The sequence below is a fragment of the Tamandua tetradactyla genome, chromosome 1 (genome assembly GCF_023851605.1).
Source record: "Tamandua tetradactyla isolate mTamTet1 chromosome 1, mTamTet1.pri, whole genome shotgun sequence".
Taxonomy (NCBI): domain Eukaryota; kingdom Metazoa; phylum Chordata; class Mammalia; order Pilosa; family Myrmecophagidae; genus Tamandua; species Tamandua tetradactyla.
This window is the reverse complement of record NC_135327.1, coordinates 192,553,284-192,625,372: the sequence shown is the minus strand read 5'-3', so window position 1 is coordinate 192,625,372 and position 72,089 is coordinate 192,553,284. Positions and strand designations below refer to the sequence as shown.

Here is a 72,089-nt window from a genome sequence, read left to right as displayed (position 1 = left end):
TCAGTGCTCAGGTATTTTATTCTTTTAGTTGCAATTGTAAATGGGATTCGTTTCTTGATTTCCCCCTCAGCTTGTTCATTACTAGTGTATAGAAATGCTACAGATTTTTGAATGTTGATCTTGTAACCTGCTACTTTGCTGTACTCATTTATTAGCTCTAGTAGTTTTGTTGTGGATTTTTCCGGGTTTTCGACGTATAGTATCATATCGTCTGCAAACAGTGATAGTTTTACTTCTTCCTTTCCAATTTTGATGCCTTGTATTTCTTTTTCTTGTCTAATTGCTCTGGCTAGAACCTCCAACACAATGTTGAATAATAGTGGTGATAGTGGACATCCTTGTCTTGTTCCTGATCTTAGGGGGAAAGTTTTCAATTTTTCCCCATTGAGGATGATATTAGCTGTGGGTTTTTCATATATTCCCTCTATCATTTTAAGGAAGTTCCCTTGTATTCCTATCTTTTGAAGTGTTTTCAACAGGAAAGGATGTTGAATCTTGTCGAATGCCTTCTCTGCATCAATTGAGATGATCATGTGATTTTTCTGCTTTGATTTGTTGATATGGTGTATTACATTAATTGATTTTCTTATGTTGAACCATCCTTGCATACCTGGGATGAATCCTACTTGGTCATGATGTATAATTCTTTTAATGTGTTGTTGGATACGATTTGCTAGAATTTTATTGAGGATTTTTGCATCTGTATTCATTAGAGAGATTGGTCTGTAGTTTTCTTTTTTTGTAATATCTTTGCCTGGTTTTGGTATGAGGGTGATGTTGGCTTCATAGAATGAATTAGGTAGTTTTCCCTCCACTTCGATTTTTTTGAAGAGTTTGAAGAGAATTGGTACTAATTCTTTCTGGAACGTTTGGTAGAATTCACATGTGAAGCCATCTGGTCCTGGACTTTTCTTTTTAGGAAGCTTTTGAATGACTAATTCAATTTCTTTACTTGTGATTGGTTTGTTGAGGTCATCTATGTCTTCTTGAGTCAAAGTTGGTTGTTCATGTCTTTCCAGGAACCCGTCCATTTCCTCTAAATTGTTGTATTTATTAGCGTAAAGTTGTTCATAGTATCCTGTTATTACCTCCTTTATTTCTGTGAGGTCAGTAGTTATGTCTCCTCTTCCATTTCTGATCTTATTTATTTGCATCCTCTCTCTTCTTCTTTTTGTCAATCTTGCTAAGGGCCCATCAATCTTATTGATTTTCTCATAGAACCAACTTCTGGCCTTATTGATTTTCTCTATTGTTTTCATGTTTTCAATTTCATTTATTTGTGCTCTAATCTTTGTTATTTCTTTCCTTTTGCTTGCTTTGGGGTTAGCTTGCTGTTCTTTCTCCAGTTCTTCCAAATGGATAGTTAATTCCTGAATTTTTGCCTTTTCTTCTTTTCTGATATAGGCATTTAGAGCAATAAATTTCCCTCTTAGCACTGCCTTTGCTGCGTCCCATAAGTTTTGATATGTTGTGTTTTCATTTTCATTCGCCTCGAGGTATTTGCTAATTTCTCTTGCAATTTCTTCTTTGACCCAGTCGTTGTTTAGGAGTGTGTTGTTGAGCCTCCACGTATTTGTGAATTTTCTGGCACTCTGCCTATTATTGATTTCCAACATCATTCCTTTATGGTCCGAGAAAGTGTTGTGTAAGATTTCAATCTTTTTAAATTTGTTGAGACTTGCTTTGTGACCCAGCATATGGTCTATCTTTGAGAATGATCCATGAGCACTTGAGAAAAAGGTGTATCCTGCTGTTGTGGGATGTAATGTCCTATAAATGTCTATTAAGTCTAGTTCATTTATAGTAATATTCAGATTCTCTATTTCTTTGTTGATCCTCTGTCTAGATGTTCTGTCCCTTGATGAGAGTGGTGAGTTGAAGTCTCCAACTATTATGGTATATGAGTCTATTTCCCTTTTCAGTGTTTGCAGTATATTCCTCACGTATTTTGGGGCATTCTGATTCGGTGCGTAAATATTTATGATTGTTATGTCTTCTTGTTTAATTGTTCCTTTTATTAGTATATAGTGTCCTTCTTTGTCTCTTTTAACTGTTTTACATTTGAAGTCTAATTTGTTGGATATTAGTATAGCCACTCCTGCTCTTTTCTGGTTGTTATTTGCATGAAATATCTTTTCCCAACCTTTCACTTTCAACCTATGTTTATCTTTGGGTCTAAGATGTGTTTCCTGTAGACAGCATATCGAAGGATCCTGTTTTTTAATCCATTCTGCCAATCTATGTCTTTTGATTGGGGAATTCAGTCCATTGACATTTAGTGTTATTACTGTTTGGATAATATTTTCCTCTAACATTTTGCCTTTTGTATTATATATATCATATCTGATTTTCCTTCTTTCTACACTCTTCTCCATATCTCTCTCTTCTGTCTTTTTGTATCTGACTCTAGTGCTCCCTTTAGTATTTCTTGCAGAGCTGGTCTCTTGGTCACAAATTCTTTCAGTGACTTTTTGTCTGAGAATGTTTTAATTTCTCCCTCATTTTTGAAGGATATTTTTGCTGGATATAGGAGTCTTGGTTGGCAGTTTTTCTCTTTTAGTAATTTAAATATATCATCCCACTGTCTTCTAGCTTCCATGGTTTCTGCTGAGAAATCTACACAAAGTCTTATTGGGTTTCCCTTGTATGTAATGGATTGTTTTTCTCTTGCTGCTTTCAAGATCTTCTCTTTCTCTTTGACCTCTGACATTCTAACTAGTAAGTGTCTTGGAGAACGCCTATTTGGGTCTAATCTCTTTGGGGTGCGCTGCACTTCTTGGATCTGTAATTTTAGGTCTTTCGTAAGAGTTGGGAAATTTTCAGTGAAAATTTCTTCCATTAGTTTTTCTCCTCCTTTTCCCTTCTCTTCTCCTTCTGGGACACCCACAACACGTATATTTGTGCGGTTCATATTGTCCTTGAGTTCCCTGATACCCTGTTCAAATTTTTCCATTCTTTTCCCTATAGTTTCTGTTTCTTTTTGGAATTCAGATGTTCCATCCTCCAAATCACTAATTCTATCTTCTGTCTCTTTCAATCTATCATTGTAGCTATCCATTATTTTTTCTATGTTTGCTACTTTATCCTTCACTTCCATAAGTTCTGCGATTTGTTTTTTCAGTTTTTCTATTTCTTCTTTATGTTCAGCCCATGTCCTCTTCATGTCCTCCCTCAATTTATCGATTTCATTTTTGAAGAGGTTTTCCATTTCTGTTCGTATATTCAGCATTAGTTGTCTCAGCTCTTGTGTCTCATTTGAGCTATTGGTTTGTTCCTTTGACTGAGCCATATTCTCAATCTTTTGAGCGTGGACAGTTATCTTCTGCTGCTGGCGTCTGGGCATTTATTCAGATTTCTCTTGGTGTTGGACCCAGCAAGGTTGTAATATTTTTCTGTGAAATCTCTGGGTTCTGTTTTTCTTATCCTGCCCAGTAGGTGGTGCTCGTGGCACACGTTTGTCTGCGGGTCCCACCAGTAAAAGGTGCTGTGGGACCTTAAACTTTGGAAAACTCTCGCCGTCCTGGGGGTTCGCTAGCCGAAGCGGCTTGAGCCGGCCGGGGTCCGAACGCAGGGAGGGTTGCTGGTCGCCGCAGCCAGGGAAAGAGCCCGTCCGAATTTCCTAGTCGGCCCTGGGCAACAAGCGTGGCGGGAGGGCGCCAGCGGCAGCGGCCCGCCCGAGAGAGTGCACGTTCCCCGGGAGTCACGGGGTCACCGTTCTCCGCGGCCTGGGGGTTTCCGATCCAATTCTCTCAGTTGGTCCGGGGGCTGCGCGTGGTGTGGGCGCCAGTCGCCTTGGTTTCAGGGGACCACCTCTCCAATTCTCCCAGCCGGCCCGGGAAGGGGGAAGGGAGTAACTCCGGCCGCTTGCCACCCCGCCCGGTAAGGCCCGCGCGCCTCGGCGATCTCACCCGAGCTGCTTCTCTCAGCCAGCCAGCCGTTCCAGGATGGGGTACGCTGTCTTTTTTATCTCTGTTGTGGCTTTGGGCGCTTTCTGTATCGTTTCTACTCCCCTAGTAGGTGTCCTGGAGAAGAAACTAAGATCCGCGCGTCTTACTAAGCCGCCATCTTCCAGGAAGTCCTCAGTTAGTCAGATCTTTGTTTAAAAAAAGTCTGATCTGCCAACTTAGCATTTTCCACTGGGAGCAGAAACCCTCACAGGCTTCACAATCTTTTGTTCAGGCACTGCCTTTGTCGGAGACTTAGCAGCAGCCATTGCTGTCTTTTTAGATGCTTGCTTAGCCTTTTTTGGCAGCCTTGATAGCTTGCTCTCATTGAGCCTTTTTAACTTCCAGTTTCTGATTCCTCCAGACCATTATATCAGTAAGAGATGCTCCAGTGCTAGCCCTCTGGAATTTAACTTCAGGGTGAATTATTTTCTCTCGCGTTTCTCCTGACTGTCCCTTTTTATAGCTTTCTTCTGTAGAGGATGGTCCAGTTTATCTACCAAGGGTTTCTCTTGGAAAGGAATGCTGACTTGCATTTTGCATTAAGAAATTGGAAAATTATTTGCATTCATTTCTTAAGGAGGAATTTATCTTTGGTTGCTTAGCAAATGCATTCCTCTTACAGGGTCAAATGCCAGTGTGTTTTAGTAAAGCCCAGTGTTGCTTGATTATTTTGTCCTTCCCCTATGTATCTCATGTAAAGGGGAATGTCTGATACTTGTATCAGAGATATATTAGTGCCATGTTATCTTAATCCCAATGTATTGCACTGGACAATCTAGAGACATAGAATAGAACAATGCTTCATCATTAGTGGTCATTAAATCATTGAGGTTTAAAATCATTTACTTTCACTTCATAAAGGAAATCTCTAGGGAAATTAAATGAATAGTTTTACATTTTCTTAGTCTTTTTAATTGGTAAGATATTCTTATTCCCTTGTTTTCCCATCCCAAAAGAGATTAGGTAAATCTTAAAAAAAAACATATCTGGAGACTTTAGTAGCCAAAGGATGTTAGCTACCTATGAGAAACCTTTACTCCTAGGAGGAAATTATTACTTTATGGTTTGTTTTGTGCCCAACACAGTTCTTTCTAGTTTTGTCTATGGCCTAAACTGTGAAAGAAAATAATTGGAAACGCTATGATGAAAATAATAGAGTGATTCCTCTTGTTGCTATAGTGACAAGAATAAATTGAATCCATTACTATGAAAAATGCCCAAAAGGGTACTTTAGCATTCCACAGTGGGTATATTTGTTAAGAATTTTAATCTGTCAGCTTTCATCAAAACTGTGCAGCCTTCAGAGAAATATTTATCTGTACTTTTACTGATTTTAATTATTTTGGAAAAAGAAACAACAGAGAAGGAACAATCATCATTATATTGAAAATTTAAATAATTTTCTGAAAGTAGCTTGCCAGGTATAATCCTAAAAACACACTTCAGTTTTGTTTCCACCAGCATGAAAAATGTCATTGTCAGCACCAGCTAGAGTTTTGGATGATTTTTCACATCACTAATAATCATTAGTATGTTATGGGACTCAAAAGGTCTGGTCTAATGCCTGATCTAGAAACCAGAGGCTGTGCATTCCAAATCTCATTTGGCACGAGATACTTAGTAAAAAGAGTCTATAAACCCTCAGTGCCTCTGCTTCCCCTATTTAGCTTTTGGCTACTGGTATTTGAATAATGTTGATAGCATGAACTGAGTGCCCTGAGCTAAGGACTTGACACATGTCGTCTGCCTTCACAACAGCTCCTAACATGTAAATACTATGGCCCTAGAATTCCTGTAGTGCTCTTGCCTGTATCATTTCTAACCTGAGTCACACTGTTGGCGTCTAATTATCTGGGCACCTACTGTGATCAGCACATTCAAGACAGGTATGGCTTGCCTGACTGGCTTATGCAAGAGTGCTGAGAAAAGCAACTATTTAACTTTTTGTTTCATTTTATTTTGTTTGTTTTGCTGTCTTTCTGATTTTGTTTTCTCAGGTTTTGAAACAGTTCTTTGATCTTTGGTGAAGCAAAACTTTTGGGTACAGACCAAAAGCCCGATTCTACCCTGTGTCTCAAAGAAGCACCTTTCCTGGCACCCAGAAGAGAAGCATATCTTCTGTCACCTTCTAATGGCTTCTTGTGAAGTCAAATCTGTGAATACAGGGAATCTTTGAGAACCCGTAAGCCTATGTGATAAATGTTACCTCTACTGCTTTCCTGTGTAACTACTGAATATGGTTAAACTTTTTCTTTCTTTCTTTCTTTTTTTTTTTTTTGATAATCACAGTAATGAGTGGGTGGGCCATAGCGGCTCAGCAGGCAACATTCTCGTCTGCCATGCAAAAGACCTGGGTTCGATTTCCGGTGCCTGCCCATGTTAAAAAAAAAAATGTAATGAGTGCATATAGTTAAAAATAAAGTAAAATATTTCTACAAACACCTCTCCTCTAATTTATCCTTGCTCAGCTATTAACCTCTGTGGTAGTTTGAGGCTGTGTGCACCCCAGAAAAATATGTTCTTTAATTGAATTCGTTCCTGTGGGTGTGAACCCATTGTAAGTAGGGCCTTTTGATGAGGCTGTTTCAGTTAAGGTGTGGGCCACCTCAGTAAGAATGAATCTTAATGCTATTACTGGAATCGTTTATAAGTGGAATGAAATTCAGAGAAAGAAAGAGAGAGAAAGTCACAGGAATAAAAAAGCTGAACAGCAATAGAAACTGGAAGAAAAGGGAGTGACCAGGAGATGCCACCACATTCCATGTGTGTTGCCATGTGACAAACTAAGGACTGCAGAGTGCCAGCAGCCAGCCCCAGAATGCCAGTCCCCCGGGAGAAAGCATTTTCTTGTTGACACCTTGAGTTGGACTTTTTCCCAGCCTCAAACTGTGAGCAAATAAATTCCCATTGTTTAACCCGACCCATTTCATGGTATTTGCTTGAGCAGCCAAAGAAACTAAAACAACCTCCATATAAATAATTACTATTTCCTGATTTATCTCTTTTAGACATTACCTACTGACTTCCTATTATTGGATATGAGATTTAGCGCAATACCATTCCCACTCTCCCATTCTAGTTATATCAACAATCAGTGCACATATTATCACAGTTTTGCCATAGTGTAACATGATCGTCTGATGCTCCTTTTATCCATGATATTGAAGATAAGTGAAAAATATGGATTAAAAATAAATAAATAATAGGGGGAACAAATGTTAAAATAAATGGAGTAGATTGAAATACTAGTGAACAATGAAAGGGAGTGGTAAGGGGTATAGAAAAAAATAGGGGGAACAAAGGTTAAAATCTATTAAGCAGATGGAAATACTAGTGGCCAATGAGAGTGGGGGGTAAGGAGTATGGTATATGTGAGTTTTTTCTTTTTTCTTTTTATTTCTTTTTCTGGAGTGATACAAATGTTCTAAGAAATGATCATTGTGATGAATATACTACTATGTGTTGATATTGTGAGCCACTGATTGTACATCATACGTGGAATGTTTATAAGTTAAGAATGTTCATGTTTGCATGTTGTTGTGGTTTGATAATACAAGATACATTTTTTTAAAAAAGAATAACCTCCACAATAAAAAAAAATGTTGTTTAAATATTTTTCTTCATTTGTTGGTTTGGTGCACGGTCATGTGAGTGATAGTTTCACTTACCAGCATATGGGTGTCATTATGCGCTTTTGCTTCTTACATCAAAATAGAGAAGCTTTCAAAGCTAAACAGGATTTTAATCTATTTCTGACTGCTTACTTCAACTCTTTGTCATTTGTGAGTCTTTAGCAGAGCTTATCAATATTTGTCACATTCATTGCTCTATTTTGTTCCTTGCCTTCTATGTGTCTTTTTAAAAAATTTTTTACTCTATAGTATAACATATATACAAAGTAAATAAATAAAAAAGCAACAGTTTTCAAACCACTCTTCAAAAGTAGTTACAGGAGAGACCCCAGTGTTTGTTATGGGCTACCATATGATCCTCTCAGATTTTTCCTTCTAGCTGCTCCAGAATATAGGAGGCTAGAAGGCTTAAGTTTTTTTTATCACCACAATCAACTTTTTTTTCTTTCTTTTTTTTGTGAAAAATAACATATATACAAAAAAAGCAATAAATTTCAAAGTACAGCACAATTAGTTGTAGAACATATTTCAGAGTTTGACATGGGTTAAAATTCCATGATTTTAGGTTTTTACTTCTAGCTGCCCTAAGATACTGGGCACTAAGAAAGATATCAATTTAATGATTCAGCAATCATATTCATTTGTTAAACCCTATCGTCCCTGTATAGCTCCACCATGACCTTTGATCTTTCTATCCCTCTCTTTAGGGGTGTTTAGGCTATGGCCATTCTAACTTTTTCATGTTGGAAGGGACTGTCACTAATATGGGGTAGGGAGATGGAACTATCTGATGTTCTGGTGAGGCTGTGCCCTCTAGGTTTCAGGACTTATCTGGTCCAGGGACCCATCTGGAGGTTGTAGGTTTCTGGAAAGTTACACTAGTGCATGGAACCCTTGTGGAATCCCCAACCAGGACCATTCCAGCCAATCCCAAAGAACACTTAGGGCAATATATAGGAGGAACCCATCCCACAGAGATTCATGTCTCTTGTACTGAATGTATGACTCAGCTCAGAGTATCAGATTCTTTTGAACTGCATATGCATCAGCGAAGGCCTGTCTCTGTTTTCTTACTGGGGCAGTACAAACACACAGAAGATCTGTAACAATTCCATCCATGAGACTATTCTTTGGTAATCAAAGAGTAGACATTTGGGCTCAGATAGTGTTAGGGACATGTTGACTTAACTACAGCATCCTTAGAATCATATGCAAGTGTTCTGGTTGCTCCTTCTCCAGTAAGTTATTAGAACCGTGGATATGAGTAGTTCCCATAAGCTGTCTCATCCCTGCTCTGTCCAGATTCGGTTGGTTCAGGGATGCTGAGGAAGCCTTATGACTTGCTCTTCTTTGCTGGTCAGCATCCAAAGCTCTCTCCTTAGCAAACAGCCTTTGGCCAATTATGCATGGCAAGGTCTCAGTTGAGTCCTTAAACAGAGAGCTGGGCTTTTTCAGATCTCAGTCTATGTTAAGAAATAGCTTTCAGTCCTCTTGATTTGCCTGGAAAAAAGCAAGGCAGTGCCATACTCTGCAGCATCTCACTCCTAATGCCCTCTAGGCTCTCTTCTAATAGGCAGCGAGGCAGAACACTGTTAGTTTCCCCTGCTCCTAAAGAGGCCTCCTTAAAATGCAGCAAAATAGAGCCAATCAATACCCCCTGCAGTGTACAGGTAACAGCCCTGTTTCTAAAGGACTTGGTAACAACCCCTTAGCTAATATGCTTCCCTGCTAGAAACAGAAAAACATGAAAGTAAAATCCTAAATTGAGTCCTTGATATCCCCTAGTTCCAAAAGGTAAATAAAACACTTTTACTTCAGCCTTGATTTACAATATGCTTTCCATACCTGAGAAAATTCCCAAAATTAAAAATCCAAAATGGATTCTGTTGGAAAACATGCTTCTTATCTGGTTCAGCTATTTAATACCCTGGTCCCCAAAGAAAACTAGGCCATTTACTCAGGTATTCGTGTACTGAGCAAAAGGGAATAACTAGAGATTTGAGGACTACTGGACATGGGGTCTGAGTTGATGTTGATACCCAGAGACCCGGATTGTCTTCATGAGAGTATAAATTGGCACAATTTCCTCAGAAAACAATTTTGCTTTAATTAGTAAAGTTGAGTATTTATACAACTCGAGTTACACAAGGACTGTAATGTGCGGGAGTATTAATATCATTGTTTATAACAGTAAAAATTCAGAACAACCAATATGTATGTCAATAGTAGATTGGCTAAAAGAAAATTTGGTAAACCCATACAATGGAATAATTTATAGCAGTGAAAATGCATAAGGTAGTTTCACATATCAACTGGTCTCAGAAACTAAAGTAAAAACAACAACAAAAGCTAGTCACTGAAGGATGCATCCAGCAGGATTCAATTTACATAAAGTTGAAAGACAGGCAAAAAGTCAGCAATGTTGTTTAGAGAGACACATATGGAATAAAACTGGAAGAAAAGTAGCAAATCAGTAACATAAAAGTCAAGATAGTGGCTACCCATGGTGGAAATTGGAGAGGATGGAGGGTGTGATGGAGATGAGCACACAGAGGATGTCAAAGTCCTTAGTCCATTACCTATGCTGGGTAGTGGCTATATGGGTGTTTCTTATTGTTTAAACAAATTTATGTTAAATTATATATTTAAATTATATATGAATATATCTTATAATCACTGTAGGCCTGGTGTATTTCACAATTTTAAGCAAAGGAAGAAGAAAGGGGCATTATGTAGTGTTTTTGGTGCCCATGTGAAGTGAATTCAGCCCTGCTTAGTGTTATCTGAAAGGAGAAATAAGTAAATGGCCACATAATTTCTGCAGTGTCTGCTCTGGACTCCAAATCCTGATTAGCTATGAGTTAGGCAGGGGTTTTTTTTTTTTTTTTTTTTTTTTAATTAACGGAAAAAAAGAAATTAACCCAACATTTAGAAATCATACCATTCTACATATGCAGTCAGTAATTCTTAACATCATCACATAGATGCATGATCATCATTTCTTAGTACATTTGCATCGGTTTAGAAGAACTAGCAACACAACAGAAAAAGATATAGAATGTTAATATAGAGAAAAGAAATAAAAGTAATAATAATAATAGTAAAAAAAAAAAAACCTATAGCTCAGATGCAGCTTCATTCAGTGTTTTAACATGATTACTTTACAATTAGGTATTATTGTGCTGTCCATTTTTGAGTTTTTGTATCTAGTCCTGTTGCACAGTCTGTATCCCTTCAGCTCCAATTACCCATTATCTTACCCTGTTTCTAACTCCTGCTGGACTCTGTTGCCAATGACATATTCCAAGTTTATTCTCGAATGTCCGTTCACATCAGTGGGACCATACAGTATTTGTCCTTTAGTTTTTGGCTAGACTCACTCAGCATAATGTTCTCTAGGTCCATCCATGTTATTACATGCTTCATAAGTTTATCCTGTCTTAAAGCTGCATAATATTCCATCGTATGTATATACCACAGTTTGTTTAGCCACTCGTCTGTTGATGGACATTTTGGCTGTTTCCATCTCTTTGCAATTGTAAATAACGCTGCTATAAACATTGGTGTGCAAATGTCCGTTTGAGTTTTTGCCCTTAAGTCCTTTGAGTAGATACGAGTGGCTAAACAAACTGTGGTATATACATACGATGGAATATTATGCAGCTTTAAGACAGGATAAACTTATGAAGCATGTAATAACATGGATGGACCTAGAGAACATTATGCTGAGTGAGTCTAGCCAAAAACTAAAGGACAAATACCATTGCTGGGTCGTAGAGCAATTCTGTATTCAGCTTTTTGAGGAACCGCCAAACTGCCTCCCACAGTGGTTGCACCATTTGACATTCCCACCAACAGTGGATAAGTGTGCCTCTTTCTCCGCATCCTCTCCAGCACTTGTCATTTTCTGTTTTGTTGATAATGGCCATTCTGGTGGGTGTGAGATGATATCTCATTGTGGTTTTGATTTGCATTTCTCTAATGGCCAGGGACATTGAGCATCTCTTCATGTGCCTTTTGGCCATTTGTATTTCCTCTTCTGGTAGGTGTCTGTTCAAGTCTTTTTCCCATTTTGTAATTGGGTTGGCTGTCTTATTGTTGTTGAGTTGAACAATCTCTTTATAAATTCTGGATACTAGACCTTTATCTGATATGTCATTTCCAAATATTATCTCCCATTGTGTAGGCTGTCTTTCTACTTTCTTGATGAAGTGTTAGGCAGGGTTTTGGTGGTGCTGAACTGAGACTCTATAACTTTCCAAACTGTGGAGTCCAGGATGGCTTCCTGCAGAAAATGAAGCTTCTTATACTATGATGTAGTATGATTGTTATGCATTCAACAAATATTTATTGAGTACCTTTTGAGAGCTAGTATTGTGGAGGGATACTTTATCAGTAAAACATAATCCTTGATCTTAATTATACGAGAGAGAGAGGGAGCAAGCAAGCGAGAACAGGCAAGCAACAGGGACACATGAAGCTGTGTCTGAAAAATGTTGTACTTTGTATAAATGAAGTACTATAGAAAATTGAATGGAGGGAGATATTACTTCAGTTGTAATAGAATCAGGAGAGCCTTAGAATCAAAATGTTTCAGAGTTGGGAAGAGAGGGAAGAAGCATCTACTGAGCTTTAATAGAGTCAGGCATTGTGCTTTGCGATTTGTATATCCAGGTGGGTAGAGTGAGCATTTCAGGAGAAGGGAATGCCTGAGCAAAGACCAGAACGAAATTACAGGATTCATTCAAAGAAAGGTGAGTGGTACAGTTTGAGTGGAGTAAAGTAATAATGATCCTATTTATTGCAAGGGTTGGACAATTTTTCTGTAAAGGGCCAGATAGCAGATATGAGAACTTTATCTTTGGATCAGTGTCTCCTGAAGTGTGGTCTGTGGAACCCTACTTCTACAAAATCTTCTTTAAAATATGTGCATTTAAAACATACGTATTTGTATATGTTTGGGAAGCCCCATATACTATACTCCCACCTCTTGGCACTTCATGATGCCTAAAGCACATTAAAGGCTCTGAAACTTTTATAGCAAAGAATAGTAAAAGCACCTTTTAAGTTGGCATTCCCCAAATTAGTTGGCCATTCCAAATTAGCACTATAGAATGCTTCAACATTCTGCAGTGCTAGTATTCTTGGGACTTTGTTTTGGGAAATATTGTAGGTGATGAGGTTCAATGGATCATTTTAGAAGAAAAGATGGATTCTCAGAAAAATCTGCGATATAGAAAAATAACTCAGGCAAGCAGAGTTTAAAAGTTGAATTAAAGAGGGTTATTCTCAGTGTAGGTAAGAAGAGCTAAGCAAAATCAAGAAAATATTGTAATGGTCCAGAAAAATATATGGGCACAAAGTATTGACAGTGATTTCAGAGTTGGAGAGAGGCAGTTTTTGTTCAAATAGTTCTCAGAGATGGGATTGACAGCATGTGTGTGGGATTGAATGAATGGTGGAGGAAAAGGAGGGATCAAGGTTGCCTCTTAGATATTCAGGTTGTTTGAACAGATAGATGGTCATGTTGGCAACCAAGGCTGAGAATGCAGAAGGAAAACTTCTAACACAGTTGCTCTTCTTTTTTTTTTTGGTTGCATGGTCCAGGAATCGAACCCAAAAGGTGAGCATTCTACCACTGAACCACTCATGCACCCTACTAAACCACCCACGTACTCTCACAGTTGCTTTTTTTTTTTTTCACAGTTGCTTTTTAAAACAGTAAATGTCAGTGTTATTTCCATCACTTTCTGGTTCCATATAGATGACCAGTATAAGCAAGATCAAAATTGAAACCTCCGGCTCTGGGATCTGGCAAAAGTTCATAATTTATATACCTCACAAATTCCTCTGTTTCTTTCATGCTTCTCTGTTCAGGTTCATTCTTCAGCTCAGGGGATGAAATCCAGCAGGGCCTATCGTGATGGGAATATAAATAAGTCTCTTTCCTGTCAAAGTGCTTAATTCAAACAATATTTTATTACAATTGGCAGGCCCAGTCTATCTGAAAAGTTCAGAAAGAGGAATAATTATTTTTGAGTGGGGTTTTCCAGGCTATTTGTCAGAGAATTTGGGGAAGTCACAATGGGTAAAGTTTATCAGAGGCAGCAATTAAAAACTGCTGCTGGATGTGTCTCAAGCCAGATGATATTTAAAATCTGCACAGACGATTAATTTTGCCACCAGTGGTGGAAGAAATTGTAATTAAAAAAATCATAATATTGTCCTTTTGTTCCTCATTGCAAATAATGAATAACTGAAAATTATGAAGAACAGAAACATGCCTGATATAAACTACCAAAATATGAAGGCTGGTTTTCTTAGAATATCATGAGAAAGGTCAATTTATTAGCATTATGACCATATGTTCTTTTGCCAGGAATTTAAGGTTCAATTTTTTGTTTGTTTAAGAAAAGTTTTACTAATGTGTTAACATATCAGCAAAGTTATTGCAACAGTTTTAAAGGCAGACAGACACACTATTACAGGCTGTCAAGTATCAAAAGGGTTATATAGAATTAAAATATTACACAGACTTATGGGATTTATTGAATATCTAACAAACCCATAAGAAAAATTAAATCTGAAAGATAAATCCAGTATTAGTACCTACAATATCTCTGAAAGTAAAACTTAAAACCTTTCATTCTCTCTTAATATATTTCTTAACTCTCTCCTAAATACAGTGCTCAAAACCCCCCAAAATGAACTATGCACATAAGAAACCCTGATACTAAGAAATGTACAGACAAAAGAAAGACTAGAAATATTGACTTAGACTTGGGAATTTTACCTGGAAATCACTTACTTTACTTGATCCATAAGATTTCTGTGCACTGAATACTATATATGAGGAAGGTCTAGGATTCTTAAGGTTTGCCAGTAGAGATAATTAAAAATTAGCAATATGCAGTATTATTCCTGTCAATTTTTTCCTCATAAGTTATATTTATAAAAAATATAATTAAAATATTTATTACGCTTGCTTATTACATATTCAGGGACACAGCAGGAAACATTTATGTGTTTGATGGCTTAGCATCCATTTTATTGTGCTTACATATTTTCTGTAATGAACAAGCAAAACAGACGTCTTCCCAACATTCACAGTAATGCAATAACAGCAAAGTTCTCCAAAGAAAATAACTAGAAATTGCATTAAATACTGGTTTAATTAAGATTAACTGCTATAATAAAACAAGTAAGATTATACATTATTTTTCTAATGAGCTCTAGTTTGAGAAACCAAATAGCAAAAACTGATCTTCTTAATACCTGCCTCATGACAAAATTGGTTGTTCCTTGAAATCTGGGAGATGCATTAGCAAAAGCACAGAAACAGCCTATTCCTCACCAAAATCCCAGAGAAAAGCATTATATTAAGACTGAACACTGGTGAAGATATGACTTCTTGAAGTCTAAAGTCATCTGAGAAGCTTATTGAGAGGAATACAGAGAAGCAGTGGTACTTACTGGTGGCACTTAAGTTTTCAACTTTGCATTGGGCTGTGGCATATTTTACTAAATGGCTTTGAATAAAAAAGTGATATGCTTCATTGTGTCCTCTCAGAAACTAATCAAAAGATGACAGTCTTATACAATTTCAAGACACAGAGTGAACGCTGAGTGACTAGAGGTCACCCCAGGCACAGAATTTTAGAAAGTTAGTCCTTGGAGTAAATGGCACCATGGCTCTGGCAGCAGATATAAAGGAATGATGCTCTGGAGAGGAGGTGGGGGACACTCTGTGATCAGCCAGTGGACATATGAGAGTCCCAGCTTAACATGGGGCCTTTCATTCTATGGTTTATCTTCCACAGCTCATGCCTCTGTCTTTCTCAATGGTTATTTCAATAACATGAAGGCCTCTTTCAATGGGATCTGTCAGGAGGAGCCCTTGGGGAACACGTATCTTCTCATTCTGTTCTTGAATGTATTTGGAGACTTTCTCAGAACCTTCTCATAATGAGTTTCCACGTATAAGAAGATGGTGTGTGCCGTTAGGGCAAACAGCCTTCAAGGTATATTTGGCCCCCAAGCTTCTTTGCTTCTTCATGAAGATTATTTAATTTTCAAAGTGCTTCTTCAAAATGCTGTCTATCAACCCGATTCCCCAGCTCCACAGGGAACTTGGTTGGAACTGGCAGCATGCGCCACTGCCGCAGTCTCGCTGAATGAAGACCTTCCTGGACACTGGAGGCCTGCTGTGGCCTCCTGGTGAGGACAGGACTGGCCGTGCTGCCTCCTCTGCCCTCTGGCCACTGTCACGCTGCCCAAGGTTCAAATTTTTGGTTTGCTTCTTTGTTTTGTTTGCATGGGCAGGCACCAGGAATCCAACCCGGGTCTTCAGTATGACAGGCAAGAATTCTGCCTGCTGAGCCACCGTTGCACCACCCCAAGGTTCAATTTTATAGCTATCATTCTGCAATTTATAACTTTACTTTTTTATTTTTTTAATTAATTTATTTTTTATTTATGATACATAACCACATACAAACACAAACATTCTTATCATATGATCATTCCATTCTTGTTATATAATCAATAACTCACACTACCATCACATAGTTGCATATTCATCATCATGATCATTTCTTAGAACATCTGTATCAATTCAGAAAAAGCAATAAAAAGAAAACAGAAAACAATTCATACATACCATACCCCTTACCCCTCCCCTTCACCGATCACCAGCATTTCAATCTACTAAATTTATTTTAACATTTGTTCCCCCTATCATTTATTTATTTTTAATCCATATGTTTTACTTTGCCATTGATAAGGTAGACAAAAGGAGCATCAGACACAAGGCTCTCACAACCACACAATCACATTGTGACAGCCATATCATCAGATAATTATCTTCAAGAAACACGGCCACCAGAGCACAGCTCCGCATTTTCAGGCAGTTCCCTCCAGCCTCTCCATTGCACCTTAACTAAACAGGTGATATCTATTTAGTGCGTAAGAATAACCTCCAGGATAACCTCTCGACTCTGTTTGGTATCTCTCAGCCATTGGCACTTTATTTTGTCTCATTTCACTCTTTCCCCTTTTGGTTGAGAAGATTTTCTCAATCCTTTGATGCTGAGTTCCAGCTCATTCTAGGATTTCTGTCCCATGTTGCAGGAAGGTCTACACCTCTGGGAGTCATGTCCCACATAGAGGGGGGAGGGCAGTGAGTTTGATTGCTGTGTCAGCTGAGAGAGAGAGAGGCCACATCTGATCAACAGAAGAGGTTCTCTTGGGGGTGACTCTTAGGCCTAATTTTAAGTAGGCTTAGCCTATCCTTTGCGGGATTAAGTTTCATATGAACAAACCCCAAGATTGGAGGCTCGACCTATTGCTTTGGCTATCCCCACTGCCTGTGAGAATATCAAGAATTCTCCACTTGGGAAAGTTGAATTTTCTGCCTTTCTCACCATTCCCCCAAGGGGACTCTGCAAATACTTCCTTATTCACAGTTCAAATCACTCTGGGATTTATCTGGGCATGACTCTGGACAAACCTACGAAATCTCATGCCCTATGCAAGGTTCCAAGTACTATGGTGCTCGATTAAAAAGCCATATCCTTTAATCCTCAATCAGTGTTGCTGGCTGGGAGCTTTTTTATTGTTCCCATGGAGACATGGCTCACCCAATTAACCTCGGGTTAGAGGGAGATGGGACTCCACCCATTCCATTTGGGTCTTGATTAGTTTACTGGAATCCTTTAAAAAAGGAAGCATTTTAGAAAGAGAGAGAACGGCAGAGCTATGAGGCCGAGAGCCCACACAGCCAGAGACCTCTGGAGATGAAGAAGAAAAATGCCCCTGGGGAGAGCTTCATGAAACAAGAAGCTTGAAGAGAGAGCTAGACTTCACTGGAATCCTTTAGAAGATGAAGCATTTTGGAAAAGGCTTGAAATTCGGAGAATGACAGCCCACACAGCCACAGATCTTTGGAGATGTAGAAGGAAACCCCCCCCAGGAGGAGCTTCATGAACAAAAACCTGGAGAGAAAGCAAGTAGACTTTGGCATGTTTGCCATATGTCTTTCCAGTTGAGAGAGAAACCCTGAACTTCATCGGCCTTCCTTGAGTGAAGGTAACCTCTGTTGGTGCCTTAATTTAGGCCTTTTTGTAGACTTGCTTTAATTGGGACATTTTCTTGGCCTTAGCTTATTAAATTCCCCTTTTAAAAAGCCATTCCGTTTCTGGTATATTGCATGCCGGCAGCTTTCACAAATCGAAATACTAGGTCTATACTCAAAAGAACTGAAAACAGCCATGTGAATAGATACTTGCATGTCAAAGTTAATAGCAGCATAATTTCTAATGGCTAAAAGTGGAAGCAACCCAAATGTCCATCAACAGATGAATGGATAAACAAAATGTGGTATACATATAATGTAATATTATTCAGCCATAAAAAGGAATGAAGTTCTGATACGTGCAATAATATGGATGAAACTTTGAAGTCATTATGCTGAATGAAATAAGATGACACAAAATGACAAATATTGTATGTTTTCACTTATATGAAATACTTAGAACAAACAAATTGATAGTGACAGGAAGTAGATTATCGTTTGCCAGGGACTGGGGAAAAGGAGGAATTGGGAATTTTTGCTTAATAGTTAAACAGAGTTTCTGTTTGGGGCGATGAAAAAGTTTTTGTAATAAATGGTGATGGTAGCACAGTACTGTAAATGTAATTAATATCATTGAATTGTATACCTGAAAGTGGCTAAATGGGGAATTTGTGCTTATATTGTATATTACTACAATAATTTCAAAAAGTCTTAAAAGTTTTAATCCTTTGTCTCAGTATCTTAATTCCTGTGAATATGTAACATGCATACATGAGTGTGTCTGTGTCATTGGTGTGTGCCTGTGTGTGTATAGAAAAACATGGTTACCTCTGGGTGACAGAATGTCAGAGGATGATCAGATGATTTTTTATTATTAAGCTTATTGAATTTTCAAATTTCCTACAATAAACATATATTGTCTTCATAATTATCAACAGTAATTCGAAGAACAAAACCACAGTTCGTCCTTATACAAAACCTAAAAAGGCCTCTCTGCACTTATTAACCTTTTATTCCAATTCCTTGCAGGTAGACAGAACAAATCTAGTTCCTTTGATGCTGCCTTTCTTAAACCATTCATTATCACTCACTTCCACGTTCATCCTATGAATTTATATCACGTCCTTTCGCCTTTCTGGTTACTCTCCTGAAAAAGTGCTCTAAAATGTTTAAACCCTTAACAATGGCAGTAAAACTGTACATGGTTTTCCATGAAGGTTCTCATCAGCACAGAGCACATACTAGATCCCACACTTCCGTTAATGCCCTGAGGTGTGAATTCGTTTTAACCACGCTTCCACCTCACGTGATACCTGAGGGACCCCTCAGTGGTACATGGTTCCTGTGCTGCTGAGTGCCAACTGCTCCCCCTCCCCCTGCCCCGTCAGGTTGAAACTGAGCAGGGCATGTGCTAGCCGTCATTACAATACTCTTCCACTTCACATATTGCCAGAGTCAAGTCTGGGTCTGTTCTCTACAACACGATCCCTGTCTCGTTCCACGTCTTAAATTTGACAATTATTTTACCATGAGGATGTCTGCAGGCAAGTAAGGCATCCTGTAGGGGCTTTGTCTCACTCCAGTCCCTCGTTCCTTTAAATTCTTTCCTTGCTGCTCATTCAGAATAGAAGCTTTACTCACATCATGTCCAGAATGAGGGGATCCCCATCTATTTCAGCAGCTTATTTTGCACAGCATATCTTGCATGTTTAAAGGGGGAACTCATCCTTCATCTGATCAAAAGTGTTATTTTAGGATTAGATATAAATATCCTCCCTATTGTGTTCTTTCCACATGTTTCATAATTTCACTTATGTGCAAGCAAACAGCCATTTCCCATCCTTTAGGGTGTGTAGCTGTGGCTTCTGAACAATACTTTGTCCTATTATTGCCAGATTTTTCAGTAAGACTCTTATTCTCAATATCAATTTAAACACCGAAGGATGAGGATCTGAGTTGTTAATATCCATGTATGGAATTGGGCATTACTAGCTATAAGAAAATTTTATTTGTAAGTATTAGCTTTTTCCCCTATGGAGGTGGGGAGACGGTATTACCTGCCTGAGTTGCAGAATCCCAGGTGAAGCAGGAGGGACTGATAACTCGATCTGGGAAGGGATTGGAAATTCATTGGTTTACTCTTCGAATGAAAGTAACTGAGAATTTGAAGCTTCCCTTGAACTGAAAAGAGTACTTGAATGACAAATCGATTAAGAAAATGTAATAGGCTTCTGAAAGTGAATGGAGAGCCTTAGCTTCAGCCTGGCAGTGGAGTGGCAAAAGGCCAGGAGGTTCTTTGATTGTTGGCACCTGTGGTCAAGTATCTCCAGGCAGACTAGTACTGAGAGATAAAACTAAGCCTCACGGCAAGGTAACCTTGGCAATTGGTCCCTGTAGCACATCTTCCAAAGACTGTAACAGGTAAGAGAGGTTATATGTTGGAATAACATGTGAAAACCCTGGGTTAAGTGAAGGTAAGTGAGTTTCTTTACTGCTGGATTTTAATATACTGTTGTGGATTTTAAGCTTCAAGAGGAAGTGATATGTATTTTCCCAAACTTATTTGACCACTGAATACTACTTTTGCAGAACAACTCTGAAGACCCTTATTTTGAAAGCCATTGGAGACAGTCCTGAGGGAGAAAAGCAGCTGAATAATCTGGAAACACTTCCATCTTTGACTAAACATTTATTTTCGAAGGAGGAGAAATACATGCTCTGCAAAATTGGCTGTTTCTCTGCCTTTGCATAATTATTTAAAATTTTTGCTTTCTCCCCTTGATCTTGTAGTTAATGTCCTCCTGAAGAAGTCCAACAATTTCTTAGTTCACTAAGGGAAAAAGGAATTTTTTTGGTGCCCATGCTACGAACTGATTCTTAAATTCCATTTGTACAGGAATCACATGGGGGAGGGAACCTCACCTTCAGAGAGATTCTTGCTTATAGGTCAACGAAGGAGAAAGGCCCTGCATTTTTAACAAGTCATGAGGTGAGGGAACCTGCGGTCCACCCGTGGTGAAAAAAATGCTATGGGATTAAGCACAAGGATAACTGTTATTGTCTTATCTGGAGAATTAGGGAGAGTCAATTGACCTCAGAGAAAGAGACAAAGAAAGTCCGTTAGAGAGGGAGAAAATAGAGGATAGTTAGAATTAAAAGGAAAAATCAGTAATACCAACCTTGTCTTTCTTTAAGATTTTAGTATTTCGTTTATCATGGATTTGGGGGGTTTAATTTTAATTATTTAAAATATCACCTCAAAATATTATTTATCTCAATTACTGAGTTTTTTCACACTCCCTTAGATTTTGGGCATGAAGTGAATGCCTCCCTTGCCTCACCCTGGAATTTATGATCCTTTTCTTTCTGAATATTTCCCTGAATAGCTATTTGCTCATATAATGTTAGTTTGCTTCATTAGAGTTGAATTCCCTTATATGCCCTTCTTACCTCTTTAAAATTATTTTGTGAGCATTCCTTTTTTTTAATTTCCCTGAGTATCTCATATCTGTTCTTTTCCTGAACAGTTTGTTCTAATAAGGGTCCAAATGAAGTCCTTACAGTGCCTCTTTTTTTTTTTCATTATTAGAGTAGCTGTGGGTTTGCAGAACATCCATGTATAAAATGCAAGTTTCCCATATATCGCCCCACCAATAGCTTGCATTGGCATGGAATATCTGCTACAACTGATGACAGTGCATTTTATAACTGTAATATTAATTAAAGTCCATGGTTTAGCTTAGGGATCACTGTGTGTAAAGTGTAGTTTCATGGATTTAAAAAAAAATTTTTATGTCACTATATATACAATCTAACATTTCCCCTTTTAATCACATTCGGAAATATATTTCAATGCTGTTGTGTTCATAATGTTGTGCTACCATCACCATCATCCATTACCAGAACATTTCCAGCAATACAAATAGGAGCCCTGTACATTTTAAGCCTTAAAAGCCTATTTCCTATCCACACCCCTGTCTAGAATCTATATTCTAGATTCTGACTCTATGAGTTTGCTTATTTGATTGTTTCAAATCAGTGAGACCATACAATATTTGACCTTTTTGTCTGGCTTATTTCAACTCAACATGTTGTCTTCAAGGTTCATCCCTGTTGTTGCATGTGTGCATTTCTTATTTTATTGTGGCGGCCACTTAAAGGAAGCACTTGACGTTTGATTCAGCAGGGCCTCTGTGGTGTCTGAGAACTCAGTCTGCGTCCATCGGATGCAAAAGCACTTCAAGGATTTGATGGAACGTCACGGCTTTACTCACCAGCAGCTTCTAGCGCAGGCTCTTGAAGGCTTAGTCTGCTCCCCCTACTCTCTTACCCTTTCTTAGTTCTTGAAAAAAAAACAGTTCATAAAGAACATATGGGTTTTTTTTGGTTTTTTTTGCATGGGCAGGTATCAGGACTAAAATCTGGGTCTCTGGCATGGCAGGTGAGAACTCTGCCTGCTGAGAGCTACCGTGGCCTGCCCAAGAACATCTGTTTTTCAGCTTGTGAACACCACTTTCACTACAAATACAATCACTTCTACTATTATCCTCTCTGTGCCAGGGTGGCCCTTTCCAAGGAGTATTTTTAATACAGTGATCCTGTCTACAATACAGAGGAGGAACTGAAGCTTGTGAGCTGAGCAAGCGGCATGAGGAATCCATAGGTCAGTTCATGTCAGTCAGCATTTAGGTAACATAAGGCTGTTGGTCTCCATGCTGGTTTGAAGCTATTATGTATCCCAGATAAGCCAGGCCTCATTCAATGTTGCTGGGTGGACTCTTCTTTGATCATTTCCATGGAGATATGACCCACCCAATTGTGGGTGGTAATTTTTTTTTTTTTGGCATGGGCAGGCTCCAGGAATCGAACCCGGGTCTCTGGCATGGCAGGTGAGAATTCTACCACTGAACCATCGTTGTACCACCTATAGGCAGTAACTTTTGATTGATGGTTTCCATGGAGATGTATCTATATCTTTTCAAGGTGGGGTTGCTTACTGGAGCACTTTAAGATGGAATCATTTTGGAAAAAGCTTGAGAGCCACCAGAACCAACAGAGCCCTGGGGAAGCCATTGAAGAAGCCTGGAGAGAAAGCTAGTAGACATTATCATGTGCATTTCCAGCTGAGAGAAAAACCATGAATGGGAGAAGTCATAGGCCTTCTTTTAGCAAGTTTTTGATGTCACATGTGTCACATGATTTATGTAGCAGGAAATATGGACAAGTGCATCAGTGGTTTTGCTATATAGTTGGAAAAACTTGCTGCATATAAAGTATGAGTCCATTCTTTGAGAGTGTGCAGAATGGGAGAAGCATAGGCCTTCTTGAACCAAAGTTTCTTTCCCTGAATGCCTTAATTTGATATTTTTATCAGCTTGCCTTAATAGGGAAATTTTCACAGCCTTAGGAGTATAAATTTGCAACTTAATAAATTCCCCTTTTTAAAAGATGTTCCATTCCTGGTATATCGCATTCTGGCAGCTTTCAAACTAGAACAGTCTCCAATATATTTTCACATAGCTTATATGTAATTGTTAAATTTACACTTTTCAAAATGGTTATTATATTATGTCATCTCTTCAATGCAGAAAAATCCATCAGTGATTTAAAAGGGATTAAATAGACATTGTAAACATAATTCAAAATAGCCACATTATTGTGTACAGCATTGTGCAAATATAGACTGTAGATCTGGGTGAACTGGAAAAAGTATAACAGTGAGTGAGTGATTTTCAAAATTAGCCTGAAAAAGAGTACTGTAGGTGGGATGTACAATAAAAAACAGGGAAACTCAACTTTATTGGGCCAGCTTATCTATTTGCAACTTGCCTCCAGTTTATTTTCTTACAAAACTTTTCGAGTAATAATATTAAACCATTAGTCAGTTCACATCATTTTCTAAAAAACGCAGTAATCTTTTTGGTAAACAAAGTTTTTATTTTCACACACCCCCCCTCCCAAGGGCAAGACAATGCTTTCCAGCATAAAAGAAATTAATTTTAGCACTAAAGATGGAGATGAGATAAAAACCCACAGACTTCACTCAAAGTTGTACTTTTCATAGCAAAAATATTATCAACCACATAGTAGCAGAAAAGCTTCAAAACCGCTACAGAAATTAACTCCACATAGTAGCGTGCTCAGAGAGAAAGCAGAAAAACCTGTTGGCTAAATGCCTGTAGTGGAAGACCCTGTGGGATGTCACATGATCTATGTAGCAGGAAATATGGACAAATGCATCAGTGGTTTTGCTATGTAGTTGGAAAAACTTGCTGTAAAGTATGAGTCCATTCTTTGAGAGTATGCAGAATGGTGGAAGCATTTGATGACATTTTATTCTGCTTACTACTGAAAACTCATGCTACTGAGGAAGAAGTTTTTTATTTTGTTACTGACAATTTTGTGCACTGTGATACTGATGGAAAAATGCGATTGGGGGCAGTGCTGGTAAACTATGCAGCAGGGACTTGCTAGCCAAATAGGTGTCCCCAAGATGACAATCCAGACAGCTCTATTATCAGAAAAGAGTTGGCAGATAGTAATATGCCTCTGATCTTTTGCATTGAAGGAATTTTGAAAAATGTGACTGTGATCAATTTAACTATGTAGGCTACTTAGCATGCATCTCTTCAGCATGCTGGGAGAACTAGATAGAGATGACAAAACTGCTCCTGTACACTGGCTCTCAAGAGGGAAATTCTCAAGAGCAGAGGTGTTTGTGTGGGTTTTCAAATGAGGCATAAGACAACTTTTCTTCATGCATGATATATTAATATGAGTATGTTCTGTTTCTCTTGGTTTAAGTTGTCAGCTCAAGTGGTGAATCCAAGAGACATATTCAGTATATTGCAAAGCCTGTATCTCACTCTAGGACTGAAATGTCATTATCTGTAATGCAATATAAGATAAGGATGTCTAGAAGTGGGAGAGTGGGTTCAATGACTTAGTCACTGAATTTAACTGTTTCCTAATGTGTTTCTCTTCACTTGTCAGAAAAAGAAAACAATACTGTATCATGAGTCATATTTAAATAGCATATACAGATGCTGAAACATCAACAAAAAAATACTTTCCAAGCTGAATCAGTGAAAGAGTGGATTAAACATTTATTCTCTTCTCTCACCTAACTTTTAAAAGTGATATGTTTATTAGTTCAGCATTAGCAAACAGAACAGAAGTTAGTCTTCACTAAAAAATGTCTCCATAATTTTTGGGTCTTTTTCAATCTGCATAGACAAAGCTACCTCTCAGAGAAACCAGAAATTCGCTGCCATTCTTGACAGCCTTGGATAGCAAAACTATCTAATTTTCTGATTTAGTAGAAACGAAGAGAAAAGAAACAGAACTGGAAGTGGAATTGGACCAAAGGCTCAAGGTATTAATCATCAAACTAGATGTAGATATCTGGGTAAAAGATGATAAACATTCTATACTCACTTATTAGCTTAATAAGATTATTATTATTTCAAAATTCAGTCAAAAGTTGTGATGATCTGTATATTTAGAGAATGCCCATTATATAATCTACAAATCCCCATATTTGAGAAAACCACTCATTTATCCCTGAGGAATGTTTCTGAGCATTTATCCCAGAGAAATGGAGACTTGTGTACATACCAAAACCTATATATAAATATTTAACGCAGCTTTGTTTGTAACAGTCCCAAATTAGAAACCACTCAGATGTCCTTAAGTGAGTGAATGTTTAAACTCTGGTACATCCATATCATAGAATCCTACTCAGCAATCAAGAATTGATGGTCACAACTTAGATACATCTCCAGAGAATTATGATCAGTGAAAAGAGCCAAACCCAGAAGGTTACATATCGTTTGCTCCCATTTATATAACATTCTTGAATGATAAAATTATGAAAATGGAAAACAAATTAGTATATGCCAAGGGTTAAGGAAGGTATTTTGGGGGTGGGTGAGTGGGTGGGGGGAAGTTGCTGTGACTCCAAAAGGGCAACATGGTGGGTTTTTTATGGTGATGGAAATGTTCTGTATCCTAATTGTATTATTGATATCCTCATTTTTGATATTGTACTATAGTTTTTCAAGATGTTATCATTGGGGAAACTGGTAAAGGGTACGTGGAATTACCCTGTTTTAGTTGTTCTGAATTATTTCAAAGTAAAAAGTTTAGGTTCTTAAAGAAGTCAGGTAAATAAACAAACATAAAATAATAGTTCTGTAATGGATAATCCTGTGGCTATATCTTTGCACAGTCCTAATAATGCTTCCTTAGGATTAACCCCTAAAAGTGGAATTGCTGGATCCACTAAACTCTGCCAGGTAGCTGCTTTCATCCTTGTGAATGATTCTTCTTCTGAGGTCACTCTTCCTTTCCACTCAGATGAGCAGGGTACATTGGAATGGTGCTCATCTTAGAATCTTTAGCACTTAGAATAACATCCAGCACCTCAGAGGCCAGTAGTAAATGTGAGTTGAATGAATGAATTAATGAAACCCTTAATTTTTATTGCCAGCTACTACCTCCTACTGCTTGTCCCTAAGCAATCTCTTATTCAACCTTTAGATCCTGGCTTAAGTGCCATTATTGCTATATCTGGGCAATGTTTTCAGACATCTCCAGACTTGGCTCCAATCTCCTTTTGTAAGCTCTAATTTTACATGTTTAAAATGCTTTATGTATGTGATACAATATTTGTGTATGTGATAAGCAAGGGTGGCCAAGAATTTGCCCTGGAAACATAAGGCTGGTGTGCTTGTAAATGAATAACTAGAACGCATGAAGCACAACCCGAATAGCATGAGCTTACCATGATACTAAATGTTCTTATTTCCACATTCATGAAGTAATAAATATGTAGCTAACCAAGAATTGGTCATATAGTAGTTTCTTTGAAAGGTGGGAAAAGAGAATAAATGTCACCAACCTGTGCGTGCCATCTTTAGAAAGCAAAATGTTAACCCATCTTAACTGACAACCATAAAATTGTGTTGAATGAAAGTGTAGATGTGATAATGAAGAGGGGACAGTTTAGAAAAACATTGTGGAGGAGAACTGGCGGAAGCTGATAACTCAATGAATTGGGGCTGGGGAGAAGGAGAAGCTAGGTGTCTAACTGGGTGGCTGGGTGAAGAGAATTAGAGATTGATTTCAGGGAAAAGCAAGTTTCAGAGAGAAGGATGTTGAGTTCCATTTTGTACAAAATTTTGATGTGCTTGTGAGTTGTCTACTACAGAATCTGTAAGGATTAGAGGCACAGACAAATTGTCTGAACTGAAATACTGATTTTTGGGGATAGCCCTCATAGGAGAAATGACCTAGTCAGTTTATAGTGCAGGAAGAAAGAAAGGAAGGGAAGAGACTTTAATAGGGCTCAATTTATTTATGAGGCTGAATCAGACTGAACCAAGAAGACCATCGATGCTCAGGTGGAGGGGGGGGGGCACGAGGGTGGCACCAGGACTGCCTCCAAAATCAAGAAGGTGAGATGGAAAACTGAGTTGAGAAGAGTAAATATTTTTCAAAATAGAAAAAAATTTTTTAAAGACACTTTCAACATTTTCCTACTGATATATACCTTCATGGCCTCTGTTGGCTTTTCATGACCTAAGGCTTGAATTTCAAGGGTCACAGAGGGAACAAAAGACAAAACGTTGGGTCCGTACTGGCTGGAAGTCAGTTCAGACACCCCAGAGTAAGGCTTGGTCCCTGGCATCCAAACTTTCAGTGAAACGATAAACTAAAAATAAAACCCCCATCTAAAGAGGTATTCTGTGAGAGGCTTATGAATTTTGCCTTGGTTGTGGGTAGATGGGAAAAAAACACAAAAGACTATATTGAGAATTTGTAACCATAAACTTATCCACGAGTGGGTTTGCAGCTTGAATTCACACCATCTCTGTGATACAAACAAACCCAAGCTGAAAATTTAAACTGGTTCTGATTTTGTAGAGCTTCAGTCATCTAGAAAAAGAAACTATACCCTCAACCCAGACTTCCAAGGAACATGGGCTAACAAAACAAAAACACACACACACAATTATAGCAAGCACAATAAGCAACAAAATCAGATCCATAAGGCTTCTAGTACTAAAAATAACTGATACAGAACATATAATAGGTATGTTTAGTATGTATAAGGAAATAACACAAGTCATTGAGAGTATGATCAAGGAACAAGAGACCCCTGAAAGGGACCAGACAGATTTAAAGAAGAATCAATGATAAATTTTAAGATAGAAATCTTAATGATATAATAAGTAAAATTTAAAACTGAATAGAAAGAAAGCTATCTCAGAAAAGATTCTGGAGAAATGTTAAAGATTGGATTTTGGAGCAAAGCCTTACCATCTGCTGCAGATAACTACTCTCCTTTTGAGAAACAGCTTTTGGCCTGCTACTGGGCCTTAGTAGAGACTGAACGCTTAACCATGGGCCACCAAGTTACCATGAGACCTGAGTTGCCTATCATGAGTTGGGTGTTGTCTGACCCACCAAGCCATAAAGTTGGGCGTGCACAGCAGCACTCTATTGTAAAGTGGAAATGGTATATACAAGATAGAGCCAGAGCAAGTCCTGAAGGCACAAGTAAGTTACATGAAGAAGTGGCACAAATGCCCATGGTTTCCACTCCTGCTGCCACATTACCTTCTCTTTCCCAGACCAGAGCTATGGCCTCTTGGGGTGTTCCTTACAGTGAATTGACTGAGGAAGAGAAAACTCGGGCCTGGTTTACAGATGGTTCAGCATGATATGCAGGTACCACCCGAAAGTGGACAGCTGCAGCACTACACCCCCTTTCTGGGGTGTCCTTGAAGGACAGTGGTGAGGGGAAATCCTCCCAGTGGGCAGAACTTCGAGCAGTGCACCTGGTTGTTCATTTTGCTTGGAAGGAAAACTGGCCAGAGGTGCGTTTGTATACTGACTCATGGGCTGTTGCTAATGGTTTGGCTGGATGGTCAGGGACTTGGAAAGACCATAATTGGAAAATTGGTGACAAAGAGGTCTGGGGAAGAAGTATGTGGATAGACCTTTCTGAGTGGGCTAAAAATCTGAAGATATTTGTGTCCCATGTGAATGCACACCAGAGGGTGACTTCAGCCGAGGAAGATTTTAATAATCAAGTGGATAAGATGACCCGTTCTATGGATACCAGTCAGCCTCTTTCCCCAGCAACTCCTGTTATTGCCCAATGGGCTCATGAACAAAGTGGTCATGGTGGTAGGGATGGAGGTTATGCATGGGCTCAGCAACACGGACTTCCACTCACCAAGGCTGACCTGGCTACAGCCACTGCTGAGTGCCCAATCTGCCAGCAGCAGAGACCCACACTCAGCCCCCGATATGGCACCATTCCCCGAGGTGACCAGCCAGCTACACGGTGGCAGGTTGATTACATTGGACCACTCCCTTCATGGAAGGGGCAGCGATTTGTTCTAACTGGAATAGACACATACTCTGGATATGGGTTTGCTTTCCCTGCACGCAATGCTTCTGCCAAAACTACTATCCGTGGGCTTACAGAATGCCTTATCCATCGTCATGGTATTCCGCATAGCATTGCTTTGGATCAAGGAACACACTTCACAGCAAATGAAGTGCGGGAATGGGCACATGCTCATGGAATTCTCTGGTCTTACCATGTTCCCCATCATCCAGAAGCAGCTGGATTGATAGAACGGTGGAATGGCCTTTTGAAAACTCAATTACGGTGCCAACTAGGTGGCAAAAACTTGAAAGGCTGGGGTAATGTTCTCCAGGAAGCTGTGTATGCTCTGAATCAGCGTCCGCTGTATGGTGCTGTTTCTCCCATAGCCAGGATCCATGGGTCCAGGAACCAAGGGGTGGAAATGGGTGTGGTGCCACTCACTATTACTCCTAGTGATCCACTGGGAAAATTTTTGCTTCCTGTCCCTGCTACCCTGAGTTCTGCTGGTCTACAGGTTTTAGTTCCAAAACTGGGTGTGCTTTCTCCAGGAGAAACAACAGTGATACCACTGAACTGGAAGTTAAGATTGCCACCTGGCCACTTTGGGCTACTTATGCCTCTGGATCAACACACCAAGAAGGGGATTACATTATTGTCTGGGGTAATTGACCCTGACTATCAGAAGGAAGTAGGACTGCAACTACATAATGGAGGTAAAGAAGAGTTTTCTTGGAATATAGGAGATCCCCTGGGGCGTCTATTAGTACTACCATGCCCTGTGATTAAAATCAATGGAAAACTGCAACAACACAATCTAGGCAGGACCACTAATGGCTCTGAGACTTCAGGAATGAAGGTTTGGGTCACCCCACCAGGCAAAGAACCATGGCCAGCTGAAGTGCTTGCTGAGGGGAAAGGGAACATGGAATGGGTAGTGGAAGAAGGTAGTGATAAATATGAACTTCGACCACGTGATCAGTTACAGAAATGAGGACTGTAATGCTGTTTTGTTTGTGTTATACAATTTAAGTTGTAAGATATAAAGTTTAAGAATGAATGTTGCCCAAGGATTTACACGCTATTCTGGAGAGATTTAATGTGTTTCCAGTTATATGCAGGACAGTTGAGTATTGTCAGGTAAAAGAAAAAATGTGTGCTTATTTGTTTTCATTTGGAAATTAAGTATGGTCTAAGGTGATATATATATATATATATATATATGTGCCAAGTTGACAAGGGGTGGACTGTCATGGTTAGGGACAGGTGTCAACTTGGCCAAGTTGTGGTACCTGTTCATCTGATTGGGCAAGCGCTGGCCTGTCTGTTGCAATGAGGACATTTCATAGGATTAGGTCATGATCACGTCAGCTACATCCACAGCTGATTCCATTTGTAATCAGCCAAAGGGGAGTGTCTTCTGCAATTAGTGATGCTAAATCCAATCATGGGAAGCCTTTTAAGGAGGACTCAGAGGAGACAGGTTGCATTTCTGCCTTGGCTGGTGAGCCTCTCCTGTGGAGTTCATCCAGGCCATCCATTGGAGTCATCGGCTTCGCAGCCTGCCCTGTGGATTTTGGACTCTGCATTCCTACGGTCACGTGAGACACTTTCATAAATTTTATATTTGCAAGTGTTCCCTGTTGATTCTGTTTCTCTAGAGAACCCTAACTAATACAGGTAGCATAGTTTTTGAATCTATCCAAATTTCCTCATAAAACAGAATGAGCAGTTGAGATAGCAAAACTAAAGACTCACACATACAACAAAAGTAGGTGACAATGTAACCCTATTAATCCCCAAATATCAATGTGTGGGGACACAGCAACAGTCAAAAGACTCTCATATTATTGGTACTTATACAGAAGGAAGTTGGGGTCCTGAGAACAAAAGAATCACAAAATTAATCAGAGATTCTCACAACTTGGTATTAAATTTTTTTATTCACATCAGTTTTTCCTATTTAAAAATAATTTCCTGTTATAAATAGGCATGCCATTTACTTGTAATGTTTTTACCATTTCCTTTCCATTTCTTTTGCCTCTAATTGCTTTCTCTTGTCTAATTGCATTGGCTAATACTTCCAAGGCAGTGTAAAACAATAGTGGAGATTGTGGGCATCCTTGTATTATTCTAGACTTTAATGTGAAAATTTCTAGTGGTTCTTCATTAACTGAGACAATGGTTTTTTGCCTTATATTGCCTATATATTTTATCAAGATGAGGAGTATGTGTAAATTTCTATTTTATTAAGAGTCTTTAGCACAAATGGTTTGTTTTAAATAGGCTTTCTGCATCTAAGGTGAAGGTCATAAAAGATTTTGTTTTAATCTTCTGGGTTGCTCAAGCAAATGCTACGAAATAGTGTATTAACTTGTTAAGCTGCTGGAAGCAACATACAGAAATGGAACAGCTTTTAAAAAGGGAATTTAATAAGTTGCAAGTTTACAGTTCTAAGGTCATAAAAATGTCCAAATTAAGATACCAGCAAGAGGTTGCCTTCACTCAAGAAAGGCTGATGCCATCGAGAACACCTCTGTCAACTGTGGAGGTATATGGCTGGCCTCTGCTGGTCCTTGTTCCTGGTTCTGTTCCTTCTGATGACAGCGATTTCCTCTCAAAGCATCTATGGACCTTCACTTAGCTCCTTTGGGACACGACTCTGGGTTCTGGCTGGCTTAGCATCTCATGGGAAGACACATGGTGACGTCTGCTGGGTTTTGGCCCATGTCTAGGCATCTGCTCTCTCTGTTGGCATTCCAAGCATCTCCAAACATTCCTATATCTGCCAGCTCAGAAGCAACTGCTCTCCAAGTGTCTGTATCTGAGATTTCTTTGAAATGTTTCCTCTTTTAAAAGACTCCAGTAAACTAATCAAGACTTACTTTGATAATGGGTGAAGTCATGTCTCCATCTAACCAACAGACTGCATCCACAATTGGGCTTGCCACACATGGAGCTAATCTAATCAAAAGGCCACACCCACAACTGGGAGTGTCAGATCACTGGGGCAATAATTTAATCAAAGGGTTTCCACCCTACAATATTGAATCGAGATTAAAGGACATAGCTTTTCTGGGGGTATACAACACTTACAAGAAACATGTTAAATGCCACTATGGGGTTTCAAAAGCAAAACCTATAATGTAGGAGACTATAGGACAAATAACCCAGTTTCTGGAGTTATTTGTTATAGAGTACAAGAATTAACGGGATTTAAAAGACATTGAACTGAATTAAATGTGTTGATCTTGTTTGAATTCTGATTCAAATAAACTCAAGATTAAAACTTCTTTTTAGGATGCAGTTGGGGAAATTTGAACGTTGACTTTATAGTTGATGATTTTAAGTAGGCATTACTTCCTTAGGTATGATAGAGATACTTCATTTTTAAAAACATTTTAACTTTCAGTTATACATGCTGAAATATTTATAGATGAAATAATATGATATTGGTTCAGAATAAGCTGGGAAGTGGGGAAGAAGTAGAAGAACATATCTATGAAACAAGATTGACCATGATTTTCATCATTGTTGAAGCTGAGTAAAGGGTACTTGGGGTTCATATACAAGTCTCTTCTCTTTTGTATATGTTTGAAATTGTACGTAATAAAAAATAAATAAACAAATAGTGCATATTATTTGTATTGTAGCATATATCACAACATATTTTCATTATTTGCTCTCATTTATTTATCTTTCCATCCTAAATCATTAGTACCCCCCAAAAAACAAAAAATTGAAGGTCTAAAAGTTAATAAGACAATAAGCTTTCATCTTAAGAATTATGAACAATAACAGTGAAATTTAAAATGTTGATGGAAGAAAAAAAGATAGAAATTAATTAACTAAAAAACATATAATACAGAGTGGCACAAAGCCAAAAATTGGTTATTTGATAAAAGTAATAAAATCTTTCTCAAGAAAAAGAGAAGTCACAAATAAGTAATATCTATATTTAAAAAACATGGTTAGAGACACAGCTGGATACAAAGGTAAGAGAATATCATGGACGTTTGCTAAAAAATTTGAAAAGTTTGGCTTAATGGACAAATCCCTAGAAAAATATGTACCACAATGGATTTGAGAAGAAAGAATTTGAATTAGTACTTGACAATCTGCCTACAAAGGAAACAGCAAACCAAGACTCTTTAACAGAGGGGTCTACCACCCATTCAAAGAAGAAATAATTTCACTTGTAAAGAAACTCTTTCAAAACATTTAAGAAAAGCAAAAACTGCTGATTTTGAAAGTAATGTAACCTTGATACCAAAACAGAAAGGACAGTATGAGGAAAAAAAAATACAGTTCAAACTCAGTCATTGATAGAACCCAATCCTAAGCAAAATTTCAGCACACTTAATCCAGCAACATAGCAACCATGTACATATATATGTGTAATCAAAAGTACAAAAGTCTTCCAGGCCAGTGTTGCTTCTAAGTAAAATAAAATAGCTACTTGCATTGGGTGTTGCCAGGAGAGACCTTTTTCTGAGAAAGGATTCTCCAGAAGACAAAACAATTGATGTGCAGGGTCTTTCCAAGAAAATGGAACATACCCCCACGAATTGCACATAAGCAACATCTGGTGATAAATCATTCCAGTAGAGAAAGATTATCAAAATGGACAAGTATATTAATATACTTATTAATATATATTAATCAATGGATATCTGCTTCCTACTTTGTAAGAAACCCCTATGTAACATGAAAACACCACCAGCCAATTAGAACATTTCCTCACTTGCTTCCACATTTGCCCTCTGTAAGCTGCCCCTTCCTATCCCTGTGAAGCACCTTTCTATTTTCTGAATAGGATCCTGAATGGGAATTCATGAATTGCTCAATAAAGCTGTGAGCTCCTAAATTTACTGTTGAAAATTTTTTCTTCTAACAAGCCATCCCCGCCCTTATAGAGCTGGTATTCCAGTATGCTAAGACAGATATTAAACCAATAAATAAATGAATCAAATATTATATCCGATGGTGATGAGTGCTATTGAGAAAAATAAATCAGGAAAAGGGCAAGGGAATATTGGGACAGGCAGGGAAGGACAGCGACAGGAGTTGTAGTTTTAAAATAGTTTGGTCTGGGAAAAGTCTCATTGAGAAGAAGCCAAGGCGGGGTGAGCTGTGTCATCTGGGGAAGGATTTGAGGTTCATTCTATTTTACATAAGAAGAGTCTGAGACTCTGAGTGGCAAAGCGACCTGCCCAAGGCCACACAACTGTTAATAACAATAAGACAAGTGCTGAATATTGACTCTGTGGTAGGCATTTTAAGGTCATTGTTTCTAACCTCACAATAATCCTGCCAAATAAATATTATTCTCCTTATATACAGCCAAGGACCCTTGGCTTTAGTGAAGTTAATTGACCTTCCCAAAGACACACTGTGGGTCAGTGGCTGAGCTATGATCAAACCCAAGTTTCCAAGTGCATGCTATTTCTACTGCCCCAAGTTAATGTCTGCTGAACACTGCCTCATGGTTTAGGACACTGCCTCACTGATTTAGAGGAGGGGCTCCTGGGTGCCAAAGGGATGCTTGCTGTCAGTTTCTTAACCAGAAGATGTCAGTTGGAGCTAAGAAAACATCAAACTCGCTCTCATTCATCCAAAGAGTTTGATACTTAAGGCTCACCTGGAAGTATATAGAAAATCGATTTCTTTTTTCTCTATAAATCCTCTTGAGCTCCATTAATTTTATTGATCGTTAGGAGGTGGGGGGGGGAGGAAGTGGGAGTAACTTTTTAATCCTAAAATTGTTTTTCCTAAGAAGTCACTTTCACAAACACTTTCCTAATTACATATGAAGCTAATGTTCGATTTTAAACATATATTTTTTAATGTTCTTGGTGATTTATTTGTTCAATAGTTGCCTGTGCCTCAAACTGTGGAACTTCGCCATCTAGTGGCTTAATGCTGACATGACTTTTCCCTTGTGATTCAACGTTGGGTAGCAAATTTCAGAGTGTGTCTTTTTTCTTTACAAGCAGAAAATTATCAAGCAGAGCTTGTACATGTAATGTACTTTGCTTATTAAAAAAAGTACAATTTTGAACAGGAAGGCTATATGCACAGGGAACTAAGTCGTAGGAGAACTGTTAATTTAAGAACAAGTTTCTAGATGTCATCTAGCCTCTAATAAATGAATTTACCATGCTTTTCTGAAAATGCAACCAAGAAATTAAGAATTAACAAATGTGTATGATTACTGAATCAGTATATAGATATTTTTCTTTCTGAATTGTAGAATAGGCAAAAGTTAATACCTGAAATTTAAGCTTATAATTATAATGGTCATTCTAACTTGGTCTCTGCCCTGTTTATACTACCTGTTGTAATGATAACAACTCATTCCCTCCTTGTTTTGAATCCATAAAAACCCTGAATGCCTTAGACTTGTAGAGACAGATTTGGGGCTGATAGGCCCTCAGATCTCCTGCTTCACACATAGAAATAAACTCTGTCTTTGAAACCTGGGTGTCAAGAATTGGCTGTTATGTGCATTGGGCTGAGAATCACACATTTGTTCGTTATAAAAAACATTAAAACAATCATTAGGTAGAGTGGAGACACCATGGGTATTTGGTACATTTCAACCATGAAAGGACTCAGTTACATAATTCTCAGTCTTACATTTTTTCCTGGCTAAAGTGTAGGCAATGTTTCTTGGATTATGCAGGTCAAGGGGTAAAAGGAGGATCTGACAATTAAAAAAAGTGTTTCTCTGTTTGGTTCCTATCCATTATTCCATTATTGCGGGACCTTCAGTTTCCCCTAAATCCCCCTCCATACTCCCCAGCTATTAAGGAGAGTCTTGGGGGGGGGGGGCTGTTTCTTTTGTGCTTATCCCAGGCCTTTCTGTGATGCAATGGATTCCAGATCCGGACTGGCTAGATTTGACCTTAGGCAAGTCACTAAACTCTCTATGCCTCAGTTTCTTCATCTGGTATACACTTGTGAGGATTAAGTAAACCAATGTATCTAAAGATCTTAGAACAGCATCTGATGCATATTTTTGGTTTCTTAAGACTCTGGTCCTGTGTACCATTTTCTTCCTCTCTGTCTCTGGTTCTGGCTTTGATTCCAGCTTGTGCCCCCTCACAATGGGGTCAGCTGCTGAGGTTTCCGCTGCCCTGGAAGCCCACGGTGATGTGTCTCCACTGATGCCACCACCCACTGCTGTCTGCATGCTCACACAGAGCTGGGGCATTGCTGCATTGAAGGTATTCAGGGGGTCCTAGCAATGGAAACCACTGATGCTTTTGATGTGTCAGAGCCTCCCAGGTAGGGACGTTGTCCTCTGTTCTATGACTAAAACATCTGTGTCATAGTCAGTCACACTGGACCCCTAATGGTGCTACCTACCTTATGCTTTCACTGTCTTAATGCATGTTTAGGGCATTACAGCTTCCTCTTCATGAATCACTGACAATTGTTGCACAAAAAGCATTTAGAGGAGGTATAGAACAGTGGTCAAGGATATGGTCTTTGGAGCTAGATTGCTTGGGTTCAAACCTCGGTTCTGTTATTTACCATCTATGTAAACTTAGGCAACTTATTCTGTGCCTCAATTCCCTCATCTGTAAAATGGGGAGGTTATGAGGGTTAAATAAGTTCCTGTACCTAAGGCCCTTAAAACTGTTCTTGATACAAACTAGTAGTAAATAAACATTAGCAGTTGTTCCTTCTTGGGTAATTTAGCACAGCGGGTATTAGTGCAGCAGTTGTACTCTGACAGACATATGTGGAGGACCTGGCTCTGTTACTTATGGCTGTGTGACTTTGGGAAAGTTACTCAACTTCTGAACGTCTTGGTTTCCCTGGATAACACACGGTGATAATAATTACTGTCTTCTAGAGGGATTGTAAAGATGGGAAGCCATAACAGCACTCAGTATAAGACATGGCATTATACTGCTAATGCCTAGAGTCCTTGGATCCAGCATGTGCAACTGCCTCATCCTTTTTTAGGATGGATTATTCCCAGAAACCTCCTGGATTCCATAGGTAATAAGGTCCTGAAGGTCCTATCAGTCCCCCCAGACCTTTCTAAAAATCTGTGATGAGCACAGTTCAGACCCAAATCAGCATCTCCATGATATAAGAAAAGTGCATTTCTGTTGACAAACTGTAGGTCATTAAAAAGCCTGAGTTGTAACCATTCTTATTTCACATTGCTCCGGGAAATGCCCGGAGCTGGACCTCAGGGAAACTGAGTTGTCACCCCATCTCGGTGACTAACTTGCCAATCAGGGTTCCCTTATGTCACCTGTGAGAGGACATTGTTGGCCTCCATGATCCCTGAGGCCCCTTCCCATTCTAATGTCCTATAGCTTTAGGGGAAAGGAAAGGCTCTGGCAGGGCTGATGAAAGAGAAGCCTTTTTAAGCTAGGAATATACAGCTGGTGCTGAGGACAGTCACAGCTGCCGCTGACATCCATCCTGTGCCCACGCTCTAGACCACAGCTGGTGACTAACTTGCTAATCATCTTCCTGCACATTTAACACATGGCCGTTAATTTGAGACCTTGAGGTTACCAGGTAAGCACAGGGAGGGATGATTCTGTTGTGAACAAGGAACAACAGCTTTTTGTATGTCTCCCACTGTGCCTCCCTAGAACTAGGCATCTCTTAGATCTCCATAAATAAGATGTGATTTGAACACACAGAACAGGTGTTGCAGGGGTTTACGCATCAGCTGGGATGCCCCTGGGATGTAGCAGAACAAATTGGAATGCTTGTACACACAAGCTTAAGTGCTGGCTCCTGGGCTATTTGGGGAAGTAGCTTAACATCTCCGAGTCTGAGTTTCTCGTTTGTAAAATGGATATCAAAGGCCTCCCTGTGTTGTGAGGATCCTTCTGGCTGGGTGAAACAGAAAACCTGACTCAAACTGGTTAAGAAAGAAATGTAGACTCTCCTGTAAGAAAGGTTTCTTATAGAAATCTCCTCACATCCATGCATAACATTCTCCAAAGGAAGAGAGGGTCTTTCTTGGTATATTTCATAGGATGCAGAAGATCTTTCCCAGGAATCTTCCCAGGAGACTTTTCATTTCCCAGAATTGGGCAGCATGCCTATTCTGGAACCCATCTCTGGTAAAGAGAAGGTGTTTAGTCATTGGGACCCGCCTGTGGCCCAGGGAACCGAACCTGCGTCCCCTGGAGCTTTCAGCTGTGCAGAGGAGGTTGACAACCGCCAGAATCAGGGAAGAGGGCAGGCTGCCTCTCAGTGTGGATGTAAGGATTAGATGTGGCAGGTGAATTTTTTTCCTGTGAATTTTGAAGTGTACAGTACTTTTTTATTGATGGGAATTTGGATTAGATGAATCTGATGTTCCTTCCAACTCTGTACTTGAATATATTTTCAAATAAAAGATATTTTCCTCTGTCCTGATAATATTTTTAGGGTTGTAATGAGGAATGGTGCTGGATAACCAACGGCTTGACTAATTACATACTTGGGGCACCTGATAAGACAGCAGTGACAAACAACTACCACCAAAACCCATTAGCAACCAAAATGAGAAAAATCTAGTGAAAAGCCCTTTTAATTTCAGCATTCCTGTGTGCCTTTGTGGTGTTTTACAAAATAAAAAATTTTATGGCCTCCTAAGGAGATACCATAATGTTTTCAGGCCCAGGGACATTGATACATAAGTTTTCAAAACTTCAAAACATTATGGGTATTTATCCAGGTAAAAAAAACAACAACAATGAAATTAGACACCTTTTTTTTTTTCATTTTTTTCAAATATGATACTCATGCAATTTTTCTGCATTTATGAATGTGTTGATAGATATAATGCAAATTATAACTCAGAAAAAGGAGCTGCCTTGTACAAATCTGTGATGATCTAGTGGGCTGGGAGAACGCTTTGCCTTTGGTCTTGCTTGATGATTCTATGAATGATTTGGGTAAAGAGATAGAATAAATGGTTATCAAATGTGGGCTTATGAGGTAAAGATGGGGAGGACGAGTAAACATAATAGATGATAGTCTTAAGAATAAGGATTATGTCGATAGGTTATAGCGCTAAACTGAAACCAGTAAGGTGAGATTTAATAGACAGGTAGCTTAGTACTTAATTTTTAAAATTCACTAAGGAATGAGGGAAAAGACCTGACATTTCAGCTTATCTCTGACAAGCTAGTATTAATTGCAGTGGGGTGTCCAGGTTCTGTAATCTATAACCTCAGATAACACCTGGTCACTGTATTTTTTTTTTCTTTTTTTGGTCACTGTATTTTACGGAGGGCTTTGCAACTTGGCAGGTGAGCTCACTGTCCTCCCCCTTCATGGGACATGACTTCCAGGGGTATAAATCTCCCTGGCAACATGGGACATGATTCCCAGGGATAAGCCTGGCCCTGGCATCATGGAATTGAGAAAGCCTTCTTCACCAAAAAGGGGCAGAAAGAAATGAGACAAAATAAAATCTCAGGGTGGAGAGATTTCAGAGTCAGAGGTTATTCTAGAAGTTATTCTTATGCATTAAATAGATATCGCCTTTAGTTTATGGTGTACTGGAGTGAGTGGAGGGAAGTACCTGAAACTGTTGAGCTGTGTTCCAGCTTGATTCTTGAAGATGACTGTATAACAATATAGTTTCTACAGCGTGTATGATTGTGAAAACCTTGTGTCTGATGCTCCTTTTATCCAGCGTATGGACAGATGTGTAAAAAAAATAAGGATAAAAATCAAATAAATAATAGGGGGTGATAAAGGATAAAAACTGGGTAGATCGAAATACTGTGGGTCAATGAGAGGGAGGGGTAAGGGATATGGGGTGTGTGAGCTCTTTTTTATTCTTTTTATTTATTTATCTGGAATGATACAAATGCTCTAAAAATGATCATGGTGAAGAATGCAGATTGCATAATATGGTTGGACTATGGGTGGATATTTCTAAAAAAAAATTTTAAAAAGAAGAGCTTTGACAAATTGAAGAAATTGTGTTATAAAATAAAATACTTATGATTGTCCCCAGCATGAGCAAACTACTAAGTCCTTAATATATGCTATCTCTGATTTTCACAGAGCCCTGGAAAAATAGATATGGCCCACAGTTTACAGAAGAGAGAAACTAATTGGGGAAGTTGCCATGCATTCTCTTCCACCCTCCTGACCCTCCTGACCAAGTGAGGAAATCTAATTCTGGGTTATATGCTATTTATTAGCTTGGGAATGTCATGCAAAGGGCTTAGGGCTTGGTACAAATTCTTCCATACCAAATGATATGTTTATTGGGAAAGTTGAAAAGTACAAGGCTAGAATCAGCAAGAGATGCGAAGGCGTTAGTCCCCATCTGTCCATCACCCCCAGAGAGGAGTTCTGGGGTGAGAGCACTCATCTAGGGGTGCAGTGCAGGTGTCTATGTTCCAGCAAAGTGACCCCCACCCCTTATCGCTCCCGCCCCCCTTAAAGAGCAAGCATAAGAGCAACCTTGTTGATGGGGAAATAATCAGTCCGATTTGGATTGAGCCTGAAAACGTTCTGTGTACTGATAAATTTAACTAATTTAGCTGGTACGTAATTCTAGGTTGGAAACCACTTCCTCTCGAACATTTGAAGGCAATTTTCCCAGTATGTCTTTTTAGAAGTCTGAAGTTATTTGGATTCCTGATCCTGTGTGTATGTGCGTGCATGTGTGTGTTTGTGTGTGTGTGTGCGTGTGCGTGCATTCCTTTTTTTCCTTCTGTGGAAGCTTGAAGGATCTTCTCTTTGGCCCTGCTGTGGTGAAATATGATGTGCCTCTGTGTGGGTCAATTTCATCTATTTTGTAGGGCACGGATGGACCTTTTTTCATCCGGAAATTCATGCCCTTAAGTATTGGGAAATTTTCTTTAACAGTTCTCTGCCTGGGGAGAATAAGCTTGGTGGCTGGCCTTCGGGGAGCTGAGTCAGGGAAGAAATGTAGGGTGGGGTGGGCTTGTGAAGAGCTCAGGCTCCACATTCAGTGGGTATTTTTTTACTTAATCTGCCTGTTTTTCCAGACACATCTGATACCACCAATTCCAGAGCCTTTAGGGGTTCTGCTGTGCAGTATGGGTTGCTCCTATGCCCTCCCTGCTGCTGGTCAAGGCAGTTACCCTTCATCCTTCTGCTTTCTAGCTTTTAGAAATAGCTCAACTTCAATTCTATTTGTTCTTTCTATTTATCTATTTTTAAAGAACCCTACTCATTAGTGTCGTAGGAAGGAATAGAGTTAAATGCATGTGTTCAATTCTTTATACTTCACTGTAAATATTTCTAAGGTCTTTAAGTGTAATAATTCTTTAATCTTCACGACTATCCCCTGGAGAAAGTACCATTATCCCGATTTTACAGAAGAAGACACTGAGGCAGGGAAATGTTCAATGGCTTGCCTAAGCTCACACGGGCTTTGAGTGGCAGATCTGGAATATGATTCTAGCAGTCTTATGCTGGAACCTAGAACTTAACTACCATGTTTTTCTGCCAATTTACAAATTAGTAAGTGATTGTAGAGGAATAAGAAAAGTAGAAACTGACACGACAGAGACTGGAAAGTAAAGTGAGAAGATGGGAAATTTCAACAATATTCATGAAAATGCGAACTGAAAGAAAATGCAAGGTGCTGATTGGTTAAATGGAGGAGCTGTAGCCTCGAATGCTGGGGAAGGGTTAGCCCCAGAGTGGTTCGCTCTGCCTGGCAGATGTTAGGGGAGACTTTGGACCTGAGGACTGAAAGTCTGGCAGAGGATGGGAGTAAGAAGTGGGCTTCCAATGGGAAGTCTAGTCCATGAATTCTCAATAGCAGTGATATCCCCAAGGGGGCAAAAATTATTTCTGGTGGTACGAGTGCGAAAAACTTACTCTTTTCATGTATAAAGCACAAATACACATACCGTACATAACGTGATATACAGTATAGCTGCAGAATTAAAATTGTATGGGAGGGGTCAATTAGGAAAAAAAATGTCTTGAAAGATTCCTTAAGAGGTGATGATAAAAAAACAGGTTGAGTAACACTGGTCTATATAGAGAGTCATTTATTTCCTCACCTAGATCCTCCTTCACCAAGTAAGCAAATAAACAAATGTAAAAATGCAAAGGGGTTCTTCTCTAAAGAAATCGAATGAATTGTTTTGGAGGAAATTTGGGCAGACAGGGTGGGTGTCGGTGCCTGGAGTAAAAGACCTTCACGTTCTGGCAATCAGTGTGCATCAGAACCACCTGGGGTGGTGTTGCACTCAAATCGCTGGGCTCTATTTCCCAGAATTTTTAGAGGATTCAGGAATCTTGGGTGGGACCTGAGATTTTTGGATAAGTTCCAGGTTAATCTGTTGCCATTGGTCCAGGGACTACATTTTGAAAAGCCTAGGCTTTCAACCATGGGGTGACTACACACAAACACGAACATTCTTACCATATGAGCATTCCATACTTGGTATATAATCAATAACTCACAATATCATCCCGGTTGAATATTCATCATCACGGTTGAATATTCATCATCACGGTCATTTCTTAGAACACTGACATCAATTCAGAAAAAGAAAACCGAAAAAAATTCATACATACCATACCCCTTACCCCCCCCTTTCATTGATCACTAGCATTTCAATCTACTAAATTGATTTTAACACTTGTTCCCCCATTATTTATTTACTTTTAATCCATATGTTTTATTCATCTGTCCATAAGGTAGATAAAGAAGCATCAGACACGAGTTTTTCATAATCACACAATCACATTGCGAAAGCTATATCATTATACAATCATCTTCAAAAAACATGGCTACTGGAACACAGCTCTCCATTTTCAGGCACTTCCCACCTGGAGGTATTTTTGATGGACATAACTGTAGGTGGCGGTACTGGTGTCTAGCGGCTAGAGGCCAGGGATGCTCCTAAACACTTTACAATGCACAGGGCAGCCCACCGCATCAAAAGTGATCAGCCCTAAATGTCCAAGTGCTGAGGCTGTAAAACCCTGCTCTACAATGAAAGTTATCACTCAATAGGTCCCATTTTGACATGGAACTCCAAATGAACTTTTCTATTGTCTCATTTAAAAATATGACTAGATATTTGGAGAAAGATGACAAGAAAAAGAAATGCCAATTTTAATGGATACAAAAGTAACCCTAGAGGAAATAGAAATAATATAGTGAACCAAAGAGCTTAAAAGCACATACATACCACCATTGACAATCACTTTAGTCGTATCTTCAGAAAGATTTGCGAAGATAGTAATGGTTGTAAGGACTGTCACCAAAAGGGAATAATTACAGATCAGAAGATCTCTTGAAATTTAGAAACATAACTATCAGACTGAAAATTCAATAGAAGGAGTGTCTTGGCTTTTCTCTGTTTGTCCCTCAGATCTACGCTCTGTTATTTTCAGTCCTGCTCTGCCTGGGAGGCTGAACTCTACAAATTATTTTATCTGGGCTTTATTGCATTCTCCTGACTAGTTGCCCTCTTCTGACTGGGACTTCTGGTTGGATTTGTCCAGTGAAAGACACTGCAGGTCATTAGAGGGCAGGAAAGTATGTGTAATCTTCTCATCCCTATTTCACTGAGGAGTCTGGGATGGGACCCACAGAGTTTGGGAGGTTGGGGGTTCAAAGGTGGAAGGGAGAGGTAGAGGAAAGGGTGGGAGAGCTAACGCTTCATTTTACAAAGCACAGGTGGAAGAGTCATTGTCCTTTATCATTGTCCTTTATGGCAATGAGTGGCAACACTTGTCAATAATGTGTCAACATGTTGACAGAACCATGTATATCATTGTTCTAAATGGTTTCATGGGTCAACTTCCTAACAAATTTTATTAACAATAAACCTGTGAGCTAGGTATTAATATTCATTTTTTAGATGAGGAAACTGATGTACAGGGATTAAATATATCATCCAAGTTCTCACCAAGGAAATTAATGGTGGTTCGAGTGTGATGTTTGAAATTTTGGAGATGATTCTTGGAGGGAACAAGATCAGAGATGGAAAAATATGGTTAACTGAGCAGCAGCAATGGGCTTCAGAAGCATGGAGGCTGGTCACAGATTACAGGCTGCCTGAGGTGGATGGAAAGATATTCAGTGAAGAGGGAAAGGGCTCCAGAAGGTGTGAGCTGTGGAATGCTGTGAGAGGAGGGGTGGATAAGACTTTAGTTTCACCTAAAGCTACTCTTCTGATTTCCAACTTCTGGGTAGATTCCAAGGTAAAAGATAAAGATTAGATATGAAGAGACAGACAGACACATAGATAGATGTACATATATGGATATGTATATATACACACATACCATACAAGAGCTGAGCTTCTTATTTTGGAATGGAGTGCTGTCCACATTTTTCAGCCAAGTATTTCTTTAGATTTCTATTATTATTTCATCACTTGCTTTTCTGATTATATTCCTCTCTATTGGTCCTTAGTTACTTGCCTATATTTACATTATTATTTTGACAGTGTTTCCACTTGACCTCTGTATATGTCAAAAATCCAGTACTAGTTCTTTGTTTTTCTACTTTTCAATGGTGTTTAATGATGCCAAGTATGGTGACTACATTGAAACTATAAATCATGCATGTGAAAAAGGTGGGGGAAAAACCAGCCCAATTCTGTACGATTTTTCATGTTTGGGGGAAAAGAGGAGGAAGGAAGATTTGTGCACTATTTTATTACTTAACTTATTAACATTGTCAAGGAAAAAACACTCTAACAACAAGAAGCCCCCAGCCTACAACCTCTTTATCTTTCAGAACTCCCTCCTGAAGTCAAACTGTGAATTACTGAATCTTCCATCTATTTGCTCTTGGCGTAGTGCTGCCGAGGAGATGCACCCTGCAGAACAGAGCAGTATGGCCCCACGACCATTTTATTCTGTGCCTGGGATAAAAGTGATCCTAAAGGACAATTTCTTTTGGTTTTCCTCTTTAACCACACTGAGGGCCCAATCATTAACGAACAATAATAATAAAAGGCTTAAATTGAGACAGAGTGTCAATTTAGATACAGGTTGGCTCTTTCTGAAGCTCAGTGAGATGCCTAGGGAGAGGGAATGCAGTGGCTGGTCCATTTCCCCCCCTTTCATTGCAACTCCCTCCTGGGAACACTTTGGGTTTCAGCTACAAAAAGAGTTAATCTGTTACTGGCTTTTTTCCAAAGCTCATGCTGAAAGCTATAGTGGATCAATAGGCCTAAGTTTTCAGGTCTATAGTAAACGGGAGGAAGCCAGGAGGAGCCTTAAATGAACAAGGCTAAATGTGTTCAAAAGGAAGCAAACATCTGAGGTAGACAGCTTCAAAAGGGATCCTCCTTCCAGTCTCCTTTCCTGGGCCATTGCCCACATCTCCGGCTCATAAGAACTCTCAAACCAACACAGCTCAAACCACCTGCCGTGGGACCTAACACTCCATCAGGCTGGGAAGTAGGTTTGAATTTTATACGGGTGGGAATCAGGGCTGGTGCTTTTGAAGTAATGATTTCAGACATATGGAAATGAATCCACTCCCTCAGTAGAGAGACCTGCAAAGGGTTAGCTTTGTCTAGGGATAACTGCAAGGAGAGCCAATGCAAATGCTTATGGATTAGAAAGGTTATTACAGCCTTCTGCGAACCTGCATATAAACAACAACTGCTATGTAAATGAAATACACCACAAAGTCCTTTTGAATTGAAGACAAAAAATGAGGAGGAGGTAAGAAAAACTTTTCCAAAGACGACAAGAACTTAATAAACTGAAACATGTCATTTTGCCTCCCAGGGTATCTTGACTCATTAAGGATTAAATAAAAAGAATAGACTTTAGTAGTATTTGGTGTCATGGTTTATGTTGTTTCTTTTAGTTAATAGGTTGTTCTATTTATTTTAGCCTCTTACTGCACTTGAATTAGGGATTACATTTGGTTATTTTCAAAAGGGAAGTGTAAGGATTTTCCAAAAGAAAGAGGCTTTTCATTCATCAGGATTGTTTGGGATTACTAATTCGAGGATAGAGTTAAAGAGAGAAGTCTACAAAAGATATATGTTTCAAATCTTGATTTAATGCTATATAATATATAGCATTAAATAAAAAAAAAATTTTTGAGGAAGAGCCCTCCAATCTCCCTAAGTACCTTCTCTACCACTCATTCTAGAGATAAATGGCCCTCTCTCTGTTGCTTTAAAGTCCTTAGACTGAGATAGTGCTAAAAGAAATAGAGGCCCCATGTGAAAGTCTAGAACCATCTGCTTGGCTTTCCTGAATATTAAGAATGCAACCAGAGCCAGGACTTGGCTATTATAATAGCTTAACCTTACTGAGTGTTTACTATGTCCTGGCACTGGCCTTTTACAAGCGTTATTTTTTCACTTTATCCTTGTCTTTGAGACAGATACTACTATTATCCCCATTTTACAGTCAAGGAACCTAAGACTTGAGAGAAATGCCTAAGATCATAGAGCTAATAAGAGGTAGAACTGAGACCAAATCCAAATCTTTCTGACTCCAGATCTTGGAATTTTAAACCATGTATTAAAACATCTCCTTGGCAAAACTGTGGGCACTGATGCCTAGCTTCTTCCCCCCCATTCCTCTTGCAGTAATTTTACCGAGTCTTCTTCCTTGAGATTCTAGATGTCCTATCATCCCAAAGCCACCTTCTGCACCTGGTGACCAGACCCCATCCCTTCCTTTTCCTGTTTCTGTCTTGTCCCTTATCATTACACTAGCCTTGTTGGTCTTTATTGCCTTTCCCTAAGGATTTTGGTTTTCCATTGGATATAGTCGTCTCCCTCCTTCGATTGCCTTTCCTTGATTATAGTGATATTCTATTTTGCCAATCATCTTGGATATCAGAAAAAAATTCTTTGTTATAGGTCTGAGAGTATGTTGTGGCAAAGACCCTTAGAGTATGTCTATTCATTCTACTCATCCATTCAACATTTAGTAAGTACCAGCTAATATGGCTGGCTCTGTGATGGGTTTGGGGGTCCATTGGTAACTATGACATGGTCTCTCTCTCCTTAGGAAACTCATGGCCAGTGTGAGGGAGACAGATAGGAGTAAAAATATCTGTTTCAAATACAGTGGTTTGGTGTGGAATGCTCAATCCAGCTCAGGGGTTGATGGAGGTGTTGGAGAGTCAAGACAAGCAAGCGGCAGGAGCGGGATGGTCATCTCCTTGTACTCTCTGTTAGACAGCCCCTCCCTGCTTAACATATTTCCTTCCTTTCACCATTTGAAATTGTCCCCCATTTCTTGGATGGTCTATTCTTTTTTTACATTGTTTATTTCTCTTTGTGTTTCAGTTTGGGGAGTTTCTATTGACTTATTTTCAAGTATGTTTTTTCTTGCCTTTTAGCATGCCTTATAATTTTTTTTTGTTGAAAGCCAGACATGATGGGTTGGTAAGAGGAACTGAAGTAAACAGGCCTTCAGTCTGAGGTTTTATGTTGATTTGGTTAGGAGTCGGCCTTTGTTTAATGTCTGCTATAGCTGTGGGTAGCAGAGGCCTCAAATTTTTCTAGTGTCTTTGGGCTTCCCTAAGAACTCCTTTTACGATAGAGTCTGTATATTATAGTTCTTTCAAGTGTAATTAACTGTTATTTTACTGAAACCTTATTGGTATGGTCATAAGGTACAGGGGAAGGGAAATGTTCTATAGTTTTATGATTAAATCACAGCCTTTTAGTTCCTGGGCTGTGACCTTTACAAGTGTTTCTTAGCTTTCCCCCTTCTCCACTTTAGGTAAATCCGGAAGGCTAGAGGGATTGGAATCCTTCACCTACCTTGGATAAAGCTCTGGTAACTCATTTTGCCCTTGAGAGTAGGTGTTTGTTATGGAGAATGCACTGTGTATATTTTTCAGCCAGAAACACCAGGAGGGGTCTTTTCTGATCGTTCACCTTGAGCACTTGGTGGGATTCCACTAAAGGGTGTTTCCCCTAAGACAATGGCCCCCTGGAGTTTTTCAGTCTCACAGGGATTTACGCTCAGTCCGCAGCAATTTGTCAAAATGACCATTGAGTGTAAACTTCATAAGGTCTATGGGTCCAATGGCTTCTGCTCCCAGTAAACAAATCTCAACTGCGATTCTCTATATTTGTCTGTCTTTCTAGATTTCAGGGTGACTTCAATGTTCTGATGTGTCTAGAAAGTCACTGATTTTCAGGGTTTTTTTTTTCAGTTTTATTGTTTTAATAACAGGAGTGATGATTTGCAAACTCTTTGCATGTTGGAGCTGAAACTGGAAGTCCCCTCCTTTTCAGAAGCAAATCCTATTATGCAGACTTCTGCTACTGGCAGTATGACAGATATATATATACACACAAAAGACTTCTACGTATGGAACACCAAAATACCTGATAAAATGCAATAAATGCACTGTTAAAAATATAGCTGGGGGCGGGCCACGGTGGCTCAGCAGGCAGGAATGCTTGCCTGCCATGCCAGAGGACCCGGGTTCGATTCCTGGTGCCTGCCCATGTAAAAGAAAAAAATATATATAGCTGAGCTTTGAGAAATCTCTCTGGGCTAAAAAGGAAGAGGATGCATGGATCCAGAGGGGTAAAAGCCTGAGCTAATGCAGGGACTGCCCTACAAGTTCTGGATTTTCATGGATATGTGGATGACAGGAACCCTCATCTTGATTCTCAGTCATGTGGGGAGTTGGAAGAGAGAAGTTTGCTACACCTCTGCAAAGGAAGGACTAGAAAGAAATCTGCACATCAGCAAAGAAAAGCACTAGGCAGCATGAATGCCTGGGCTTTGGCTCTGGGAAGGGAAAAAAAAGAAAACGGTTTCTCCTTAGAATTCATAGACACAGTGATTTCATAGCCACAAAGTTTTGGGACTCTAATTTAGATTAGCTTCAAGGTGTGGGAACCCTTGAAGGTTGATCTCAGGGGATCCCAATGAAAGTAGAAACAAGTTCTCTCCAGAGGGGATGTACTTTTAAACTATGCTCCTCAGGATGTCTACAGATTTAGTTCAGTTAAATATGATGTCATGGTAACAAGCTGCAAAAAGAAACACTGTTGTGAACTAGGGTCAAATACCAAGTGACAAAACTAGATCCTAAGAACTTCAAATATACTGGCAGTATCACATGCAGAATATGAAATAATTCTTTAAAATGCTGAAGAGAAAAGGGAATCACCGAATCATGTCATGCCCAAATCCCTCTTCTGCACCTTTCATTCACTTTCCGCCTACAATCTGGCTTCTGTCAGTAACAATCCACTGAAACAGTTGTTGTCAAGGTTACAAATGCCCCCTAAACCCTCTTGCCACATCCAATGAATATTATCCTGTTCTCATCTTACTTAATTTGTGAGCATCATTTGACACAGTGGACCATTCTGTTTTTCTAAACTATCTCCTCCTCTCTTGGCTTTTGTGAAACTACAGTCTCCAAATTTTCTTTCTATCTTACTGTCTATTCCTTTTTTTGTCTCCTTGGATGCCTATATCTTCTCTGTCACATCGCCAAATGGAGGGCTGTTTCAGGGCTTACTATCCAACCCTCTTCTCTTTTCTAGTTACAACCACTCCCTGATGATTTACCATTAGATATTACTTGTATCTATAGGATTATGCACAATTTAAATGATTTTTCATATAGGCCTATAGTCATAGCAATGTGATTGTAACATGATAAAACTATTTACATGAATTCCAAATTTATATTTATATCTCCAGTTCTGTGTTCCCAATTTGTATAACCAACTACCTACTTGTTATCTCCTCCTGGTTGTTTTACAAGCATCACAAACATAACACATCTAAAATGGAGCTCCTGCTTTGCAACTCCTCACCATCCCTTACAAGGCACTTCTTCCCCAGTCTTTAATTGTTCACACTTAAAATCTTGAACATCTAGGGTATAGTTATAATTTAGATAATATTTCCCTAAATATTGGACTTTAAGATATAAATTTTACATTGAGATTACATCTTATACAATACCCTTTAAATATCATCTTTGTGCATAAAGTTTTGTTTACATTTCTGATTATGTCTTTCCCAGAGTAGTAGGGGCTTGTATGTCCTCTAGGCCCCTTGGACTCCTTGAATTGTGGGAGATGCATAGCCAAAGGAGGGCAAGAAGAGAGGGGCTCTCTAAAGCACAAGACTCATGTCAGGGGTCCGTCTTCTCCGGCTCTAAGGTCAGTATGAGAAGGAAGTCCTGGATTTAAACATGATCATTTTCCAAATTGCTTTCCAAAAATGTTGTACCAATTTATATGCTGTTGGGGATTGACTCATGTCCCCCACAAAAGGTATATTTGGGCCCCAGTTCCTGGCCCTTTGTAAGTATACCTTTGAAGATGCTATTAGTTAAGGTACAAGGGTGGGCCTTAATCCAAATACTGAAGTCCTTATAAGCAAAGTAAATTGGACACAAAAGAGAAGCCATAGGAAAAAAGAAATCAGAAGTCAATGGAACCAGAAGAGCAAGGAGAGGACATAACTATGTGCATTGCCATATGACAGAAAATCCAAGGATCACAGGCAACCAACTCAGAATGCCCTAGTCTTTGGGGAGAAAGCATCATCTGAATGATATCTAATTTCTTACTTCCTCTAGCCTCAAAACTGCTGTTTAAGCCAACCCATCATATGCTATTTGTTTTAGCATATTTGTTTTGCCTGTTGTTTGACGCACACTAGGCCAGTCATAAGGAGATTTTTTACCAGCCTGAACGTTGTGTGACCTTGGGTAAATTGAGGGTTCTTTTCAGGCCTTGGTTTCTTCACCCATAAATGAATTCCTTTCCTGCACTAACCTCTATAGTTGTCTCTGAAATCAAGCCTTATATTTGACCCATTTATGGCCTGAATATTTTAAGCCTCCATTTGCAATGGCAGCCTATCCAATTTTCTTATCCAAACACATATGTGTGCTTTCCACAGGCATACCAAGACACAAAAGAGAAGGCTCCTACCAGGCCAGAAGCTGAAATCTGAACCATGAGCCTTTTCTGCTAGCTTTGGCACAGCAGAAAAGGTTCAGGAAAGTAGAGATATGTCACTTGAAACACAGGCGACTTTGATTCCTCCTTTTAATTTTTTCCTCTCCTCTAGCCATCTATAGGAGATGCAGCTATAAAACAAGGAAGTCACACCCTCTCTGGTTCCAGGGACCCTAAATCCTTAGTGTCTCTGTGGTTATCTGGAAGATTTTATTACAATTCACTGCAAAGGGCTGCCCCTTGTTTATCGTTTGCCTCAACCCTTCTTTTCATAACATAAAGGAGAGATTTATCCTCAAACATAGGAACATTTTTAGGTGTCTTGGGGCTAGATTTGTAGTGCTTTATAAAGAAAGACTTTTGGTTTCCTGAAGATGGCACTGTAATTATACTTCTGTTCACACAAACACTTCATCACATATAAGAATTTACCCTTCTGTTGCACTATGTGTGCCTAAAGATTCATTTAAGTGAAAAATGTCTTACATTATCATTGTGCATGAACAGAAATGCACATAATGGAGATACAACATTCATAAAAACAAGAATTTAACAAAGAATTAATGATCAATTAATGGCTTCTGTTTTTTAATATGTTGCTTAAAAGAAAAAAACTCTCCTAAAAGGACACAAGGTAAACCAAAGTTGAAATTAATCAGGCCATCAGAAAAGTTGGTAAACAAATCCACTTTGCTATGTTTTAAATTCTCTTGTCTGCTGAACTTGATATCATTTTAGTAAAGTGTAAATCAAATAAATTATTTAATCAGTGAGTATTTACTGCATGTTACCTATTCAAAGTGTCTAAAATCTCAATGTAACACTCTTGTCCTTCCAATCACTAGCTGAGAAAAATGCATGTCCTTTCCCCCAAGGTACCTGTCCAAAGACTCAAATATATGCCAATTGTCTTTGACTCTGGGTGGGAATCATGAGCCTTGTGGTGCAGGGATCAGGGATAGGTCATTCCCCTAGTCCAGGTAAAATCAGTGTACACTTTGGGCCTGTCTATAACTCTCTTTGCAGGTTAGTGTAAGAGCTAGAGCCCAGCATCCTTCCTCCATCAAAGTCAGGTCACATGCCTGTAGAAGGAAGTGCTTTTTTCCAGTAAATTTCTCAAATTTATATAAGTGTAATAGGTAAAAATAGTACCTTCCAAAGAGGTCCAAATCCTAATCCCTGGAACTTGTGAATATATTACCTCGTATGGCAACAGGGACTTTGCAGATGTGATTAAGTTAAGGATCTTCAAACAAGAAGATAATCCTTGGTTATCCAAGAAGGCTAAAGTAATCATAAGGGTCCTAATAAGTGGGAGGTAGGAGGGAATCAGAAGAAAGAGATTGGAAGATGCTATACTGCTGACTTTGACGATGAAGCATTTGACCACAAGCCAAGGTGTGCAGGTGGCCTCTGGAAGCTAGCAAAGGAAAGGAAATGGATTCTCCTTCAGATCTTCAAGAAGGAATGCAGACTGATAACACTTGATTTTAAGATTTCTAACTTTCAGAATGGTTGTAGAATAAATTTGCATAGTTTAAGTCATTAAATTTGTGGTCATTTGTTTCAGCAGCAATAGGAAACTGATACTTTAACTGATAGAGCTGCAGAGGCTAGCAAGGTGGACTCTTCTGTGAGGTGACCTCCCTGGCACAGGCTCACTGTGGGCAATGAGGACTCTGGACTTGAGTCCCAACGAGATTTGGTTGATTCTGAAACACCTTATGCATTATAGCATTTGATATTCTCAACTGTTCCATTAGGATAGTTTTTTTACTTTTTAGTTTGAAATAATTTCAAACCTAGAACACAGTTGCAAAAATACCACAAATCCCATATAGTGAACTCCAACATATCTCCCCTCAGATATTCAGATTCACCAATTTTAACATTTTGCCTCCTTTACCATATTACTCTATCTCTAATTATCTAGCTATCCTCTGAGCATTTGAGAGCATGATTGTACACATCATATTCCTTGAATACATATTTTTCCATGTACACTTCCTATGAAGATATTCACTTGTGTAATCACCTTAAGTGCAGTTATGAAGTTCAAGAAACTTAACATTGATATAAAGCTGACAGTCTATGTTACAATTTTCCTCATAGTTTAAAAATGCCCTTTGAACTATTTCTCCTCTATTCTTAGATCCCATCCAGGATCATCTATTGCATTTATTTGTCATTATCTCTTTAGTTTCTCTTCCTTTCCTTTTTTTAAAATTGGAAACTTATGTATATATAACATAAATCCTCCTATCCCAACACCTCCCAAGCACACCATTCAGTTAGACTAAACACATTCACAGTTCTGCTGTCCCACCACCACTCACTACCAGAAACATCCCCTCACCCTAAACAGGTACCCAACAGTAATTTTGCATTAACTCCTAATTGCCCCGTCCCCCACCCCAGCAATCTGTACTCTACCTTTTTCTCTGTTGGGTCTGCATATTCTTTGATGTTTTCTTTGTGGTTACTATGGGGCTTAAACTTAACATCTTAAATTGATAACTATCTCATTTACCTTGTGTTTTAGTTTGCTAAATACCAGAAATGGATTGGCTTTTACAAAGGGGATTTATTAACTTACAAGTTTACAACTCTGAGGCCATGAAAATACCCAAATCAAGCCATCAACAGGCAATACTTTCTCCCTGAAGACTGGCTACCATCAATCCTCAGCAGCTTTGTCACATGGCCAGGAACACGGCAACATCTGCTGGTCTCTCCATTCTCTCCCTGGTCTCATTGTTTCCTACTTCTGACTGCTTCACTCTCATCTTCTCTGGATTTTTTCTCTCAACTTCTTTGGGGCTTTTTTCCTCCCAGCTTCTCTGTTAGCATCTATGAGTTTTTCTTTTCTTCTTCTTCTTCTTTTTTTTTTTTTAGCTTCTCTCTCTCTTAGCTTCTCTGTTTTCTGTATGTCTTCTCTCATAAAGGAATCCAGCAAGAGAATTAAGACCCACCTGGAGTATACCTCAATAGAAATAACCTAATCAAAGGTTTCACCCACAATAGGTCTACACCCACAGGAATGGATTAACTTTATGAACATGATTTTTTCTGGGGTACATAGAGCTTCAAACCATCATACCTTGATACCATATTAACTTCAATGGTAGACACAGACTATATTTTTACATCCTCTGTCCCCCCACCTTTATGTAGTTCTTGCCACAATGACATGTTTATACATTATTAGTCAAACCCCTTATTTTAGCATTACTTTTTTTGCTTTTACCTTTGGATTCTATAGAAAGTAAAAAGTAGAGTTATGACCAGCAATACAATAGTACTGATATTCATATTTACCCTTATAGTTTCCTTTATTAGAGATCTTTATTTCAAGTGGCTTTGGTAAATTGTCTAGTGTCCTTTCCTTTCAACCTACAGAACTCTAGCATTTTTCATAGGACTGATCTAGTAGTGATGAAGCCCATCAGTTTTCCTTTATCTGAGAATGTCACAAATCCCACCCTCATTTTTGAAAGATAATTTTGCCATATATAGAATTCTTGGTTGGCAACTTTTTGTTTTTAGCCCTTTAAATACGCTTCCCATCGCCTTTCTTCTTCCATGGTTTCCAATGAGAAATCAGCATTTAACCTTATTGAGGCTCCTTTATACATGGCATGTTGTTTCTCTTTTGCAACTTTCAGAATTCTCTCTTTAACTTGGCATTCTACAGTTTGATTATGTGTTTCAGTTTCTTAGGCTGCTCAAATCGCATAAAATGGGTTGGCTTAACCAATGGGAATTTATTTACTCTGGGTTTGAGGCTATAAAAAAGTCCAAATCAAGGTGTTATCAAGGCAATGCTTTCTTCCCAAAGATCAGCATTTTGGGGCTGGCTCCTCTGTCACGTGGCAAGGTACATGGAGGCATCTCCTGGTCTTTCCCTTCTCTTCTGGATATTCTTTGATTTGTGCTTCTGGCTGCTTCCTCTATGGCTTTCTCTGATGTCTGAAATTTTCTGTTTATAAAGGACTCCAGTCATGGAATTAAAACTTATCCTGATTGGGCTGGGCCACACACTTTAACTGACATAACCTCATCAAAAAGTCCTTATAGCTCTATAACCCTTGATCCCCCTACTGTTCACACCCACAGAAATGGATTAAATTTAAGAACATGTATTTTTCTGGGATATATACAACTTCAAACCACCTCAATATGCCATGGCATTGGTCTATTTGGGTTTATCCTGTTTGGAGTTCATTAAGAATATATTCACTTTCAATTGGGGGAGTTTTCAGGTATTATTTCTTTGAATAGCCTCTCTGCTCCTTTCTCTCATTCTTCTCCTTCTGGAACTCCCATGATGCATATGTTGGGATGCCTGATGGTATCCAAAGGTTCCTCAGACTCTGTTCACTTTTCTGTAGTCTTTCTTCTTTGTGTTCCAGGTTGGATCATTTCAATAGTCTTATCTTCAAGTTCACTGAGCCTTTCTTCTGTTAGCTCCAAATCTGCTATTGAACCCCTCCAGGGAATTTTTAATTTCTGTTACTGTAGTCTTCAGCTTTGTTTTGTTCCTTTTCATAACTTCTATTTCTCTATTGATTATTTTTTGTTCATCTGTCATTTTCCTGATTTCCTTTAGTTCTTTGTCCACATTGTCCTTTAGCTCTTTGTGCATTTTAGAATCATTTTTCAAGGTCTTTGGAATTTCCGAGGTTAGATCCTCCTCATTGAAGTTTTCTAATGCTTTAATCCTCTCCTTTGCCTGGGTCAATGCTTTCTTTTATTTATATGTTTTGTAACGTTTTGTTGAAGCCTGGACATTTTTATATTTCTGTCATTGCTGGAATTTAGACTCTGAGGAATCTATTCCTTAAGGTTGTATTCAGCTAGAATTATGACAGAGTTTTGCTTGAATGTCAGGAGCTAACAAAGGAAAAACAAAAAAGGAAGGAGAAAAAGAAATATCTTTCCTAGTCTTTGCAGATTGACTTGTGTGAATGCTCTCTCTCTCACAGTTTATCCATACAAAGAGTTAGAGACTAGCTTGAGGCCAAAACATAGGGGCTTCCTGGGTCCTTTCTGCACAGGCATCTTGTCTTGAGCATGTACCTTTAGGCCTAGGAATCCCTCTGTTTAAGCAGATAGGAATGTCCTCTCCTTCCTAGGAAGAGTTTTCTCACCATCTGGGGCACTGTATGTCCTACAGCCAGCAATCCCTTGCCCCAGGCAGCCACTTGACTGCTTTCCCACAGTGTCCCACACTGCTTTCCCACAATGTTTGGGAGAGCTCTGTGTGCTGCCTTTTATATGCAAGGCAAGTTCTAGGACAGCAATTCCCTCTACCAGATATATTGTGTCATATATAAATACATTCTCTCAGTAAGTCCATGAGGTTTACTCTGCTTCCTCTGAAACCATGACCAGGGATCATCAGGAGTATGGGATGGCTCCGTGCTAAGCTGGTGGGGAAGGGTCACCCAGGGCAACATGAGATCCTACTGCTTTTAAGTGGCCTTTTCCTTCACTTTAAGGTGCTCCCTAGAGGATGGTTCCTAGATGGTACCACCTGTCATTTTCATTGTGCATCCTCACAAAGCCCTACCATAATCACCTACATTTCTGAATGTAAGCCCTGGGAAGAAAGAAGTTCTCTTATCTATTTTGGTATCCTTCAGTTGTCTAGACAAATGCCTTCAATTAAGGAAACATTAAAAAATGATCTTGAATTGGGTTGAAGTAACTCTCATTTTACACTCTGAACAGGCAAAATATTGTAGTTGGACCATTGATGAATAAATTTTCTCAGAATTCTGCCTGGCATAAAAATCTGAAATGACATCAGAAGGAAAGGAAGGCACTGAAGAAAGGGGGTGACCATCCCCAGGGTCCAGTCTTAGGGTGAGGCAAGCCGGGTGCCCAGGGTGAGGAATTTAAGAAGGTACTCACTCTTAGGCACTGACTCTGCACTTGCAGGACCCTGAGAGTGAGTCCCTCTTAGACTCTTCACTCACTTCACCTAGACCTTGCCCTAGCTATTCCCAGAGTGACACAGGGGTGGTGAAAATAGGCTCAAAGCATGGAAAAGTTTCCTGAGTGTTTCTTTCTTTTGGATGGCTGAGGATCACAACCCTCAGTCTCTACTAGACTTTGCTATTTTCTGTGGCTCTGGGTGATACTCAGGGCAGGTGTCCCCTAAGGGTGGGAATACAGCTCAATTATCCTTTAGTCTAGTCATCTCACCCTTCTCTAGGCTCCCTCCACCATCAACAGAAGTAAGCATTTCCTTTAGAATGTTTTTGTTTTCCCCAGGGGTGATCCCTGTGGTTCCAACCTCTTTGAAGAGTCATTTAAATGTGAAATTCCTGGGAGGTAGCCATGCCCATCACACATGTGACTCTCATAAAGGATTTCAGGAGAATTATGTGATTCTCAGGAGCTGAGGGTTGAGCAGGGCTTTTAAATATTTATTGAGTTTCTGTTACAGAATCTGGATTCTGCATAGAGGTGGTCATGGGGATAAGAGAGGAGGATGTAGGAGAGGGCATGCAAAAATAAATAGAGTATTATCTTCTCCTGCCCTTGAGATTAGGGCTGGTAAGAGATTGTCATATTTTAGCAAATATCTTTATTTACTATCTCCTTAAATTTTGTACCTTTCCTTAGTTGTCATCCAAACAGACACCAAACTCCACAGGTAAATTTCTATAGCACTTGTGGCTAGTTTTGGACTAAGTACATTTTAGGTATCCGGGCTAAGTCATATTTAGCAAGTTGGAAGTGATTTCTTACAGCCAATCTGAATCTTGCATCTGAATTATTTAACATCTTGCTGATTAAGCACTGACTACAAGCTGCGTTCCCACCAGGCACCAAGGAGACACACTGCCAGCCCAGTGGTGCCTGCCATCCTGAGTGATGAGTGAGGCAGACAGGGCAGTTATTCAAATAATATTAAATATTAACGTGAACATTTTTCCGGGACTGTATCCATCATAGATCATGATGGTCACATCTGTCATCTTGAATCCCTTCAGAGTACGTGAGCTCCAGAAATTTTTTCTGTTCACAAAGCTATGTGATACTAGATCCCAGTTTCCTTTGAATGGGTTAATAGGCTGCAGAGAAATGGGAAGATCCTTCTACTCTCCAGATGGTGGTTTAGTACCTGTTACGTATTGGAGGAAACCCTGGGGCAAAGGGGAAGGTTGGATAATTACAAGTGTCTGTTATACATGAAAGCCTGGGGCTGAGGGGCCGGCAGCTGGGGCCTGCTCACCAGCCCCTGGCCTGCTCGCAGGCAGCTCCGCCTCCATTCCTGCTGAGCAGCCAAGCTGCCCATCAACCCTGAGTGTCAGTCCAGCTCCCACATCCCGGGGCGGGGGGGGGGGGTTGTTTCTCTCTCCCAGAATCTTTTGCGTTGCTCTTACCTTTGAGAAACTGACTAGCAGATGGTGGAAAATTTGGGAGAACTAAGAAATGTGAAAATAATTTTAATTTTGTGGGGTGACTTTTGAAATGCACTTTACCGTTTGTCAAACCCAATTTTAAATCATTATACTAAATTTTGTGGACCCGGGGGAATAGGGGTGGGGAATGGGGAATGCTGAATGGGTAAGAGTTTCCGTAGGGGTGACCAAAAACTTTTGGTGATGGGTGGTGATGGGAGCATGACAGTGAGAATGTAATTAATACCACTAAATTATATACCTGGAAGTGGTTAAGGGGGAAATGTTATGTTGTATATATGTTACCACAATTTGAAAAAAACGTGGATATGTGTATAAACACAGTTGAGCAAGTGGAAAGATTTCTAACTTAAATGTGCAGTTGGTACAGGCCTGTCGGGGAATAGAAAGCCTCAAGAGTGATGTTTTCTTTTCTTTGCATTTTTTCCAGTGAAGAAGAAAACGAAAATAAAAAATGAATAAAAAATAAAATCATTTCACTGTACTGTGTCTTCAACGCTTTTTGTCTCCTGTGAAGGGATTAAGACCTCGACTTGAGTTCCTTTGTAATTTCCTGCTGACAAGGATGCTGAAGTGACTTATTTCCTGCTATCAGTGGCATTGGGAAGATGCTAACTAGAGCGGGAATGACAGCATTGCTTGGGAGACAGAGCAGGAGCTGCCTTGTATGATATCTCAGTGGTTCCCAGACTTGGGCTTACTCAGAGGAACCCTGAGCTTGGGTTAAGCATTCAAGCAGAATGTTTTGTTTCTGTTCTGAAGATACCAAAGAGACTCAAATCCATCATTCAAATTTAAAATTTTAGAATAAATGTTAAATGTTCAAATAAACAAACTTGTCAGGAGATCAAAACTGAGGCCGTTAAACTTGAAGTGATTTGTCCAAGAATTGGTAGAGGCAGGCTTTTTTTAAAAGGCCTATTTTAGTTTCCTGGCTGCTACACAAATAGGTTGACTTAACAGGAATTTATTGGCTCACCCTCCAAGGATGGGTATCTTCTGACTGGCACAATCTTTGGGGTTCCTTGGCTTTTCAGTCACATGGCAATACCCATGGCGGCATCTTCTTTCTCTTCTGGGTCCTGTTGACTTCAGCTTCTGGTACTCCTTGAATTTCTCTTTCTCCCTCTTTGCATCTCTGGTAAATTTCATTCTGCTTACAAAGGACTCCAGTAATTCAGATTAAAACAGAGATTTAACTGTGCTTACACCTTAACTGTAGTAACATCTTCAAGAGAGCCTATTAAGTGTGTCCACACCCACAGAACCAGGGGTTGGGAACTGAACATTTGTTTTTTTTCTGGGAGGGGGGAGGATAATATTCAATCCCCAACAAATCCCCAGTTCTGATCTTGTGCTACTTGGAGGCTTCTAGGGAAAGGCAAAGTGTTTGAAGGAATTGGGTTTTATGTCATTGTCATCTACTCTCAGTAATATGTCTAAAGGTGTATCTGTTCTTATGAAAACAAGAACCTAAAGACAGGAACCTGAAATATTTAAACTTGGGCTTTCTGAAATTACAGGAGAGATATATATGCATCCTTGTTCTCATGATGAAGGGTTTCAGATCAAGGCATGTAGTTTTGATATCTAAATAATTATAGTGGTAGTTTCAGCATCAATTCAGCCTACCACCAATGTGAACTAATAACACTGAATGTACAGAAAGGATGTGTTTCCTGTTTTAAGGTGTGACTGGGGCTAGGTTTTCTTCAAAATGTCAAGAGACTTTGCATTCTTTGCTTGTGTTGCAGCTTCTCTCCTGCAAATGCTTCTTCCCACAACTGTTCTTACTGACTTGTGCCTGACCTTGCTGGCCTCTAGATCCTACTCATTAGTCAGTTTTGAAGCTCCTTTTGCCCAGATTTCATCTGTATAACCATGTGATTTGTCCTGAGACCAGTTTTTCTTGCTTTAATGTAGATAAACCCACTGACTTTGCCAGTCTGAACAACTGGGCTCAAATTCTGATTCCACCACTTGCTAGAAGTCTGACTTTAGGATATTGTGCTCCAGTTTCCTTACCTGTAAAATAGTAATAATGGCCATATTGTGATGGTTATGTTCCGGTATCAACTGAGCCAAGTGATGATGGCCAGTTGTCTTGTCAGGCAAGCACTGGCCTGACAATTGCTGCAAGGATATTTTTAACTGGTTGATAAATCAGAAGACTGGTGTATTAAATCATCAGTCAGTTGATTGCATCTGTGCTGATTGTATCCGTGATCAACTAAGGTACATCTCCCACCAAGGAAATAACCCAATCTGTTGAAGATTTTTGAGGAAGAGCAGAGACATTTTCAAGCTTCTTCAGCCAGCGAGCCTCTCCTGTGGAGTTTGTCCAGACCCTTCATCAAAGTTGCCAGCTTCACAGCCTGCCCTATGGATTTTGGACTCTTCCATTCCCATGGTTGTGTGAGATGCCTTCATGAATCCCATATTAACAGATATCTCCTGTTAGTTCTATTTCTCTAAAGAACCCTGGCTGATACAGTTTGATAACAGGAGTGGTTCTTGAGAAACAGAATCTTAAAAATGTGTTTTTACAGTTGGTTTTCTACTTTGATTAGGCTCAGAGGCACTAATGACTCTGTTTCCAATAATCAAGATGGCACTGACAGTCCATGGGGTGAACTGACAAGAGAGATACTCAAAATATCATCACTAGCTTCTGCAAATTGTATGCTTATATAAGGAAAAGCTCTGAGTGAGAGAGTTTTTGAGACCTTCACAGAGTTTGGTGGAATTAAGAGGTAAAATGATGTTGGCTGGTTGTTGTTAGATCTGCTGGATACAGTAATGAGGGATGGGATGAACTGAAGGCTTCACATTTTCAACTTAAACACCACATGAACACTGTCATGTTTCCTGAAAGAAAATCTGATTTCCTGTGGTTACAGACTTGAGATTTCCGAAAAACAGACAAAGAGCCTCATTGTGCAAGTAGTAAATTTATAATGTAAACTAAAATCTCAAACTTGCAGGGTGTCTGCTGTTAAAGTAAAGCTTTTATTGGGAAAGAATGGTATCCTGAAATGTGGAATGGGGATATATGGCTTGATAATGATGGTGATGGGGAGATGGAATCCCTGGAATCTGTTGAACCTTTGCTAGAAAGACCTATAATGGACTGCCCTGAGGAAAGAGCTTCCTGACCTCCAGCCTGCCTTGAGGAAACAGCTTCCTGGTCTTCAGTCTCCTCAGAGGAGTCTACCATGCAACCTCCACCTAATGAGATTAACCCAATGCTTGCTAACCTTGCAACCAACTCCCCTGGAGAAACAGCCATCACTCCTCTGTCTGGAGTGACTAATCTTGTTTCACCAGATAAAACTGCAGTGGGATGCCCTGAGGTAATTGATTTGAAAGACATTTCTATTTCTTTTCATGTTCCATTCCCACCACTTCTCTTTTCTTCAAGACCCCTAACTAGACTAAAGACCCAATAGCCCCAAAAGGTGAGGTACAAAGTGTGACCCATAAAGAGGTATGCTATATTCCAAAAGAACTGCATGTGTTTTCCAATCTATATAGACAAAAATCAGGGGAATAATGTGTGGGAATGGATATTAAGGGTGCAGAATAATGGTGGAAGGAATATAAAGTTGGATCAAGCTGAGTTTATTGATATAGGCCCACTAAGTAGAGATTCTGCATTCAGTGTTGTAGCTTGAGTGGTTAGAAAGGGCATTAACAGTTTGTTTGGGTGGTTGGCTGAAACATGGATCAAAAGGTGGCTGATGTTACCTGAGGCTGAAATGCCAGGACTGCCTTGGTATAATGTAAATGGGGGTATCCAGAGGCTTAAAGAGATTGGAATGTTAGAGTGGATTTATCATGGAAGACTGCTTACACACCTCAGGAATGTCCAGAGGACACATCTTTCACCACAACCTTGAGAAATATATTTGTGAGACTAGTTTCATCATCACTGAAGAGCTCTGTAGTTGCACTTCTCCGTAGGTCAGATGTTACTGTGGGAACTACTATCACTTAGCTGAAATCCTTAAACAGTATGGGGATAGTTGGATCCTGAGTTGGCAGAAGCCATGTGGTGACAGTTAATCAACTAGACAGGGTAGGTGCGGCCACCATAATGGACAGCAGATACAAACCAGCAGTCAAAATAACCTGACTCATAGAGACTTGTGGCATTGGCTAGTGGATCATGGGGTACCTAGAAGTAAAAAGACGGGCAATCTACTAAATTTTTGTTTGAGCTGCATAAGCAGAAGAATTCTAGGTCAAGTGAACAGAAGTCTAACTTGAATTACAAAAAAAGAGAGTCATGGTTCCTTAATCAATTCCCAGACTTGAGATAGTCTATAGACCCAGAGACCCCTTGAATGAGGGGAGGGCTGGGTACCCTTGGGGAAGGACCCTTTTACAATGCCCCATATTTACACCATTAACCTTCCTCCCAACCCTTCCCCAAGGAGCCATTCAGACTTTTACCAGAGTCCTTGTCATTGGAGAAAAGGGAATGTTCAAATATTTCCCGGATTATTAAACACTGACTCAGAAATGACACTAATTCCAGATCCAAAACATCACTCCAGTCCACCAGTCAGAGTAGGGGCTTATGGAGGTCAGGTGATAGATAGAGTTTTAGCTCAGGTACATCTCATAGTGGATCCAATGGATCCCTGGACCCATTTTGTGGTTATTTTCCCAGTTCTGGAATGCACAATTGGAATAGACAAACTCAGAAACTGGCAGAATCCCCACATTGGCTCTCTAACTCATGCAATGAGGGCTATTATGGTAGAAAAGGCCAAGTGGAAGCCACTGGAACTGCTCCTACCTAGCAAAATAGTGAATCAGAAGCAATACCAGATTCCTGGAGGGATTGCAGAGATTACTGCCATTCTTAAGGACTTGAAGGATGCAAGTGTGGTGATTCCCACCACATCCCTATTCAACTCCCCTATATGGCCTGTGCAGAAAGCAGATGGGTCTTGGAGGATGACAGTGAATCACCATAAACTTAACCAGGTGGTGACTACAATCGTAGTTGCTATTCCAGATGTGATATCATTGCTTGAGCAAATCAACACATTGCCTGGTACCTGGTATGCAGCTATTGACCTGGTAAATACATTTTTTCTCGAAAGCTGTCAGTAAGGTCCACCAGAAACAGTTTGTTTTCAGCTGGCAAAGCCAGCAGTATATCTTCATTGTCCTGTGTCAGGGGTATATCAACTCTCCAGGCCTATGTCTCAATCTTGTTTGCAGGGATGTTGATCGTTTGTCCCTCTCATAAAATATCACATTGGTGCATTTTATTGATGTATCATGCTGGTTGGACCTAGTGAGCAAGTAGTAGCAACTACTCTAGACTTATTGGTAAGGCATTGCATGTCAGGGGATGGGAAATGAATTCAACAAAAATACAGAGGTCTTCCACCTAGGTAAAATTTCTAGGTGTCCAGTGGTGTGGGGCATGTTGAGATAGCCCTTCTAAGGTGAGGGATAAGTTGTTGCATCTGGCCTCTCCTATGACCAAAAAAGAGGCACAATGCCTAGTTGGCTTCTTTGGATTTTGGAGACAACATATTCATTTGGGTGTGCCACTCTGGTCCATTTACCAAGTGACCAGAAAAGCTTCTAGTTTTGAGTAGGGACCTGAACAAGAGGAGGCTATGCAATATGTCCAGGCTGTTGTGTGGGCTGCTCTGCCACTTGGGCCATAGGAGCTAGCAGATCCAATGGTGCTGGAAGTGTCAGTAGCAAATAGGGGTGCTGTCTAGAGCTTTTGGCAGGCCCCTTTAGGAGAATCACAACGTAGACCTTTAGGATTTTGGAGCCAAGCCTTATCACCTGCTGCACATAACTATTATCCTTTTGAGAAACAACTTTTAGCCTGCTACTGGGCCTTAATAGAGACTGAATGCTTAACCATGGACCACCAAGTTATCATGAGACCTCAGCTGCATTTAAGCTGAGTGTTGTTGACCCACCAAGCCATAAAGTTGGGTGTACACAGTAGAACTCTGTAATAAAATGGAAATAGAATATTAGAGATAGGGCTTGAGCAGGTCCAGAAGGCACAAGTAAGTTACATGAAGAAGTGGCCCAAATGACCATGGCCCCCATTCCTGCCACGTTACCTTCTCTTTCCCAGACCAGAGCTATGGCCTCTTGGGGAGTTCCTTACAGTCAGTTAACAACAGAAGGGAAAACTCGGGGCTGGTTTACAGATGGTTCTGCATGATACACAGGGACAACCCCAGAAGTGGACAGCTGTAACACTACAACCCTTTCTGGAATGTCCTTAAAGAAACAGTGATGATTGTGAGAACCTTGTGTCTGATGCTATGTCCAGCATGGACAGATGAATAAAAAATGGGGATAAAATTAATTAAACAAATATTAGGGAGAAAAAAAGGTAAAATAAATTGGGTAGATGGAAACACTAGTGGTCAATGACAGGGAGGGATAAGGTATATGGTATGTATGAGTTTTTTCTTTGTATTTCTTTTTCTGGAGTGATGCAAACGTTCTAAAAAATGATGATGGTGATGAATACACAACTATGTGGTGATACTGTGAGCCATTGGCTGTGCACCATGTATAGAAAATATGTATGTGAAGATTTTTCTCAATAAAAGAATTATAAAAAAATTTAAAAAGACAGTGGTGAGGGAAATCCTTCCAGTGGGTGGAACTCTGAGCAGTGCACCTGGTTGTTCATTTTGCTTGGAAGGAGAACTGGCCAGAGGTGCGTTTGTATACTGACTCATAGGCTCAGCAACATGGACTTCCACTCACCAAGGCCGACTTGGCTACACTGCTACACTGCTGAGTGTGTCAGCAGCAGAGACTAACACTCAGTCCTCGATAGGGTACCGTTCCTGCTACCTGGTTGTTCTAGTTTGCTAGCTGACAGAATGCCATTTACTAGAAATGGAATGGCTTTTTTAAGAAGGGAAATTTAATAAGTTGCTAGTTTACAGTTCCAAGGCTGAGAAAATGTCCCAATTAAAACAAGTCTATAGAAATGTCCAATTTAAGGCATCCAGGGAAAGACACCTTGGTTCAAGAAGGCCAATGAAGTTCAGGGTTTCTCTCTCAAGTGAGAAGACACATGGCGAACACAGTCAGAGTTTCTCTTTCATCTGGAAAGGCATGTTGCAAACATGATATCTCTGCTAGTTTTCTCTCCTGACTTCCTGTTTCATGAAGTCCCCCAAGGAAGCATTTTACTACTTCATCTCCAAGGTTTGCTGGCTGGTGGACTCTCTGCTTCTCATGGCTATGCCATTCTGCTCTCTCAGAATCTCTCCTGGCTTTCTCTCTTGTTCTCTTTTATAGGATTCCAGTAAAGTAATCAAGACCCGCCTGGAATGGGTGAAGACATGTCATCACCTAATCCGGCTTAACAACCACTCTTGATTGAGTCACATCTCCAGGGAGATTATCTAATTACAGTTTCAAACATACAGTACTGAATAGGGATTAGAAGAAATGGTTGCCTTTACAAAATGGGATTAGGATTTAGACACGGCTTTTCTAGGGTACATAAAGCTTTTCAAACCGACACACTGGTGGTAGGTCGATTACATTGGACCACTTCCATCATGGAAGGGGTAGCAATTTTTTCTAACTGGGATAGGCACATACTCCAGATATGGGTTTGCATTACCTGTATGCAATGCTTCCATAAAAACTACCCTCTGTGGACTTATGGAATGCCTTATCAACCACCAAGATATCCTACACAGCATCACTTTTGATCAAGGAACCCACTTCACAGCAAATGAAATGTGGGAATGGGCACATGCTTAAGGAATTCTCTGGTCTTTACCATATTCCCCATCATCCAGAGGCAGCCAGGTTGGTAGAATAGTAGAATGGCCTTTTGAAGACCCAATTATGGTGCTAACTAGGTAGCAATACCTTGTAGGGCTGGGGCAATGTTCTCCAGAAGGCTGTGTACACTCTGAGTCAGTGTACACTCTATGATGCTGTTTCTCCCATAGCCAGGATTCACAGGTCCAGGAATCAAGGGGTAGAAATGGGAGTGGCACCACTCGCTATCACCCCTAGTGATCCACTAGGAAAATATTTGCTTCCTGCCCCTGAAACCTTAAGCTCTGCTTAATTTCAAAGTCTTAATTCCAAAAAGAGGAGTGCTCCAACCACAAGACAAAATGATGATTCCATTGAACAGGTACTTAAGACTGCCAACTGTCCACTTTCGGTTTCTCATGCCACTGAATCAACAGGCATGAGAGGGGGGTTACTGTTCTATCTGGGGTGATTGATTCTACCAAGGGGAAACAGGACTGCAAATACATAATGGAGGTAAAGAAGAGTTTTCCTGGATATACAGGAGATCCCCTAGGGCATCTTTTAGTACAATCATACACTACTATTAAAATCAATGGAAAACTGCCACAAACCAATCCAAGAAGGACTACCAACAGCCTGAAACTTCAGGAAGGTAAGTTTGGTTCACCCCATTTGGCAAAGAACCACGGCCAGCTAAAGTGTGTGCTGAGGGTAAAGGGAACATGAAATGGGTAGCAGAAGAGAGTAGTGATAAATATGACCAGTTACAGAAATAAGGACTGTGATTGCATGAATATTTCCTCCCTGTTTTCTTATGAGTATGTTTGCATTTGTGCATAAGTTAGTATCTTGCTTTTCTCTTATCATGACATAAATTGTATTGTTCTTGTTGTTATATTTAAGTCATAGGATATGAAGTTCAAGAGTGAATGATACCTAAGGACTTGTACCATGCCTGGAGAGATTTAGTGCATTTCTGGTTGTATGCAGGACAGTTGACTATTATCGGGTGAAACGTCTGCTATTGTGTTTTATTTGGAAATTAAGCATGTTTTAAGGTGACAAGTTGGCAAGGGGTGGATTGTAATGGTTAGGTTCTAGTGTCAACTTAGCCAAGTGATGATGTCCAGTTGTCTGGTGAGGAAAGCACTGGCCTGACAATTGCTGCAAGGATATTTTGTGGATAGTTGATAAACCAGAAGCTTGGTGTATTAAATCACAAGTCGGTTGACTGCATTTGTGGCTGATTACGTCTGCCATCAACTAAGGCATGTCTTCTACAATGAGATAATCCAATGAGTTGAAGGCTTTTAAGGAAGAAGAGAGACTTTTTCCCTGCTTCTTCAGCCAGTGAACCTCTCCTGTGGAGTTTGTCCAGACACTTCACCAAAGCCACCAGCTTCACAGTCTGCCCTATAGATTTTGGACTCTTCCGTTCCTATGTTGCTTGCGATGCCTTTAACAATCACATATTTACAGATATCTCCTGTTGCTTCTGTTTCTCTAGAAAACCCTGACTAATACAGTACTTAACTAAGGTGAGAGCTGGTGGGACTGAATTAGATGACGCATGTACTGGCATTACTTAGCATGAAGACTGGAACATAGCAAATAATCAATGAAAGCTTGCTACTTATTTTGATTGCACTTATATAAGGATGATTTTAAGAATTCAGAAACCACAATGGGAATAATTCTCTACTCTTGCCCATCCAGACTTTATTGTTTCTTGCTCATGTCATACTTCCATAGTTTGGCCTGCTTGGAATGCCCTTTCCTCATATTTGTGTGATGAAATCCTACAAATCCTTCAAGGATCCATTCAAATCTTCTTTCTCCACAAAACCTTTTCTGTTTACTCACCTAAATATCTTTTCTTCTGAAAGCCCCTTCTGCTCTTACGGAACTCCGGAAATTTATTTTTATTTTGGTAACATATATGCAATGTAACATTTCCCATTTTAACCTCTTCCAAACATGCCTATCAGCACCATCACCCATTACCAAAACTTTTCAATTCCAGAAGCTTCTTTTTAATAAAAGTAACTAATATTTACTGAATTATTGCTACCCAGCAGGTACTTGAAAAATCACTTCATGTGTATTGTTTGATTTAATTCTTCCCATTTGTCAGAGAAGAAAATGGGCCCAGCAGGTTGAATAATTATCCCAGACAACATAGCTAATGAAATGGTTACCAGATGTCGTAATTTTTTGAGAGACATATTCATTTATAATTTTAATTATTTATTTATTTTTAGGTGCATGGTCCTGGAATCAAACCTGGGTCTCCTGCATGGAAAGTGAGCATTCTACCACTGAACCACCCATGTATTCCACATTCATTTTTAATTCATTTCTGTATCCTCATCTTATAATAACAGACCCTCAACATTTGGTTGAATAAATTGTCCCAATAAGACACTGCTCTGAGTTTGGTGCCCACCTCTATCTGGCAGCCTTTCTTTTATCAAGATGAATATATCTGATCCCTCAGTACTAGGGCATTAGACTGACTATCTTCCCTATTTTTACAAGTGCTCTTTCATCCAGTTCCCATTGTGGGAAACTCGGTTTTACGGCCATGGAAGGAAAGATGAAGGGAAGAAGCAGAGAAGACAGATTTCTATAGATCACAAAGCATTTTGGAAGTCTTAAATACCACTGAATACCTTGTAGCTTTGCAATCTCTTTCTATAGAAAAGCTTGTGGAATGTCTACTCTCTAATTTAGTCTCTGAGAATCCCCAAAGGTTGAAAGAAGCAGCTGCTATTTATGCTATTGCAGTCTTCAAGTCAGTGCCTGCTGAGACCCAGGGCAGAGTTCTTGTTGCTTTTTGACTCCTCTGGGATGTGTCATCTAAGCTGACCTGCTCTTTGCATTGTTTCTGGAAAGTACTGCACAGCCCTGGAACTGGAAATGTGACTCTGACCACAGCTGCTTGAAGTGGGTCTTTTAATAGAACACTTCCTTCATCTTCTATAAAGTGGGAAGCCAGAAAGAAAGGCTGGGGAATTCCTTTCACGCAAAATCTTATATGCTTGGTGGCCCCAGAAAAATGCAAGTGCTAGTGGGAGTTCATACCTTTGACAAAGGGAAATTTAATTGTCAATGCCATGTGGCTTCTAATTTAAGAGAGTTTGGGCAAAAGAAAGAGAAAAAGGTAGGATTGCGAATAACTTTTTAATAGCATTCTTGATGCAACAGCAATCGAACTGGAGGGAACTCATATTTATAAATGTATAAATTTAAATAGGAACTTATAACCTTTTATGAATATTATCTCTAAGTTAGTACCTATATATAGGACTAAAAATAAAGCTATACTGGGTAATGTGCCCAGACAACGGTAAATAGAAATAAGACTCTTGAAGAGGATGACATGGAATCCAGGGAGCAGTCAAGCTAAATAATCAAGGTCATTGGAAGGCCAAATCACAAACAGGGTCTTTGTTTTAACTTTTTTCGTGATGGCAGCTTCTGCAGAGACCCTTGACTGTCACTTGGTCTCAAGAAGCCTCTCCAAGCTCTTAAAAGCTACATGGTGCCGGCACTGCCTTCTCAGGGAGAGCCAACTTCCCAAGGAGAGCTGTATCGAATTGCCTACCCCCAGCATCAGACTGGTGGAGGAAAAAAAAAAAGCCCAAGGAGTCAGAGGGAGTTGCCCCTTCCTATAATAAAAATAGAAAGGTCATGGGTATAGGATAGACAAAGTTCTTCTGGAATTTTCCTCAGTGAGAGTCAGGGAAATTCATCAGCTAAAGAATTAGAAAGGAGACTAGAAAGTTCTCTGGTTTTGTTTACTAGCTCAGCTACTGCAATTTGATACTAACCCCAGTAGGACATACAGTTTGGTTCAAAATACAAATAATCAGGGCTTAATTTGTCAGTTAATTATCATAAACATGTGTGTGGTTATCTAGATGCCATTCATCTGTCCAAATTAACATGACACATTCCCAAAGAAAGCCTGAAATAAGGTAGTTTTCCCTCCATTATTTTTAAACAAACACAAGCAAAATTATTCTGCTACAGGTGGGATCCACTTCTTACAGCATATGCGACTTGACAAGTTGTGTGAAAATAAAGTTTTCAGAAATTGAATCTCTTTTAATTGCACCAAGTGTTTGCTACTTAAAGAAACTGCAGTGTTAAAATGGCATGACAGGGAGGCTGACACGCCAGTGCTTTGAGGGGAAAGATGGGCTCTGGATGGCTATAGGGTGTAGTAAGGCTAATAATGGTAGCTGGCTGCCCAAAAGGGATTAATGAACTGGAGCCTGACTTAATCCAGTTGTATTTTTAAAATTTTTTTTAATTAAAAAATTTTTTTTTACATGGGCAGGCACCGGGAATCGAACCCGGGTCCTCTGGCATGGCAGGCAAACATTCTTGCCTGCTGAGCCACCATGGCCCACCCAATCCAGTTTTAATATTCAAGTGTAAGGGGGTTCAACCTAATGTTTGGCAGCACAAATTTCCTAGGTCCTGGGAGTCCTGTCCATTTGGAGCAGGACTCCAGTTAGCTGCTTAGAGATGTGGGAAGGGTGTAGGGCCTGCTCCCTGTAGGAGAAGGTTTGGTGATATGCAGCCAGGAAATTAGTGGCCCAGCTAGATAGACTGAAATGCAGAACCAGCCTCAGCTGTGGTGATTAAGTTGTCCAGCAAGGGTGTGAAATGCAGGCTGCTCAATATTCACTGGTCTGGAGACAGGCCAGAGAGGAGAAAAAATGCTGGCCTTGGCTCCCATTGGTATCTGTGTTTTGAACCAACTTCATTGCTCACATTAATCCAGTACATCTTGCAATCAATTTATCTTTCTGTAAGGTATTTTACTAGGTATTGTTGCCTATACTCCACTGCGATGACCAGTTAGCATTTTGAATTTAAAAGGCCAATGGAACCCTTTATTCCCACCTCTTCTTCTTCCCAGCCTATCCCATCTCGATAAATGATACCCCTATTCAAAAACTAGGATTTAGCTTAGATTCTTATCTTTTTACATCTTATAATTAATCCATTGACAAGTCCTATTAACACTACCTACAGAACATGTCCTAAACCTGAACCCTTCTGCCACTAGCATTTTATATCAAACCATGATCTTCTCTCACCTCGGCTATTGGAATAGCCCTGCAGTGTTGTTTCTTCTAGTTAGAGGGAAATATGTTTATGTCCCTCCCATGCCCATGTTCCTCCAATGGCTTTCCACAAACATTTATACAAAATTCAAACTCTTCACCATGGCCTAAAGGCCCTGCATGACCTGGCTACCTCACTGACCCTGTTTTCTCACTTGGTTCTTCAGTCATTCCACTTTCCCAAAATGTGCTCTGTTCCTGCCTCAGGACCTTTTCACTTGTTATTTCCTCTGCCTGCAACACTCAACTGGCTCCTTGCTCGAATGACTCCTTCCTCCACCCGGAGACCTCTCATGGTCACTCAGTCTAAAGCAGCAAGTACTGCCTCTTCCCTTTTCTCTTTATCTTTTTTATACTTCTTCCATTTTTTTTCATGGCACTTATTTCCATCTGATATTATAGTATACATTTTTTGTTTATTGTCTCTTTGGTCCTCAAAAAAGTTGTCTGTCTTGTTCTCTGCTCTATGTCTAATGCCTGTTGGAGAGCCTGACCTGCAGCAGGGGCTCAGTTATAGAAAATGATGGAATAACTGGCTCGTTGAGATTCCATTGAAATCACACTATTAATAAATGATACAGCCTCCTCAGGTAGGCTATTTACCATCTCATGAAATTTATGAATCTACATATATATTCGTGATTTAAAAAAAATTACAAGATGGAATGCTATGGGGTGCTCTAGACCACATCACTGTTTTGTAATTTTTCCCTAGGAATATTGTGGCTAATTGTTTACTG

At 39.6% G+C, this 72,089-nt stretch overlaps 1 pseudogene; it reads right to left on the bottom strand.

Moving 5' to 3' along the window:
* Positions 1–15,386: 15,386 nt before the first annotated feature.
* LOC143679748 (golgin subfamily A member 7 pseudogene) lies at positions 15,387–36,268 on the bottom strand (annotated as a pseudogene).
* Between the last annotated feature and the right edge of the window lie 35,821 nt (positions 36,269–72,089).